Below are 72,089 nucleotides of genomic sequence, written 5' to 3' on the forward strand. Positions count from 1 at the left end.
GTCTCCAGCCTCTTCAGTGGTCAAATGGAAAGAGCATGGGCCAAGGCCTCCACCCTGAAATAATTGCACAGTGGGCACACATATTGGTGTGGCCCGAGACACCAGGTACACGAAGATGCTCTCATAAGGCAGGATGTTCTGAGCACCTAGAGGTCACTGCCCAGAAACTGGCCAAGGGCCAGGCATGTATGTCAACATACAGGGTTTGAATGCTCCAGACTTTCTGAGTTAACCCTTTGTTGTACAGGGACTACGTGGTGGCTGCACAGAGAGTGGGAACAGGAAACCGGAGACCTGAGTAGGGACTTGGCAGGTGTTTGTGAAGAGGGGAAGGGGTGGAGATCTGGGGTTGGGAAAGGACACTGGAAGAACTCAGCCCGTTGTCTGATCTCACACATGTTTAATGGAGGGGGAGCTGTCCTGAGGGCCAGAGGCCAAGGCCATCAGGAGTGAAGGCAGTGCTGATGGCTGAGGCACAGTCAGTCCCAGGTTCCAGGGTCCACAGCAGAGCCCCAGCTCCAGCCTCATGCCCTCCTCCCCAGCACTGGCTTAGCAAGGGCCATGCCTGGTGATGATCTTGTAGAATGAAGGCTGAGAGTTTTCTTATAGACCTCTTGGTCTGTTTCTAATTGGGGAATGAGAAGATTTCTGAAGAGCTTCAAGGCATTGCTGCTGATTCAGATATTTCCATGGGTGCTGTGCATACGACTTATTTTTTTCTCTCCTTGTCTTTTTCCTTCCTTCGTTCCTTCCTTCCTTCCTTTCTTTCCCTTTTCTCCATTCCATTATGAATTATCATTCCAGGATGTTTAAAAACATAGTTTTTGGTGGCTCACACCTATAATCCCAGCACTTGGGAGGCCGAGGTGGGTGGATCATAAGGTCAGGAGATCGAAACCATCCTGGCTAACACGGTGAAACCCTGTCTCTACTAAAAAAAAAATACAAAAAATTAGCCGGGCATGGTGGCAGGCACCTGTGGTCCCAGCTACTCGGGAGGCTGAGGCAGGAGAGTGGCATGAACCCGGGAGGCAGAGCTTGCAGTGAGCCAAGATCACGCCACTGCACTCCAGCCTGGGTGACAGAGTGAGACTCTGTCTCAAAAACAAAACAAACCAAAAAAACCATAGTTTTTACCCATTTTCTGGAAAAAGAACATCTATAAAGATGGGACCAATTCTTTCCATGACCCTCCACCTCTTGTATGACCCTCCAAGACAAGAGACAGCCAGATTGGGGCAGGAGGACACGTTCTCAGAAAGAGAATGCCACAGAGCAGACACCACACATTTGCTAGTGCTTTTTAGTTCAAAGATCCTGCTCATTCCATCCTCAGAAGCAGTTTTCACAGTTACCAGGGCTTTAGGGCCAAAGTATGAGAAGAAACTGAGGGGCTGATCCCATTTCTCGTGCATTCAGTGTTTTGTTTTTTCTTCGGAGTCTCTCTCTGTCACCCAGGCTGAGGTGCAGTGGCACCATCTCGACTCACTGCAGCTTCCACCTCCGTGGTTCAAGTGATCCTCCTGCCTTAGCCACCCAAGTAGCTGGGATTACAGGTGTGCACCACCACACGTGGCTAGTTTTTGTATTTTTAGTAGAGACAGGGTTTCACCATATTGGCCAGGCTGGTCTCGAACTCCTGACCTTGTGAGCAACCCACCTCAGCCTCCCAAAATGCTGGGATTACAGGTGTGAGCCACTGCGCCCAGCCTGAGCATTCAGTATTTTAAAAATTAAAACAGCAAAGGATATTGCATTATCATTTGTATCTAGTGGGTATGATCCCATAGGAAAATTAGAAGGTGATGTTTCTTGCTGTGGGTTACGAATTCCCAGGAAATGGATGGGCTCTTCTGAGACAGGGACAGTCTGCACCACTGGCCATTCCCTTCTGGGAACAGAGCCTTCTCCACGGCAGGGCAAGCCCTGTGACTAAAGCACTGCTTCGTCTCTGTTAGCCAAGCATATAACGCTGTATCAGAAGATACTACAAGCTAATGATAAATGTGCCAAAGCCTGCAATACTTTAATCACTATTTCTCAGATTTATGTAAAAAGCAATTAAGGAAAGCTGTGAAATAAGCATAAATCACTAGATGAACATTTGACATTTAGTGCCCCATTATTAGTGATGAGAGAGCACTCCAGCATTGGTTATTAGTGGATTCTTAAAGCAATCTCAAATTATGTGGAATTCAAATTCTGCGGAGTAATTAGAAATCTAAATAGGAATAAACTTTTCTCATTTAAGATACTTATGACTTAACTATTATTGAATTATCTATGAGCAAGAGCCGGGGAGTAGAAAAAAATCCCTTTCATGAACAGCCCAAAACAGTAAATAAGAGCAAGAGATGAGAAGTAGTAATAGGAATCAAAGGCCAGGACTTTTCTCCATATCACTCAACCACAACCCACGCCCTTTAAAAATTTACTGAGAGGGTATTCTGCACCAGAGTTTAACCACCTTCTATGTTAGCCAACCCTACACTGTTCTTTAATTATACACTGTAATTAGTACACAAAACACAATGTCTAGTAAATTAAAAAATAAATTCAGGTCTTAAGATACTTGTATCTGTCTTGGTTAAAGTTCTGAGTTAATTATTTGATAAAAGGGTGAGGAGCCTGCTTTTATGCTCAGCTGGAAGAGCTGTACATGTCACATGAAAGTACTCTATACACTTGGCATAGGCAGCGCCTCAGACGAATGAACAGTCATGGGCTTCTCCAAAGCAAACAACTGGGCCCTCACCTCCTCCACATGGAATTCTTCTCACGCAAATAGACACAGGCCTCATAGCAGAACGGCAAAATTCTGAAATTGTCATCTCAAAGGACCAGAAGGGGACATGAAAAAAAGGTGAACCGAGGCTCGAAAAAATGTCACAAATGGTGACTAGATGAGATCAGCGTAAAACAATGCAAATGTTACTGGAAAACAATAAAAGAAATGTTTGGTGAAAGAAAGTCTAAAATTCATTTCCTATGATATATCATAGAGACTTTGTTTACTGGAGAAAATAGCTCAGGAAGTCATCGGTCAGGGAATGATCACTGGAACACCTCACTTTTTTGGAGGCGACCTCTGGTAAGGACCAAGTCCTCTCTCGTGTTTGCTCTCTTGACCCTCCCCGTGGGGGCTAGAGACTCTTCTTACCCTCCTACCTGTGGGAAAATGACTCACCCCTAAACACTTGGTGGGCAGGTTTGAAAGCCACACAGGCTGGCAGAAAAGTCATGGCGGGGGCACTTCAAAATAAATCTCTAAGGGGGCTGAAAAAAAAAAATTCAGATTAATCGAAGCCCTGAAAAAGCCTTCTGAATCCTACCCACTCTGCTGATTTTCTGAGGGAACCTCAGAAAATTAAGGATGTAGAAGCGGAACTCAAATACTGTTGCAGCTCCTCTTTTGGAAAAATCACTCTTTGCTGTAAACTTTCATGTTCATGGGACAATCCAACCAATATTTTAATGCTAACAGTAATCACGGGACAAGCAGTTCCACTCGAACGTTCAGAAGCCAAGGAATAATGGCATGCCGGCTTTGATGCCTTCTGTCCTTGTTTACACAGTAAACGAGACTCTCTTAATGGCCCTTGGAAAGATGCCCTTTCATATTTGACACTGAGTTCATCTGGTGCAAATAGAAAACCTTGAGGAAATGTGAGTCTGCCTTCCCCAGAGGTCAGCGCTTGTTATGTGAGTGCTGAGGGCCCTGCTGCCCCCTTGCTGGGTCTGTACCCTGCAGAGACGCTGGCCACACCCAGCAGAGCCAGCTGCCCTTGGACCAGCCCTTCAGCCGGATCTGTGGTCGCCACTGAAACCGCAGGCTCCCTCTGTGATGGGCTCGCCAGGCCCTGCTGCTCCCTGGTGCCATTCTCCTCCGGCTCACGGAAGTGCCCTGTGGTGCACGGGGTTTTCACTCTGGAGGGAGCTGGGGAACCCCGCCCCCATCAACGTTGAAGTGTCCTCTATCCAAAGGAGCTCCTCTGCCAGCTTTTCTTTTTTTTTCCTCTTTTTCTGAGACGGAGTTTCACTCTGTCGCCCAGGCTAGAGTGCAGTGGCGCAATCTTGGCTCACTGCAAGCTCCGTCTCCTAGGTTCACGCGGTTCTCCTGCCTCAGCCTCCTGAGTTGCTGGGACTACAGGCGTCTGCCACCACGTCCGGCTAATTTTTTGTATTTTTAATAGAGACGAGGTTTCACCGTGTTAGCCAGGATAGTCTCCATCTCCTGACCTCAAGTGATCCAGCCGCCACGGCCTCCCAAAGTGCTGGGATTACAGGTGTGAGCCACTGCACTGGGCCACTCCTCTCCAGCTTTGCAGACCACTGCCTGCCTGAAAATCAATCTGACATCCAAAACGTGTATGCTCGACAGTGTTCTGGTGTGTGTTTTGCCACTTTAAAAACAAGATTGGTCCAAACATCTACATTAAGGACTAACTAGTAAATGGAGACTTGCGCTCTGAAACTCCACAGTTATGGCCCTAAAAGTTCCCAAGGCAGGGCCTTGCACTTGGCGATGGGAAATGTAAATGGAATGTGTATGCTCAGTGGTTTTCATTGACTATTAGGCTTACGGCAGATAGTCTTTGCCAAGTTATAGAATTAGTATTCCTTCTCCAGATTTCTCCCTCTCTTATACCTGGACAACTGGAGCACAATTCATAAAATTCTGTGCTGAAAAGGTGAATGTGCTGAGAGGAGGAGGAGGAAGAAACAGTCCATTTGTTCAGCCAAATGGCTAAACGCACTGTGACCAAAAGCTGGGGACCGAGAATGAGCTGCTTCAGTTTACGTGAAGCAAACTAACATCTTAAGTTACATTCAGCACAGACACATCTGCTGCAGTCATTTTTAAAAACCATATAAAAAGTTGTTAGGCAATCGTTGCCAACACAATACAATGAAAAGAGCGCATGCCCTAAGTTATGGCTCAGTCCTGGGCACCAAAGCCAAGCTGTGGCACCTCTGGCAAGACCCGGATCGTCTCCCAGCCTCAGTGTCCTCCACCGTGAGACCTGGATGTGAACCTCACAGGGCTGCACTGAAGAGTAAATGTGATAAGGAATCTGAGGACACTTTGTCAGTGCCATTCAAACTTTCTTGTTTTAAAATTTATTGCTTTTAAAGCCATGTGAATTGGGTGTTGAGATATTTAAAAATTCTCACCACATGTGGCAAGATTTATAGAGCCCTGAGTTACAGAACGCCAATTCACAAATGTCAGCCACACCCAGCTTTGGGGTGGCTCTGTGAGTCTTTGGCTGTGAGAACTGTACTCTCTGTATGCTGCTGCACCTGGTGCTGCTGGTGCCTAGGCTTCTTCTCTCTCCTCCCTTCCATTTCTCTTCAAAACCCCTCTCCCACTCCCCACCACCATAGCACAGAGCCATACTTCGGGCATAAGGTAATTAAATAGACTTTTGGAATTGACCTAAATACTGAAGCAGTGAGCAGAACTAAGGTTTCATGTGAAAAAGTCTCACAATTCCCAAGGAACTGACAAACATACACATTTGAAGATCAACGTATTTGGAGATTGAAGACTGCCTGGACAATATTTTTCCATGAGTAGGCCTAGCACAATTTTCTTTTTTATAAATTAGATAAAGAACATTCACAGCTAAAGACAGTACTCTGGCAAATGCTTAAAGCTATGATGAAGTAGCAAAATTGCGAGTCGTGATTCTACTTACTTTTCTATATCCAAAGCTCAATCAAACTAGGAGCAGAAGAAAGCTTTCTCAATCTGATAAAAGTTATCTATTAAAAACTCTACAGATAAATACAATGAAATACTGAACACATTTCCCCCTAAGTTGAGAACAAGACAGGGATACCCACTCATACCAGCTCTATTCAACCTTGGTAGTACAGTAAGTCAACAACAATAAATGAAAGTTACAAAGGCTAGAAAGGAAGAACTTAAGGCTGTCTTTATTTGCAGGTGATAACTGTGTACACAAAACATTCAAATTCAGAGATTCACATGATGGAACTTTCTGAGGTGTTTAAAACATTCCATATATTGATCTAGGTGATGGTTACACAGGCATTTACTCATGTGAAAAGTCACTAAGCTTTACACTTAAGGTTTGTGAATGTTACTTGGTATAAATGTACTTCAAAATAAGTTATAATGTTTAAAATCATTGGCATGAAAATATAACCACTGATGGTTTCAAAACATGTTTGCAAATTATTTGATGCTCCTCCTTTCAAAATGTGGACCGTAACTCCCTCCCCTTGAATATGGGCTGAACTTAGTGACTCACCGCTAGTGAATAAAGGTGGTGGAAGTGAGGCCATGTGACTTCTGAGACTAGACCATCAAAAGGATGCAGCTTCCACCTGGTTCTGTGTCTGCCAGGGCGACCACTCTGTGGGAAGGCAGCCGCCATGACATGAAGAGTCTCAAGCAGCCTTGGGGAGACGCACGCTTGATGAGGAACTGAGGTCTCACACCAGCAACCAGCAGCAATGTGCTGGCTGTGTGAGCTCGCCAATGTGCAAGTAGATTCTCTAGCCATTCAAGTCATCAGGCCCCGGCAGTCCTGACTTTTTGACTGTAGCCTCATGAGACAGCCTGAACCAGAACCACCCAGGGAAGCTGCTCATAAATCCTTGCCCCACAGAAAACTTTCAGAGGTAATAAGTGTTTATGGTTGTTTTAAGCTGGAGAGTTTTGGGGGTAATTTGTTACACAGCCATGGATAATCTTTGTCTTCAGAGTTAGTGATTATGTTTGAATTGGATGCTTCATGACTGGGAATGACTGAAATGTTAAAAGTTTTATATATCTTTTATTCTACTCTGCAAAACAAGCTTCAAGTGCTATATATAAGGCATTATGTAAATTAAAACATACCAAGTCCTGAACATGTAAAAATGCAAGTAATGTTATGTTGTTCATTTTCTAGATGCCCCTTTTCACTTTTGGGCCCCAAAGCTTCTACATCTGGAGAATGTGGGTGACTTTGGAATAAAATACTAAGAATGCAGCAGCCATAAGAAAGTGACATTCTAAGGAATTTTCCCAGGATAGCGAACCAAGCATGACAACTGAGGCCTCTTTTGCCAAAGTGACAGTGTGAGAAGGAAGAAGGAAAAGCCTCTGAATGGTTGTATATTGGTCTCATTATACTACTTTGTTCTTCTAAGCTAGATGTCAAGTCCTTATAAATCCTCTTCTGATTTATGCTCTTGAAGCAGTAGGAAGTCAGGTTTGAACTCACCAAATGACAGAGGGTTTAATGAGAACAGCATCCCCATCATTCCAGCTGCCTCCCATGCTGGCCGCTGGGCTGAGGGCATCTTCCACTTTAGGAACTGGTAAGAGCCTGTGTTGCTGTTGTTAGAAGACTCAGATCCCCCCCCCCCCAACACCAAACGCTCTACATTGAAGAGCACAGCAACCCTTCTCCTTATTTAACTCAGTACAGAAAGACAAGTTAATTCCCAACACAATGCCCAACTTTGTAGCTGGGCACTGCCCTTTCAGATTAGCTTAAAGAAAGTTGCATGGTTGCTTCCAGTTCCATGTGCTGTTCCTCCTCAATGCTGCTTTCCCACCTTTCCACTTCTGCAATTTCAACAGTAAGTTTGTTAAGTGAGCCCTCTAAAATGCATGGTCATGAATAATTTTAATAGTAAAATGGGGCCGGGCGCAGTGGCTCACGCCTGTAATCCGAGCACTTTGGGAGGCCGAGGAGGGTGGATCACGAGGTCAGGAGATCGAGACCATCCTGGCTAACACGGTGAAACCCTGTCTCTACTAAAAATACAAAAGATTAGCCAGGCACGGTGGCAGATGCCTGTAGTCCCAGCTACTCGGGAGGCTGAGGCAGGAGAACAGCATAAACCTGGGAGGCGGAGCTTGCAGTGAGCCAAGATCTCTCCACTGCACTCCAGCCTGGGCGACAGAGTGAGACTCTCTCTCTCAAAAAAAAAAATAATAATAATAAAATTGTTTAAACTATAGGTGCTAGAAATAAGTAAGCACCTGATAATGGATTAGTTGCACTTAAGAATTTCCCCTTAAAAAATCATTAGCATTTCTCTACAACCACCGGTGGCTCTTTTTGTTGTTATTGTTGAGACAGGGTCTTGCTCTGTCACCCAGGCTGGAGTGCAGTGGCGCGATCATGGCTCACTTCAGTCTCGACCACCCAGGCTCGAGGGTTCCTCCCACCTCATCCTCCCAAAGTGCTGGGATTACAGCCGCGAGCCACTCTGCCTGGTCCTCTGGTGGTTTTCTAAGGGCATCGATTTTGCCCGAAGAGCAAGGAAGAGTCAATGAATAGGAATAAATACCTGAACAAACAGAGCCGTCCTCTGTGCCTCAGGGAGATGTGATCCCCAAGCATAGCATGTTCTTGGATGCCTTTACACTTACAGTGTGTCCTCATGTGAAGTCATCATGTGAGAAAACACACACCTGAAAGGAAAAATGAGCAGGTACAGGCTGTAAAATGCAGAACTCACTGGAAACTATTCTTAAGGGGACAAAGTTAAGATTCAACAATAAAACCATTAATTTAAAGGGATACAAAAGCAGAAGGTTTTTATGTCAGGAGAAATAATTGTATAAGTAGGGATCAGAGTGGAAATCAAGAGTAAATAATAATTACAATGATGGTGAAAATGACTTTTTAGCAATCACGAAAAGAACAGAAACCATTATAAAACACTTCCCCCACACTCCAAATGGTTTGAAGTCTTCTTGGAATCTGGCGGAAGATGAGACTATGGAGGTAAGATGAGGAAGTCCTGGGAAGATTTCTTTTTCAAACAAAGGAGCTTTGGAAAACCTAAAAGGAGGCAGAGAACAAAAGTTTGGGGGGATGTGTGTTTGTGTTGCTGTGTGAATAAAGCTGAGTGCCTCAAGGGCTGCTGCAGTTGGAGTCTGACAGCTGACATGGAGGGGAACGAGCTGTGGCCAAGGGCAGAGGAGGCGAGGGTCATGGAGGGTGCATGGAGGGGAACATGCCACAGAGGTGATGAAAGGCAGCTTTGTCGACAGAAAGCAGGGAAGCCTCATGGGGAGATGGGAGATATGGAACTGTGGGATGTTTAGGGTCACTGGAACCATTGGCTCAGTGGGGCCAAGGCTGGACGGCGATGCTGAGGGCCAAGGCTGGACAGGGGTGCTGAGGGACAAGGGTGGAGGTTTCAGCTGGTGACTTCATGGCAGGTGTCTCTTTTATCACCTCCTGGGCCAAGAGCTGGAGGGGTTATCTCAGCATGCCCTGATCCTGCAGTGGGAGACTTATGCGTTTCATTCCTCACTTGCTCCAAGAGATTAGCGTGTTCTTCACTGGGATCTCCATGAGGAGGGTGGGGACAGGCAGGATTTAGAGGAAGCCCAGGGGACCCAGCTTATGGGAATCTATGCATGGAGGCAGAGGGCATCCTTGCTTTTCCCCTCAAGATTAAGTGAAACTGCAGAAAGCCAAAATAGACTCCAGCTTCAAGATGGTGTTTACACAAGACACTCCTAACAGTCGTGGCAGAGCCTGGGGCACGGCTCATGGGACCAGGACTTTTTAGGGGCTTAGCATTACCGGGTAGTCCTGCTCATCATGTGCTGCCTCCTCTCAGGCTTTTGATCAGTCAGAGAGTCTACACACGCTGAACAACCACAGATTGTGTGGTCAAATCTGAGTGTTCAGTCACATTAAAAGGCCTTACAGTCATAGGGCACACATCTTTCTACTTCGTATGGCTTTGCCCATGGTGCAAATGACCAGATCTTTATGCCACTTTGAGGGTGCCATTATAGTGGAAGTTGCTTCTAAAAATGCAGTGGTGAATGCCATATGGAGCAAAGTGGAGTGAAAAGCACAAGAGTTTTAGTACTAAAATCAGATAACAAATCTGGCCCAGCACTCCTTGAAAGCCTCTTGGGCCAGCTGCTTGACCTCTGAATGTTATCCCCTTAGGATGCTATTGTGGATGCAGATGAGGTTCATCTCTTACTCCTGGTGTTATAAGTAACACAGTGTGAATGGTCACATGAGTGAATGTTACCTATTCTTGCTCTAACTCTGGGTTGAGTCTTTGGTCCCATGAAATCCTAGATCCACCCCATCTGGCCCCATAGCAGGGCTTCCTAGAGTCCAGCATGACTGAGTTTTTCATGAACTTGGTGGGGGCAGACACACTTCCGGTTCCAGGGAGACCCATCTGCATGTTCCACACTCAATCCCCGATGGGTGAGAGAGTGCTTCTCTGCAGACATGGTGGGGAGGATCGGGCTGAGTATCTTACTGTAAAAGAAGCTCCAGCCAGGCGCGGTGGCTCACGCCTGTAATCCCAACACTTTGGGAGGCTGAGGTGGGCAAATCATGAGGTCAGGAGATCGAGACCATCCTGGCTAACACGGTGAAACCCCTTCTCTACTAAAAAAAATATATAAAAAATTAGCAGGGCATGGTGGCAGGTGCCTGTAGTCCCGGCTACTCGGGAGGCTGAGGCAGGAGAATAGTGTGAACCCAGGAGGCAGAGCTTGCAGTGAGCTGAGATCGCACCACTGCACTCCAGCCTGGGCAACAGAGTCAGACTCTGTCTCAAAAAAAAAAAAAAAAAAAAAAAAAGACGTTCCACTTCACATTAGCTTTCAGAAATTACAAACTGCTTCAGAAGTCTGATTCTAGATTAGCTAGTTTTGAAACTTTGATGAACAAAATCAATGGAAAACCTACCATTTAGAAACTACCAGGTGGCTTCCTCTTTTGTAGGAGATGAAGCCCAAATTAATGGTTGGAGGAAAATTGCTCTTCTGTTTGAGAAAAGGGAGAAAAGACACTTCACTATGCGTTTTGGTTTTCGAAAGGTGAAGCCAAGATCCTACTCTGGAATAGCTTTTAAGACACCATAGAACCACATGATTTTCTATAATGATGTCAAGGGTCATCTTCACTGTGGGTACAACTGCATTTCTTCATTCATTCAAGCATTGTTCATTGAACTAGGATATATGGAACCCAACCATGTGCCTTACACCCTCCAGGCCTGAGTGTTGCCTGCATGGAGCCTGCAGTCTAGTAAGAGGAACACACACCAATCCGACCACCACATCACTGCCACCAAGTGCTGTGAAGCCAAGGCGATGAGTGATGGGGCACTGAGCCTGGTTTTTGAAGCCTTCTCTGAATAAGTGACTTTTAAGCCAAAATCCAAAAATGAGTCAAAGTTTTTAGACAAAAGCGGATAGGGTGCTCATTTCGGCAACATGTATACTAAAATTGGAGCAATTCAGGAAAGATTCACATGGCCCCTGTGCAAGGAGGACTCACGAAGCGTTTCATATTTCTGCACAAGAATGTGAAGGCATTAAATGGCACTGTACTGTACACTTACAGTGCTTAAACTGGTACTTTTTATGTTATGTATGTTATAATATATATCACAATTTTTAAAAAGAGAGAATGGGTGGAGTTACAAAAGCCCCGTTGCAGGCAGAGGGAGCATCAGTTCCAAGTGTTAGTGGACTGAGAGGAAACCCAGCAGCCAGGACTTGTGTGCTGAGATTCATGGGGTGGCGTGTGGCCCAAGATGAGACTGGAATTGCAGAACCTGGTTATAGGTCTTTGTCTCAAGGCCAGTGAAAGATTACTGAAAAGCTTTTATTAAGGCAGTGACATAATTTATGTTAAAAAAATCCCCCTGGACCAGGGTGAGAGTGGTTGGAGGGGCAGTGAATGTAGCTGACCAGGTAGAAAGCTGTCAGAGTTGTTCAGGAGAGAGATGGCTGTCACTTGGAGTAAGGTGCTGGAGTTGAGATGTAGAAAAGTGGGTAGATTTGAGAAAAGTTGGAGAACAAATGGCTGAACTTGTTGATGGGTTGCTCTGGGGGTGAGAGAAGGGACTCGTTGGGATGGATCTCCATGTTTCTGGGTGGACGGTGGTGCCAGTAACTGGGGCAGGAAGCACAGAGAGAAGGGGTTGGAGGATGGATAAAGGTGCTTGTTTTGGGCATGGTGTTGAGTTTGTGCCTCAGTGAGGTTTGCACCTGCCAATGGGGGAAGATCCTGTGCACGGGTCGTTGACTCAGGGCTCACTAAGGCCTGCACTAATTTCTGTTGGAGTCTCTGGTGATTCTACCCGCTTATGTACTGCACTGTTTTCTGAGGCACGTCTGTCACGGGACATGTGAGGACTCAGGACCACTCCCGAGAGAAAACAGATGGAACACCCCATCTGCCACATGCAGCAGCCCGGCCTGCTCCCAGGGCAGCTGACAAAAATTATCTCTTCTTCTTCTGAAAGGCTGCTCCCAAAGAAACCACACTGGCCTCATGACAGCATCCTGACTGGACTGTCCATGGCATGTTGGTATTTTAGGCCTGCCAATTAACCATGTGTCCAACTCTGGGTCCTGTAGACCCCAGGGTGGGCAGCTCTCAGAGCACTTCTGAAACATCAGCTTATGAGGCAGACACTGTGCTGAGTGATTGAAGCTAAATGTTGCTTCAGTTGCAGGGCTTGACTCTCTGGAACAGCTGCCATTTCATTTAACAATCTTGGAAAATGAAAACATACAGGCTGGGTGTGATGGCTCACGCCTGTAATCCCAGCACTTTGGGAGGTTGAGGCTGGTGGATCACTGAGGTCAGGAGTTCAAGACCAGTCTGACCAACATGGTGAAGCCCCGTCTCTACTAAATACAAAAAATTAGCCAGGCAAGATGGTGCATGCCTGTAGTCCCAACTACTTGGGAGGCTGAGGCAGGAGAATTGCTTGAACTCGGGAGGTGGAGGTTGCAGTGAGCCGATATTGTGCCATTGCACTCTAGCCTGGGCAACAAAAGCAAAACTGTGTCTCAAAAAACAAAACAAAACAAAGCAAAAACAAACAAACAAACAAATCATACCCAGTTGAGATCCATCAGAGGCAGAAGTAGCCTTGTATTTGTGAGCTTCTGTCCTCCTCCCTCACTCCAATTCCTCTGCAATCCCTGGGCCCACCCTAGTGCCATTGTGAAGGAACGTCATTCTTTATTCATGCTCTGCTGCTGAAAGATGTATAAAGGCTTCGACTAACAATCAAATATCAAGAAAACAACATTTAGGACATACCACCCAGACCACTAAGCATGTAATAAATGCCTGCAATTAGTCACACATGCCTGGAGGAGTAAACATTGGCTAGAATGAAGGACGGCTTTTTAATTATGCCAACAGATGAAGTCTTCATACTATGTACAGAAGCATTCAGGCCAAATTCTGGGGTAACTTCAGAAATTTAACCCTTTAAAAGTGGCTGATCATAATTGATTCAGAACTGGATAAGAATATGAGATAAACCATTTTTAGCAATGACTCACTCTCACATTTAAGGGTAAACATGTACTGAAAGAAACTTGTTAATCTGTGAAGGTCAACCAAGATGATCTTGATGTGTCCTCAAGGAAACACAACATGATATATGTAAGGCTGCACATAAACAAATATGATAAGCCTATCTAAGGACAACATTCTGTTTTGAAAATGAAGGTAAGTCGTGCACCCAGAGTATTGGAAAAGGGCTCCAAAGTGAGAATGTGTGGTGTTCTGCAATGCTCCAATTCCACACTCACCGAGCACCATTCTCTTATACATTTGCTCTGCTTGTTGGCTTTGCTGCAGATGGAAGAAGGCATTAACAGGCTGGTACAAGGATTCTGAATTGCCTAATCAAAATATTCCTGACTATAAATTGCTACATTGTAATTTAGATTTATACAAACTCCTTAGGTTAGTGCTGGTCAGGTAGGTGTTCTCCAAACTGCTTGGATCTTTCCCATGAGCCCACAGCCTATGGGGTGGCAGGAAGCGTCACACTTGCCAATTAACAGCATTTTACTTTATATAGAACATTCTGAATTTGAGCATTTGTTCTATTTAGAGCTCTGTTTCATATCAAGGCTGGCTTAAATACTCTCTTACGTATGGCTCTTAGACGAAAGCTGTCTTTGAGATGGCAGGATCCTATTTTTCTCTTTCTGGACATGGTATCCCAGAGTATAAGGCTTGTTGGATCATAAAGAATCTGACTAGCCATTGTACTTAGTTCCTGGGAGGGAGACTTTAAATCCTTGGAATTTCCTGAGTCATCTGACTGTCTTAGTTTACCTAACAAGATGACTCAGAATGCGGCTGGTCACCATAAAGACCAGACATGTGATTACAGGGTTGGGGCTTTCAGCCAGCCTGGCCCCCAAGGAGGGGAGGAGAGCTGAAGGCTGAGTTCATACACATGGCCAATGTTTCAGTCAATGATACCTTCACAGAGAAACTCCGATAAAACCTGGACATTGAAGCTCAGTGGCACTTTGTGGTTTGTGATGCACCTCCAATATAATAAACCTCCTGCACCTTCCTTTATAATAAAACTGTTATTCCTAAGCATAGTGCTTTCCTGAATTCTGTCAGTCATTCTAGTAAATTACTAAAACTGAGGGGAGTTATGGGAACCTCCTGATCTTACAGCATTTGGTCAGAAATGTGGGAGGCATGGGGATCTCAAAACTTGTGGCTGGCATCTGAAATAAGAGCAATCTTGTTGGGTATCCTGCCCTTTAATCTGTGGAGTCTGCCGCTAACTCTGGGTGATTAAAATCAAAATTGTAGGTTATAGCAGTCCAGAAAGGTTGCACTCCCAGCAGGGGAAGAGGCATCATGAGCCTGCTCAGAGGTCCTGTGGTCCTGGATGTGTGTGCCGTATTTCACAATAAACGGATGAGAGGGGGATGTGTGACACGCATCCCTCACGTGAGATCTGTCTCTCTTAACTTCATTTCATACCATGTCTTTTGTCTCTAGAGGCATATGTGTTTTGAGAAAGACTCATAAATGTATAAACCAGCATTTTCATTTATTGTTGTATCATTGAAACGCCTTGTAACTTTTCTTTTTTAAGTAGTTAAAAAGTCAGAATTTCTCAGGTCTGAAAATCATATTTGCAACCATTGGTGTCTGTGCATCCAGTATGTGGCCTGCTATGCAGGATGATGCTGAGCCAAGTGATGTCAGTGCCCTTCTTTGAAAAATTAATCCCAGGATCAATCCTTAAAAGGGACAAGGGACAGATTCATGAACACAGAAGTGCTGCTGTCTCAAGAAACCAATTTCTCTCAACTTTTCATTCAGAGGAGGCAGAGTTGGGGATCAGCCGCCCCCATTTCTACTCCTCTCAGCCTGCTGCACAAAACTGTCAGCTCAGGGTCTGCTAAAGGACCTTCTGCTCCACCCGTGGGATAGCTGTTCTCCTTGGGGGCCTCTGACAGCAGCTTTCACCTCCTACCTCAGCACTAGTGCAGGTTCCGCAATCCTGGCTGCAGGTTAGGATCATCAGGGAGGTTTAATAAAATGCCCATGCTGTCTCCACCCTCAGAAATTCTTGCCTCTCAGGCTAGGTGATTCTCCTGGGCTCTGCTGGGTGTGGCCTTGCAGAGCACAGTACCTTGCATTTGCCTGCAACCTGCTAGTTTGATTAACATCTCCAGGAAAGGTGGCTCCATGGCTGTGTCTCCAGATGCATTCTTGGGCCAGGCACCTTATGTCTCACTCTTTACTTTTACAACTAGAAAAGCTGCCAGTTTGAAACACTTCATTTAGTTTTGCAGTTCTAATTAAACATCTCCAGGTTAATATTCTTGAAACAAATAAGTATCTCATTTAATGAGAACTTATACAGTGCACCTGCATTTTCTTTTTTTAGCCTTTTTATTGTGAAATATGGCGCACACATAACAGAAATAGTTTACAAAGCAAAAACACACAATTGAGTGAATTATTAAAAGCAAATATTGGTATACCATCACTTAAATTAAAAAAGAAATGCTATATGGCGAGCATCCCAGAAATCACATCCATCCCCCTTCCTTGCCACTAGCCCCTCTTTCCTCATGAAATGTAGGTAATCACTTCCCTGTTGCTTTTGATTGCCAATCACCAAATATGCATCTCCAAAGTTGAATTTTGTCTTGCATTTTGTGAATTTCAAATATATGGGATGTATGTGTTGTGTCCAGCTTTTTCTGCTCAATATCTGGAATTCATCCATCTTGCTGCATAGAGCTGTGATCCATTCATCTTCATTGCTATTTAACATTCTGCTGCATGACAAATGATCCACCTCTCCACTCTATTGCTGAATAATATCTGAGCCAGTTCCAGATTACAGTTATTGTAACTCATGGTAACAGTGCTGCTCTGAACACTCTTGCACATGCCTCCTGATGCCCACAGGAACTGCTGGGCCATAGGCCATGTGCAGCATCCTCCACTCCAATAGACAAAGCTGAGTCATTTTCCAAAGTGGCTGCACCAGTTCACAGTCCCATGCTTCATACTCTCTCCAACATGGGATGTTGCCAGTTGTCCTCACATTAGCTGTCCTGTGGGTGTATATGGCAGCTCTCTGTGTTTTGCCTGGCATTTTCCATTGTCAGTGAGGTTGAACACTCCTGTGTTCCATGGCCACCTGAGTATGCTCCTCTGAAAACTGTCCATTTGGTTCCTTTGTTCATTCCTCCACTCAGTTATCTGCTTCTCCTTTATGACCCTCAGGACATTCTGGATGCCAGCCTTCTCTGATATATAAAACATCCCCTTCACTGTGAGGCCTGACTCCTCATTCTCCCAGTGACGTCTCCACATGAACCAAGTCTCTGACTTTACAGTAGATAAGGTAGATTTTCTTATTCCATCCTCCCCAAATTCCTGTGAAGTAGAATTATTGCCCCATACTGAAGGTGTGGAACTGACGTTTAATGCTTACAGAAGTTAGATAATGTGCTAATAAGTGGCAGCCCTGAGATTAGCTCCCAGATCTGCCTGACATCACAGTCCATGCACTTAATCCGCAGGCTCTATGAATAACAATTGGCTATTTGTATTTGAGTCTTGGTCACAGTCCCAGCAAGCAACCAGTGAAAGCCAGATTTGCAGATTTCTGTTTCTTTATTAGCCACTCTCCCACCCACTGCTCCACAATGGATAGATGCATGTAAACTGTTGAGTGCTAATTACCACATATTTGCTTAAAAATTGGAATTCAGTCCTGGGAAAAGTCTTGGAAGAGAAATGTTATCAGGCCATACTTGGTAAAAAGTTAGCTCTTTAACCTCTTTTATTTATTTTTTAACCAAATTTTAGCACCCAAACTCAATCTCTTGGCCTGGTTCTCCCAGACACGATTTGACAGGGGAAAGATGAAACATGGGAATTAAAGTGACCTCTCTGGGTCCCCAGATGCCCACTCAGCATCACAGGTAGTGGCGCACAAGGAACCCGGCAGGAACCCTGTCCTGTGCTGCACTTGGGAGCATTTTGCTGTCCCGCACGTGGCTGAGTAGGCAGTTAGTAGAAGCAAAGGGTGATGTTCACCCACAGCGCGTCATCCTTGTGTACAACGCGGGACAGTGGAAAATAGACAGATGGAGAAAGAATCCAGGCAAATGCCAAGCAGAGGAAAGCCACATTAGAAATATTCATATCAGAATAACAGGAAACATTCCGCAGCCTGCCCGCCAACCACATTGCTCAGTCTTTGGTGCTCACCCAGTGGGAGAGTTCTTGCATTCTAATATGTTGTCCGATGGTCTTCCAAGAAAGGGCTTAAGGATAAAGGAGGGCAATGTGCCCTCCTGACTTGGCCACTTTTCTAGTGCTAGGCCATGAGAAGATTCAGCTTTGATTTGACCTTGAGGCATCACCATTGGCTCAAGTGCAAGGAGGCCTCCTGGGACACCTATGCCTGGAAATGGACGTGACTCTTAAGGAGCCAGTTCCATATTTATTGCACAGGGGGCGATGCTCTGGGGCATCAAGTCGGTGTCTGAAGAGGTAAGAATTTTCTCCCTGGAAGAACTGTTCCATATTTTGGTATGGGGGTGGGTGTGGGGGGATGCAGCCCTGCCAAAACCAAACAAACGCTGTTTAAAATAAGGATCCTTTGCCAGAAGTTCACAGGCAGGGTGTCTTGTGTTTAAGACCACCACCACAGAGGGGTCCTTCTGAACTGTAATTCAAGTGCCAACAGCCCCATCTCTTGCCCACTTGCCTCTTCCTCCCCCAAGAGATCATGGCGTGTAGGGTCGGGGATGCCAAACACCTCCATTTACTCTTGTTACTCCAGGGTGCACCATTCCAATAAAAAACAACATTCCGAGGCTGAAAAAACAAAAGTGCTCTGAACGCCAGCCCTGAGTAAACCTCAGGGGAGAAGAGCAGCCCCACAGGAATGCCCCATCCTGGCGCTGGGACTGCAGCCCATCCACCTAGAACCCCAGCAGGCGTAAGAGGACAGTGTGGAGGCCAGACACATCCGAGTGCAAACAGAATGCAGAAGAGCTTGCATTCCAGTCAGGAAGACAGCAGTCCTCAGACGGGGCAAGGATGGAAAGAGGACACTCTAGACGTTAATGCTAAAATGTTAATAGCTAGCATTTATTGCAGACTGTTTGTTTCCAGTGCCCTTCAAGCACTGTGCATACCTAATGTTCACAGCAGCCCTATGAGGTAGGTGCTTTAGGAAGGAGGGAATGGAGGCACCGAGAGGTTAAGCGACTTGTCTGAGGTCTCCAGCTCGAGGCACTGCCTGGCACTCTCACCCGGAAGCCTGCGGGCTGGCCGGCCCCAGAGCCTGCCTCCTGCTCTGCACACTGACCACACTGGGCCTTTGGAGAGTTCTGATGCAGATTAGCATGCTAGTGACTCTGAGAAGTCCAGCAGAAAATATTTAAAAATGAAGTTGTTTCTATTCTGTACTCCAGAGTTCATCACACTTAATTGACGAGTCATGCTTCCTTTTAAATGGGGTGATCAGATCTCAGGACACAGAAGCGGCTGAGCCCGGGCCGCTGCGGGCTCTCTGCGCAGGCACCTGGGAGAAGCATCTCTTCCTGGCTCCGGGGCTGGATGTCTCCGAGCGCTCGGGTCTCTGCGCCCGGCTCCGCTTAAGTGTCCCGACGGGGATCAGTCGCTAAGGCCGATGACAGGGCAGGAAAGATCACTAGATGCAACCAGGGTCCGGGGGCAGAGGCCCCTGTACTGGGGCCAGTCTCAGGGAATGACTTTTCCCCCGGTATCCAGGAGTTTTAAATTACAGTAGACAACTACAATGATTTAAGAAAAGAAAATTAAAAGATTTAAGAGATGAAGTTGGCTCCAAATCGCTTGGGTCCAGGGACTAAAACTCTGTGTGTCTCTCTTTCATCTCTCTCTCTCTCCCTGAGCTTTGCCTGCCTGTGCTGGCTTCATTCCTGGGTAACACTCTCCCGGGGTGACTGGCAGCAGCTCCAGGCTCCATCATCTTTACTGCCGACTCAGCAATCTTCTTTCCTGTAGCTCCAGCCCAAGCCTGGGCCCTGGCTTTTCCTGGACTCAACTGGGTCAGGGGATCATCCCTGAGCCAATCGCTGGCACTGGGAGGCTGTGGCATTTCAATTGGCCAGGCTTGTATCAAGCATCTAGGGGTGGAGTTGCCCTGTCCTCACCGCAGGGAAGGTGAATTGAGTTGGGTGTTGTCCTCCTCTCTGCCCGTTACAGTCTGTTGTCAGGGAAAGAGGGGACTAGACACTGGTCAGGCACAACGTACAGTGTCCACAATGCACGGACAGGGAGAGGTGGTTGTGTGCTAGGAGCTGTCTATTCTGTGTCTCGCCTTCCAACACAGCAGTCCTATTTTTAGACTTTATCCAAAACAGACAATTGGATAAGCATGTGTGTATGTATACACACAGTGAAAAACCAGAAAGTTGGCTGGGTGCAATGGCTCACGCCTGTAATCCCAGCACTTTGGGAGGCTGAGGCGGGCAGATCACGAGGTCAGGAGATTGAGACCATCCTGGCTAATATGGTGAAACCCCGTCTCTACTAAAAATACAAAAAATTAGCCGGGCGCCTGTAGTCTCAGCTACTCTGGAGGCTGAGGCAGGAGAATGGTGTGAACCCAGGAGGCCGAGCTTGCAGTGAGCCGAGATAGTACCACTGAACTCCAGCCTGGGTGACAGAGCGAGACTTCGTCTCAAAAAAAAAAAGATTGTTCAAATAAATCATTCACATCTGAATATTATGCTACCAACAAAAAATAATGTAGATCTATATTTATCAATTTTAAGATGTCCATAATATATTACTGAATGGAAAAACAGTAAGGCCTCAGTTTTTAAAAATTATCTTTTTGGGTAGGTATGACTAGAGAGATGTTAGATAGTTTTCAAAATATTAGGAGTGTTTATTGCTGGGTGGTGGCAATGTGGGTTATTTTTACACGCTTTCCTTTTCTGAATTTTTACCACAAACATATTTTTATAACCAGAAAAAGTCAATTTGATTATTATTTTCAAAGAAAACTCATTATTTTCTAAGCTAATGGGAGAGTCTCAGTGTGGGAGAATCCTATCTTGTTCCTTTAGAATCTGCATGTTTTCAAGGAAAATGTTACAATTGCCCTGGAGCTCCCTCCCCTGCTGTTGCTGCTGCTGTGGCTGTTGTTGTTGTGATCCTCCTGGGAGGCCTGGCTTTGTGCCTTGTTTGCACTTTAGCACTGCTTCAGTTCTCATGGCATCTGGGGGAGGTGGCTCAGTGTTGCAAATAATCCCTGATTTGCCAAACTGTCTTTGGGTGCTGCCCATCTCCTCCACATGCCTAGGGCAGTAAATCTTTTCTAACCAGTATCTCTCTCCCTTTCCCTCTCCCTCACCCCATCTGTAATGTCTCCCATAGCAAAGCCTCCAAGTGCCATTGTGTCTCCTGGGCTGGGCACATGCATTTCATCTCCTCTGCACCAAAAACAGCCTGAGGACTTGTGAACTGGTCTGGAAGCCGAGAGCTCTTTTTGATTTCATCATTAAATTGTTTTGCAAAAAGGGACATTTTCTGGTTTAATTTCTTCTGTCACTAATACTGAATCATGTGTAGCTGTCCAAAAGAAAGAAGGACCTGTTGTTGCTATTCCTTGTCAAACATAAATAAAGTTATGGTTTAAATTCAGTGAAGTTTTTTGAGCAGCTGAGGTCACCTCTCAGTTGGGTAGAATAATTTTGCCATTTTTCAACCTGTGTTTCACACAAGGTTATTAAAGGAAAATTGCTAACAACTTTGAAATGAGAAGCTGGAAGTTTAAATGTGTTTGTCTTGAGTCATAGCATAAGGCACAATTGCAATGCTTTGGTCTCTGTACCTTATCACTTGGACCACATTCTTATTTTTGTACTTTCACTCACCTTGATCAGAGTAGAGGATCACATAAAGGGTATATTTTCCAAATAAAGCTGTTTGGATCATCGTAGTTTTAACAAAGACAATCCCTAACATCTGTAGAGTGCATTCTCCACACTGCTGCCAGGGTTGTTTGACTAAGTCACTAAGACAAGTTCTTAGCACGTTACTTGCTTGCTTTAACAACCTTTGATGAGCCTCCATTGCCTATGTGATGAAGTCCAAACTCCTTAGCTCAGCATTCAAGGGCCTTCCCCATTTAACCCCAAACTTGCCTCCCTCCACCCCCTACAGGGACAGCACAGAGGCCACTTCCTGGCTTTACATAGCTGGTTCTTGTGTCTGGGATGTCCTTTGACTCTACCTCAAGGCTTGATCTCACCCTCTCTGGGAGACTTCCATACTTCCCCCCAGAGCACCACCGTGCTCTTCTTAAAAACCTTACCAAGCAGACACAGTTTATATCATTTTGTCTTCTCCACTAGATTCTGCACCCTCTGGGGAATCAGTTTCCAAGTCTGGCTAAGCATCTTGTCTCCTGGGCAGCGTGATAAAAATACCATCCCTGAGCCCCACACCAGATCAACAGAACTAGAACCTCTGGGAGCACAGCCCAGGAATCTGTGAATTTAAAGCAGTTTTCCTGGTGATTCTGACTGGCAAGCAGGCCTTGTAACCACTGCCCAGGATGAGCGTGCATTTTCCGTGGGCCCAGCCAGGTGACAGCTAGGAGGGAGCAGAGAGAGAAGGAGGAGGCTGAGAGTTCAGGTGCACTGAGGGCCCGCCTTGTGCCAGGTTCTGCTCTGGGAGCTTTGGTACCTGCTCATTCAATTTCAACCACCTCAAGAAAGAGATGATGGTATGCCTATGACTCCAGATGAGGAAACCAAAGCTCAGGGGGTTTGTCTGAGGTCCCCACTAGTACATAGTGGAGCTGTTAAAAAAACCAGTTCTGCTTATCTCTTTGGACTTACATTCTTCTTTCTTAGCCCATGTTAAATAAATGCTAGGTAAAATACATGAATATCTGTGTTTGTGGATGCTCTGTGCCTCACTCCCCTGCATTCAGTCAACCTGCAAGATCTATCCATTCTGTTTGCTCACGTCCATTCCCTGTCATGGAGACCTGGGAAACAACCTCCTAATCCATCTCCTGCCATCTCCTAGCATCTCCCCTCAAATTCATTCTCTCAGCTGTGGTGGAGTGATCATTTAAACTTGCAAATCTGCCAAAGCTATTTTCCTTATGGTATATTTTACTACATATAGGCTTTTCATTTTTATATAAATAAATATGTCTATTTCTGCCTTGATAGCTTTAAGGTTTTCAAACTTAATAATGAGTATTTAAGCAGGCCTTCCCAGCCCTCTAGATTTCTAATGTAAATGACAATCCAGGGGTTACATTTTATAATATATTAAGAGTTTGTACACACTGACATGAAAGACATATCTTAGAAAAATGGGCAATAAAGTATGCATAAGCGATTCACAGATGAGAAAATTCACCTAATCCACAAACAAATGAAGGGACTCCAATTACTGATATCACTCAACACCCCTCAGACTACAGAAAATTTAAGCTAGCTATGACACTTAATGCTCTCAGCAACGTGGGGAGAAGCATACTCTCGTAAACTGTCTGTTCAAATGGGAATTTCTCCAGCCTTTCTGGAAAGCCCATGTTAAAAGTAAAAATCGCAAATACCATCTTCTAATTTTCCATTCCTGGGAATCTATTTTCTAATATCAAACCCCTGGGATAAAGGACCTCCAGACAAGAGTATTTACTGCTGCATTGTTCAAATGCAAAACCTGGAAATTATGTGACTGTCTATGTCTAAAAGAATTGTTAACTTTTATTACGGAACATCCACATCATGGGATAATACGGCCCCATTTAAAATGTGAATTGGAATTAAATCGACCTGGGCGTATTTGTATGAGGAATAGTTGAGTGAGGAACACAATATACACAAGAGAATATGATCCTTTGTAAGATGTTACCCCATGAACACATCCACACAAAGCCTTTTAGATGTACAGTGGGTGTGAGTGTGTGTGAGTGTGTATGTGTATGTTTGTACATGCAGAAAACTAGGTGAGGTTGTTACTGAGGCATGAGAGTCGCTGACAGTTGAGAGTAGAGGAAAGAGGGAGGGAGTAAGTCCCAACCACAAAGACAAGGGAGAAAAGGTTAGCAAAAAATTGTAATAAACCCTATCGGCGTGCATGATATAATCATATGTGTGCACCTACAGAAAGTTACATACACATGTATATGTGTGTTTGAAAAAATTAACAATGCACATCTAATCAGCTCATTCCTCCACCCGAAACTCGTCAATGGCCTGCTGTTACCCTGTGGTTAGATGCAGAGTTTCTTGTCTGGCTGCAGAGGCCCCTGCACCCCTCTCTCTCCTATGGACTAGTCCCCTCCCCAGTCTCTGGGCTACAGACACATCTCCCCAGGGACCTCGGGTCCCCACCTCCTGACTATCTCCTGCTCCTCTTTAGTTCTTCACACTTGCTTTTTTCCTCTGCCCAAGACATCCTCCCTGATGCATTTTCCTGGATGATTCTTACTTGTTTGTGTTTCTTTCTTTATTCTATATATGTAGGGTGTACACCATGATGTTCTGATGTACACATGCATAATGAAATGATTAATACCATCTAGACCTCAGCTTAAGCATCCACTTCTCAGGGAGCTTTCCCTTTTCCTTGACCCCCAGATGTGGTTAGCCTTCCTGATGTTCATTCCCATGGCCCTCTGCCCTTGCCAAAGTTCTATTTCTTTTTTTTTTTTTCAGATGGAGTCCCACTCTGTCGCCCAGGCTGGAGTGCAGTGGTTCGATCTAGGCTCACTGCAAGCTCCGCCTCCTGGGTTTACTTAGGCTATTCTCCTGCCTCAGCCTCCCAAGTAGCTGGGACTACAGGCACCCATGACCAGGCTTGGCTAATTTTTTGTATTTTTAGTAGAGACAGGGTTTCACCGTGTTAGCCAGGATGGTCTGGATCTCCTGACCTCGTGATCTGCCAGCCTCAACCTCTCAAAATGCTGGGATTACAGGCATGAGCCACCATGCCCTGCCAGGTCTATTTCTTTATTAGCCTCCTCCATTTCTGAACTATGTGCAGATTTTCCCAGCTGTAGTTTATGGCTAATCTGTTGCATCTGAATTGAGTAACAGCCCATGGCAGGGGCCAGTACGGCCCCTGGATCTCATCACTGTGGGCAGGGTAGAACACTTCTCCAACCCTTCTTGCCACCCGTGGCTCTGTCAGCTGAAATGAGGTTGTTTAGTTTCCTGTGGAAGCAGAAGGAAGCAGTTATGCCAGCGCATGTCATCTGCGAGGGCTGGGATCCTGCCCAGCACCATCTCAAACTATGCCCCCACTGCACCCTCTGTGTGTCTCTGGCCATCTGTGCTTCTTGGCCCCCTAGAGCTCCCCATTTACATCCCTCTGTTGCAGCCTTGCAGGGAGGAATCCGGCCAGTGGAAGCCCCATCATTACTGCCCCCATAGAAGGCCACCTGCCCTGTGATCATGTTTGGGGCCTGAGAGGAGGCTAACGCGAGGGTGACTTTAAATTCCAGAATGTGTCTGGACACCTGCTGTGCCACCAGAGAACTAACTCAACAAGTGTGAAGGGAGGTTCACATGGCGGACTTGACCTTGAGGGCACGGCAACCAGGTTTATCTGCATGCTCTCATTGCAGGTTTCTAATTAAACCCGTTTTTGAAGAAAAAGCAACACGTTTACAGGAAGAAATAAATTAACTGAGTTCCTTTCCAAGCCATATTGTTAAATTCTTTCTATAATAATAGCTTTATTTCTGCAAGCAGTTATATTTCTGTGTTCACAAAAAGCAGGGAAAGAAGGACAAGATTTTATGACTCTTTTTCCAGGAGACCTGGCGAAGCCAAATTTTCATCAAGGTCGTTGCCCTCAGTAAGCTTAGAGAAAACACTTCAGATGTCTCAAGACTTGAAACATTTCAAAATGAGAAGGAAATGTGGAAATATACTAGGTTACATGGGTCTGTGAGACCTGGAGAGTGCTAATTCCAAGAGCTTTTTTTATTAAATAGCCCAAGCGTCCTATCCCACTTGCGGTCATCCTGTCCTCTGTGCGGAGGGGATTGAGCAGGATAATAACTCCCATTAGCACTGGGGGAGGTTTCACATGTAAATCCCCTAGCAAATGGAAGCATAAATAGAGAGCGTCCTGTTTAGTAAGTCAGCATAACTTGGGTGTTAATTTTTTTCCCCTAGAAAAGTGGTCACTTGCTAACTTTGAAGTCGGTGAGGCAGGCAGTGCTCAGTCCGCGGTGTGTGCCGGCTTTTCCTTCTCATCAGGGTTGTCCAGCATCCTCAGCCTCCTCTCCAGCCTCTGCCTCCATTCTTCTCTGAGTCTGCGGAGGAAAAACCGTGCACATGCTCAGTGCATTTGTCTCCAGCTATGCTGGTCGACTGAACCGTGGCTTTGTTTTTCTTCTCAAAGATATTTTTAAAAGAAACCCATTGTGTGTTCCCCTCCCTGTGTCCATGTGTTCTCATTGTTCAACTCCCACTTATGAGTGAGAACATACGGTGTTTGGTTTTCTGTTCCTGTGTTAAGGGGAGGGAGAGCATTAGGACAAATACCTAATGCATGCGGGGCTTAAAACCTAGATGAGGGTCTGATAGGTGCAGCAAACCACCATGACACATGTATACCTATACATTCTGCACATGTATCCTGGAACTTAATAATTTAAAAAACCCAATGCTGCCAGGCGCGGCGGCTCACGCATGTAATCCCAGCACTTTGGGAGGCCGAGGCGGGCGGATCACGCACGAGGTCAGGAGATCGAGACCATCCCGGCTAACACGGCGAAACCCCGTCTCTACTAAAAATACAAAAACAAAATTAGCTGGGCGTGGTGACGGGTGCCTGTAGTTCCAGCTACTGGGGAGGCTGAGGTGGGAGAATGGCGTGAACCCGGGAGGTGGAGCTTGCAGTGAGCTGAGATCGTGCCACTGCACTGCAGCCTGGGTGACAGAGCGAGACTCCGTCTCAAAACAACAACAACAATAACAACAACAACAATGACAACAACAAACCAATGCTTTTTACAAATGAATAAAGAAAAAAATGAATAGTCACAAGGGCATAGTCTATGGATAGATGGCTTTATCCCAAATGTAATCCTTCCCAAATTGATAGGTGGATTCTGTGTAATGCCAATCAAAATCCCAGCAAGAATTTTCTGTAGCTATCAACAAGATGATTCCAACTTCTGTATGGAAAGGCAAAAGTAGATTAGCCTTAAGAAGTTTGAAGAACGCTGTTGAAGGACTCACACTACCTGATTTGAAGCTTAACATAAAGTTACCATCATCAAGGCAGTGAAAAAACAAATAGATTATTAGCACAGAATAGAATAGAAAGTCCAGAAATAAATACACAGTAATATGGCCATGATTTTTGACAAGGGGTTAAGGCTACTCATTGGAAGATGGATAGGCTTTTTAACAAATGGTGCCGGAACATTATGTATCTATATTCAAACAATGGGCTTGGAATCTGCCACAGTCTGGACGTGTGTGTTTCCCCTCAAATTCATATATCTAATTCCTAACTTCCAAGGGGATGGTACTAAACTCTGCTCGATTATGGGCCCGGGAAAGAATGGGAAGATTCTGGAGTCCTGCTCTGAGGTCCTGGGGTTAGATAATACGCGCTTATTACAGGAAAATCAGAATAAACAGAAAAGAATTTTAAAAACTGAATTCACTTTCATCTTTCATTCTTATAAATAACGCTATAAGGAGTATAATACTTAATACTCTTTCCACATCCCAGTCTATTTTCCTCGGAGTGGCTCCCAGAGGTGAAATATTACCACTTAGAAGGTATAAATATTTTGAAGGCTCTAGGCACCTATTACCAGATTGGCTTCAGGAAAACTTCTTACTTACAACTCTGCTTAATTATGGGCCCAGGAAAGAATGGAAAGAATCTGGCACACGGACCTGTTGCTGGGTGGTGCCTGTTGCATAAACACATGAGCAAGCAGGGCCTGAAAGTTGAAATACTGTCAGAGAATGAGGCGCATGGGGCAGTACCGTCAAGACATTCACTCTGGGAGGCCGAGGCGGGCAGATCACGAGGTCAGAAGATCGAGACCATCCTGGCTAACATGGTGAAACCCCACCTCTACTAAAAACAAACAAAAAAATAAATTAGCTGGGCATGGTGGCGGGCACCTGTAATCCCAGCTACCCTGGAGGCTGAGGCAGGAGAATTGCTTGAACTCGGGAGGCGGAGGTTGCAGTGAGCCAAGATCGCGCCACTGCACTCCAGCTTGGGCGACAGACGGAGACTCCGTCTCAAAAATAAAAAAAAGTGATGATTTATTGAGCTTATATGACCTTCTACTTTGATACCTACGGATTAGTAATTTTCATAATTATATTTCTGTATCATGGTTATTAAGTATTTATCCTATATTTTAATTTGTAATCCACCTCTCCAACCTGGAGAATACCCAGGTTCACAAGCTTTTTTAATTACACATCTCTGAAAGCCTCTGTAACTAAATCTGCCTTCAAATACATGACTTTTGTCACCTAGGATCTTTTAAAGCTCACTAATAAGGGCTGCTGCCTGGGTGTTTCATTGAACTTGATGCACTTCTTAACCTAATGTAGATTCATTCATTAACAAAAGGGACTGTAACTTTTACTGAGTGTGGTGGCCATGAAAATGCGCCACTCAGATGTAAGAAGCAAAGTTGACTGGTGGCTGCAGCTTCTTTCCTTTTGTATTTGCCTCAGATCAATGCCAAGGCCAAACTTCTTGCAGGCTGCTCTAAGACAGTGACTGGGCATGGCCGTGCTATTAATGCAGGCCCGTCCCAGCAAACTGCAGAACTTCTTTAACAGGTGGCTTTGGCTCACTGACTCCCCATTACTCTGGCCAAAACGTATCAGGGCTGCCCTGCTGTCTTCCCAATCCTAACTCCTTCTTTTTCTCCTTCATGGAGGTCAGACCCGCATCACAGTCTGATGGCTTTCCTTCATTTCTCTGGCTTCGTGGTGCACTGACGCCGGCTCATAACAGTTCACGACAACCAATTATTAACTTTTCAGGAATTTTATAAGCTAATTTTTAAATATAGACATTATTAAAAGTAAATTACATAAACTTATAATTAGATTATTTTAAAACAAGGACACTGACTATGCAAAATTCATTACTTCCTAATTATTTTACTCCATTTTACAGTGTATGCTCTTCAGATTACTTAGGTCTATTTCACCTGTTATGGCGAAAGTACTACATGATGAAGTGTTACTACCAAACACCTCTTCTGAACTTGTCTTCATTGACATCTCATTGGTAGCTTGAAATAGACTGTGGTGGGAATATTTACACCATGGAAGTTGGCAAACACTATAAATCATACATGACTTGATGTATCATTTTGTTCATTGTCTCAACTAAGGTTTGGCCCTAAGGCCAAATCTGGCCAGCTACCCATTTTGTAAATAAGGTTTTATTGAAATATAGCCCTGCCCACTTGTTTACATATTTTATTTACATGTGGCTGTAGCTGCTTTCACACTACGACGGCACAGTTGAAGAGCTGCAATGCAGATCATATGACCTAAAAAGTCAAAAATATTTACTGACTGGTTCCTTTTAGAAAATGTTTGCTGACCCTTGGTCTCGACTTAAAAAAATGATGGACAAAATGTTAACATGGATTAAATTTAGAAGTGTGTCATGTCTGTAGCTAATACATTATAAATAGCAAAAAAAATTGAGGAAATATTCTTTCAGTACTAGAAAACTATTATCTTCAATGACATGACTTCTTTTCTGAATTGGATAGTAATCAAATGTTTACTTGTTGTATGATTTTTTTCAAATTATGATTGAATTGCAACCACCAGTTGGCCCAGATACAAGAGGTTGGCAAAAATGAATAAAATCACATTTCATTATTATTCTCTGTGAGAATCAGGTGGCTATATGGGATTTATAATGGGCATTGTGCATTTTCTTATTATTTATAAATTGTGCTACACAGCTTTCATATCAGTCAGACTTGTAAACATATATATGTATATACACAATACATTTTTCCTCCGGAGAGCCAGGTAAACATTCATCAGCACACCACAGTTTCCTTCCAATTTTTCATTCACAGGTGCTTCCTCCAAAAAATCTCATACACATCTAATCTCCTCTTGCCCTCTGCTTCTTAGAGGACCTGAATTAACACATTTGGTGTGATGCATTCATTCTAGGAAAAAAAAAATAGGAATCTGGGGTTCATAACTGCTATTTATTCATAACAGTTATACACTATTGCTAAATGGTAAGGAATTCATGTCTCCATCTACCCAAATGTCTTTTAAATCTTGTTTTATGAATATTCAGACACTTTGCTGCTCCTTTTTGGTTGATATCTTTCATTACTGTGTTGCTTCTGTTTATTTTGGGGTTCTCAGTAAACTGGTGAATAAAAATTTATATGTGGGGCTTTCCTTTTGAAGTAGGGAAGGTCCATAGGAGGAAGATAATGCTTAAAACTTGGCTTACAAATTCAGATACATCAGAAGAGCCATACGACTGGCATTAAAGCTCAGAGAGAACATTTTTACCTTCAGCCTAGAAATATTGGCCTCACTTTTCAAACGGAGACCAAGTAATGTTTACTATTTCTTGTTCTAGATTCTTCTGATTTGTGGAGGGGTTGTTAATTCCTAGGAGCACAGATTCTCCTTGATAAGTCTGGGGCTTACCTAGAAAGCAGGATGAGATTTGTGAGACTCTTAAGTCATAATCATAATGTTATTCCTGGAGTGGGTGAGGACAACTGGATCTATAATTATATTTTTCCTATCTTATGCTAGGCACTAAACATATGTGTCAGTTTGGGTCCTCCAAGAAGCAGATTTGTGGGAAACACCTGCGAAAAGTAAAGAAGTGAGGAAACTGAAGCAGTCAAGAATAGCCTTTAGACTTCAGCGCTGGTCTGACATCTGTGAAAAGAGAGGGGGGACATAACGATTGAGTAGGAAGAACCCAGCCCACAGCACAGTTCTGAGGAAGCTGGAGCTGGGCTGGTGGGGAGTCCCTGAGCAAATGCTGCCCCTAGGGGAGCCATGCCATGCAGGAATTGCCTGGAACTAGCACCCCTGCCACCCTCAGTAATTGGCTGGGAGTGGCCTGGGGGAAGTATGGCTTTGGCTCATACACGATAGTGGATCCAGAAAGGGAGCAGCCGGCACTATCAGTCAACAGTGCTCCCGAAGCAAATGATCCTGAAGGTCCTCTGAGTGGGGCACTTCTGTGGCTACCATGCTATGTAAAGAAGAGCAATCGAATACTCCCTGTCCTCAAGGAATTTAGAGTTGACTGAATTCTTGATCTCCCATTTCAGATCTCAGTACTCCAATCTTGATCTCTGTGCTTTTACTTTAGTATGAAAAGTCAGATGATGATTTTGCTACACCTACTCCATTCTCGTAGGCAGGAAGCATGCCTTGACAATTGTTTTTTCATAGTGGGAAGAGGCGGGCCTGAGTCTGGTTTCCCTGTGGCCTGCAGGTCACTGGCTGCATCTCTGGTCAAGGGGCAGAGCTCAGTCCGTTCACACAGGCTGACAAGCTTTGGCATACTCATTTGACCAACTCAATTTACCAGCTGCATTTCCTATCCTTTCAGTTTGAATGAAAAATCTAACTAAAAATTTTCTCCCTGCTTATTCTTTGTAGACTAACTCTTGTCTTACAAGAAGTTTGAAATAGCGATTTCATCTGGCTAGTAGATTCTGAGTCCAATATCTTATTGCCTGAAGCTGAAAACATCCTAATTGATACAACTGATAAGCAGCCTTCAGAGCAAGAGAGAGGTGAGTGGTCTTGGGGTGAGGCTTGATGCACCCCCAGATTTAACGTCTATCTGACACTGTTGAGATCTGCTAAATTATGAAGCGGTATTTTGAAGACCACACTTCTTGCCTGAAAACATTAGTAGTTCATATAAGCACTGTCCAGTTTCTTAGTTATAGCTACTGGCTGGGCACTTAGGTGTCCATAAGACTTATTATCTAAACTGAGATACTTTTGAAAATAAAAGAGACTGCAGTCAATGATTATACCAAACTGAGAGGTGCCCATCCAAACTGCCCCAGGCAAACCAGGAGGTATGGTCACACATCATGCCTATACAACACTTGACTCTTCTTGAAGTGCCTCGATCAGTTGTTTGCAAACACTTTCCAACTTCTTTGGGGGACTAACCCATCCATGTTCTGTTGTTTTTCTCTATCCAGACTCAGAGAAATTAAAGAAGTTCCCAGTTCTGGGGCCACCCACTTTGTCTTGTGATCTCACCCTGGGACCTCTGCCAGATACAGCACATCAGTTCCTAGGAAAAATGGATTCTCTCCATCCCCAGCTTCCTTCTCTAAGTCACTGAACCCACAGGTGTGTGCTTAACACACCTCACCCAGCTCTGGAACAACATCTTGCCAGATTAGCCCAGCAGAGGGAGAGGAACATAATACATAATTGGATTTGTTCTCCTGTCAACAAAGGGATTTGGTGGGAAATTTGGAGGTTTTTTTGTCTCTACTGCTCACTCATACATTTGGAACATTTCTTGATTGCATAGTGGATTGGATTTGCCTTTTATAAATGGAGGGTAGAATTTAAAAAGGTCTGTGTGTTGCGTGTGTGTGTATGTGTACATTGGAGGCTGGGCATTGTGTATAGTGGAGTTGGGAGAGACAGAGCCCACAGGGTGGAATAGGGACTCAGGGGTCTATGATAGTCATTGGTCTGCAAGTATATGTTGGGAGACTATTACTTTGTTAGGACAGTGTTTCAAACTATTTGCTCAGATCAGTGGGGATTTAAGCAAAGGGGGGCTCTGACATTTTGGTTCTAATTTAAAAATTCTAGATTTTTTGTGAAACTTGGTTCATGTGGGATGTGTATGTGTTTGCTTTGCTTTTTTGTTCAGCAAAAATAACAGTAAAACCACGAGGTTTTAATTCATTGTTTACCAAATTAAAAAAGGTTTTGAAAACTTTAATTCACAATTGACAAGCGTGATGGCTCTGGTGGGTGGCCTCGAGGCTGAAGGAGAGACAACAGGGAGCCTCGCTTCTCCGGCTCCTGGTGGTATCCTGGTTCTGAGTCCTGTGGCTGCTGCAATCATGTCTTTAAACACTTAGCTGGGGGAGACTGATGAAATGTTTCATGATGAGCCCAAAGATTTATTCTTTCAGTCATAGAAGGTAGAGAAAACTGCTCCAAACTTTAGAAGAGGGGGTCATTTCTAGGGAACATGGGAGCCTGGAGAATTCATGCATTTTGTTGTATGGACAATTTGCAATTGATTGCCATTTTTATAACTTATTTTTTACATAAAAATGGCACAGGATCATTACAGAAACTTTGGAAAAAATAGAACGCACACACACACACACAATCTGTCATCTTATTAGTCAAAAATAACCACTTTCAGTATCTTCGTGTATTTTCCTCTAATCTTTTCCCTTTACATACTATATATATAAAAGTTTTATTATCTTGACAAAAATAAGATAATATTGCAAGTTTTGCTTTCTGGAAGGGAAGATACAGCACAGGGCTCAAGATGGGATCTGGCTTCCAGTAGGCTAGTGGGCCAGGACTGGGGGACGGAAGATGGTGGGGACCACACAACAGACTCTCTTCACTTCCCTGAGAATCTACAGGATTGGATGCTCTAACATGAGACTCTTCTAGCATGTAGGAAGGCCTAGTTTTGTCCATTAGGCCACCAGGAGTGTGGCTGGAATGTTGGCAGAGCTCTTCTCTGGTTATGGAAGGAGGATCCTCTCTGGCTTAAGAAAGGATTTTGTTTTAGAAATTAACTTTGAGTTTTACACATGTGAATTACTCATGTTTTCAGCTCAGCATGCACTAGGCAGACACAGAAACATGGAATCACAGTGCTCTGCTGTGGAGAACACATGACTACCATTCCACCTGCGAGTGGACGTCCCAGCAGACAGACAGCTTGGCTAGCCTCTCCCATTTTAGGGACAGAGAACCCAGACAGGCCCAGAAGAATTGAGCTGATCCTTCTGCTCCAAGGCATTTGACGTGTGAGGGTAGGTGCTGGCCCTGGCATTCAGATTGAGGTTGACACACATGACACGTCTTCCCACATAAGCAAAACTTCATCTCTCAGCAGACTCCTTGGAATAGAACAACAAGTTCACTTGCCAGTGTGGGAAAGACCACATTACCCTTCTCCCAAGAATCTTGCTACCTATTATCCCAGATGAGGGATCTTTTTATTACACTAGTTTTTCACACATATACATATCTGTGAACCTAACCCTGAAATTTAGTGTAACCACATGTGCTAAAGATTGTAACAGAGAAAGGGCAGCGAACAGATTGTTTTAGTTTATCAAGACATAAATAACATAACTTCATTTTTTATATTAAAAAAAGTCTTCTCCATATCTGTAAGTCATTGATGCTCAATCAGGGATGACTTTGCCCTCCAGGTGGCCTTGGTTCTCAAAATGTGTGTGGAGATCTTACAGATAGCTAATGTTTTGAGGCCAAGGCTGATAAACCCTCCACAACAAAGAATTATTTGGCCCTGAATGTCAATAGTGCTGAGGTGGAAAAACCCTGGTATACTCGCAAGACTGAATGAGTGGATGTATTGGTGATGTTTTCTATTTTCTGTGTTTTATGATGTTTTGACATCTTACAAAGTTTGCTGGCTAGGGAGAGACTGCCCCTGCTAGGACTAGCCCTGTTTTAGAGATAGCAAAAGGCTTGGCCAATCTCCAGACCAACCAATCTCAAGTCTGTAGCCCTAGCCACCTCCTTGTCTAACTCTCATACACTGAGCCACTATTTCCCCTGCCCTTGATTATCCTGGGGCCAGGTACCAGGCAACTGGAAACCACTCCTATAGCCCAAATCCTGCCAGAATGACTCAAACTAGTCCTGAATTATACACTCTGCACTGCCTTGCCTTTTTCATAGAAACCCCAATAAAGACTCTGGCTAAGAGGTTCCCGCTAGCTCTTCTCCCACCTGACCAAAACCAGGAGCTTCCCCTCTGGCCTTGTGGGACATGCATGTGTGACCCCCTCCTCTGGGACCTGTGAGCACAGTGAACTTCTTCCTTCCAAGCCTTGCTCCCATTTCCTCATGAGAGCTCGCATTTCTTCCTGTCGCTCCACAGAGTTTATGCTTTCATGTCCAGCATATGTACATTCCTACAGCAGTAGGTACCAAAGAGAATTCCCTACCTCCGTCTTCATATCTGGCATATCTCTGGAAAATCCACTTTAAAAGTAATAATACAGAAACAATTCACATACTTTTTCAGGGCGCTTCTTTCCTGACGATCTTCCTCCAGTTCTCGGTAAAAAGTCTGTTTGCTAATTTCTTTTTCCCAGAAGCTTTTGAGCTCATGACAAGTTTCACAGCAGAAGACTTCTCGACGGATGTATTGATTGTTCATCCCCTGAAATATACAAGTAAAGCAAATCCCAGTTCTTTAAATAAAGCCACTCTAGGTTTGGAGTGATTAGATGAGCTTGCATGTAGACACTGCCATTTGCACTTTTTTTCTTTGATGACTGTAGACACATCACACACTTGTATTCTGAGTCTGTTTCCTCAACTGCAAATGGGAATAATAATAGCTATGCCAGAAAACATCATGAAAAATTTTGAATTAGACAAAACCAAAAAGGGTATCTGGTAACTCTTCCAAATTATCTGATTTTAAGGCTTGCCTTTTTCACTGTCTTTGAGCTATTTGACAATTTTGTAAATTATAGAAAAATTATAGTAATGAAAATGATTCATGAACAGAGAAATCCAAATAAATTCTGTGCAGTGGAATGCAATTGCTATACCTACGAATATCAATTTTTTCATTGATGTGTTTTTAAAATTTCCTTTTGACTCAGTTGTAACATCTTACTAGTTTTTTCCTTATTTATAAGTTAAATAAAATATTTGATAATCTTCATTTTATATTTGAATGTGACTCATTATTTTAGCTTTCTTAAAAAACTATCCTTTAACAGTTACTTCAGTTGTGTGTGTGTGTGCATGTGTAACATGCCCATCGTCAACAAAAGTGCTAAGCCTCATGCATGACAAATGGCCAACACCCAGTAAACAGTGTGCTCCTTCCATCCTTCCTCACAGAATAGCAAGAGCCTCTGCTGTCTATCGAGGACCCAATGTGGGCCCGGCACGCTTTACACACGGTTCCATCTGATGCTCACTATAGCTCTGTCTCCACTCACTGTTCAGATAAGGAAACTAGAGAGAGAATCTGCTTGTGGCCATCACTGAAAATGGAAGAGCTGGCATTTGAACCTAGGTCTGTCCTTCTTCAGAGCCAGTGCTTTTTGCTCTACAGATCCTCTTTGCTCACACGAAGTGCCCACTGCATTTGGAAATGGGTATGTCCGGAGCAAGCTCGTTCAGCATAAGTGTATACATCCTATGAATGGACACATATGTAACCCAAAAATGTTTGCTTTTTACCTTAACGTGGCCCACTTTCCAGATCTTAGTAGCGCCATCAGGCAGACGGACACAAATGCCTGCACGACAGAACCCTCCCTGCCTGCTGGCAGCTCCTGCTCAGAGAAGTGCTTCAGCCCTGGCTGGAGACTGGAGAAGAGACCTGGTCCCTTACTCCACAGCTACAAAGTCCCTATGATCCCGTGCAAGCTGGGTTTTCCTGGGGCACCCAAAGGATTAGGGGCGAGAAAGGAGTTTAGAAAAAGCTTCAGAAAACAGGCTGGCCGCGGTGGCTCACGCCTGTAATCCCAGCACTTTGGGAGGCTGAGGCGGGCTGATCACGAGGTCAGGAGATCAAGACCATCCTGCCTAACACAGTAAAACCCTGTCTCTACAAAAATACAAAAAAATTAGCCTGGAGTGGTGGCGGGCCCCTGTTGTCCCAGCTACTCGGGAGGCTGAGGCAGGAGAACGGCGTGAACCCGGGAGGCGGAGCTTGCAGTGAGCTGAGATGGCGCCACTGCACTCCAGCCTGGGCGACAGAGCGAGACTCTGTCTCAAAAAAAAAAAAAAAAAAAAAAAAAGCTTCAGAGAAAAAATAACATTTATTATTTTATATTTATGATATGGAATAATTTGTATTTTATTTATATTACACTTATACATATAATAGTAGAATATGATGCTCTCATCAGAGGGGCAGCAAGAGCTTCCCACGTGAAGGGAACAGCATGTGTAAGTGTCCCGAGGTAAGAAGAAGCTTGAAACTGAAAACAGCTTTGGGTATTCGATAAAGATTTTAAGAATCCGCTTCCGGTGTTCTTCCTCCTGGACCCATCTTCCAATCACCTGCTTATTTCTGTAGTCAGAGCTGCCCTAGAAAAAACTGCTGAGCATGTGGGTGGGTGGTGGCAGCGAGGCAGGTCAGGGTATGGACGATTGAAGGAGATGTGGGGAGAGAAGAGGGAGAGAACATTTTCCTCAGTGCCAGCTGCTCTGCGGGTGGTTCTCACTGGTCACACACAGCTACGTGAGGGCCATTGTTTTCTTATTTAAAACATTTTTATTTTTTATTAAACATTTAAAAATAATTTTTAAATATATTTTTAAATTGACAAATAAAAGCTGTGTATAATTGTGTACAAGATGACATTTTGAAATGTGTACACATTGTGGAATAGTTAAATTGAGCTAATTCACATCTCATTTTGCACATAAAGGAGCTGATTTTCAGAGGCATTGATAGATGGTGTTGAGGTTCCACAGCTTGAGAGCAGTGTGGCTGTCAGGACCTGGAGCCTGCACTCTTCCTACCGCTCCCAGACACTCCCTGGAAAGAGGAAGTTTGACTTAGGTGCCCTCTCCCACTTCAGGCGCTCAGTGACCTTACCCTTTCCTGTGACTGATGGACGCTGGGGTGTTTGTGACTTAGAGTGATAGAGCTTCTTGAACAGAAGCTCAGTCGTATTTTGTTTTTAATACATTGAAGCAATTAATGGGTGTTCAGTTATTCAAGTTAAATGACCCCCTTCCAAATTATCTTTTTCATATGAAGAGCTGGCCCCTTTGGAGTATCTCAGACATTGAGGGTCTGAGCGTGGATTGCTTTTCTACTTTCTGGGTAAGGGAAACGCTCACATCCAGTCACTTTCTGCAGTCTTCTGGGCAGGAGCTGCGCCATGGAGCCTCTGGAATTTCTCTCTGCACCCTGGGACTGTCCTCTAGCCTGACCCGAGCACACGCTCCTGTCTTTCAAGGGCATATTTCTCACTTATTTTCTTTCCCAGGCTAATCATTCAGTACACAGAATTCTAATAAATTTCTAGCCACTGGACATTGAAAGAGAAGCCACTAACAAAATACATCTGATTTTACATTTTCATTCATAGAACTAGGGTGTGGAATGCATGCCCTCCTCTAGCAATTAGGTTTCCTGTGGGTTTTGTTCAGGCTCCAGGAATATCTAAGGCATCTCATTTTCCTGATGTACAAGTTCAAGATAAGAAGACAGTGCTTGCTTTTAACTGTGAGGAAGGTGTTAAATGCAGAATTTGCAATGTAAGTATGCCAAAGGTAATGCCTTTTATATGCATAATATTTTCACAGATTTTTTTTAAATTACAAAATACCCCTAAAGATTACAAGTTCATATTAGATACCTGGTATTTAGAAAAAGGATAGCTTGGTCAAACAGGTACTCATTGAAATGTTCTTCTTTTCTCAAAATTGATAATGAACATTTTATTCTAAAGAACTTCATTATGAAGACAAGAGAGGCCCGTGCAGGAACACAGCCTGCTTACATCCGCATGGCATTTTGCATCCTCTCTGTTTGGGAGGAAGGTGTGGTTTGGATATGGAAGGAGGATTTACTCTAGCAGATACTGTAGTTGCACAGTCATGAACTGGGTTACAGAAAATAGCTGGAAGCAGGGTGGTGTCTACACACCCAGGGAGTAAATTAAATCAGGGTGCACCTGGGCCGGACGTGGTGGCTTACACCTGTAATCCCAGCACGTTGAGAGGCCAAGGCAGGTGGATCACGAGGTCAAGAGATGGTGACCATCCTGACCAACACAATGAAACCCCGTCTCTACTAAAAAAAAAAAAAAATACAAAAAATTAGCTGGGCGTGGTGGCACATGCCTGTAATCCCAGCTACTCAGGAGGCTGAGGCAGGAGAATCGCTTGAACCTGGGAGGTGGAGATTGCAGTGAGCTGAGACAGCTCCACTGCACTCCAGTCTGGGCAACAGAGCAAGACTCAGTCTCAAAAAAAAAAAAAAAAATTACGGTGAACCCAAAGGAAATCAGGCTATGAAGAATCTGATGCATGCCAGCTCTGCTTCTCATTCCTTTTTGATCAAAAAACACTTCTAGGGTCTCCATTTTCATAGAGTAGCTTGAGAGTAGTGGGCATGAGCTTTGGAAGGACTTGGGAGGGGACGTGAACTCAGACGTCTTCAGGGATCCGTTAGCATCCCAAAGGAGTGAAGCCACTGGGAGCAGTGGCACTAGGTCTTGAAGGGCACGTGCTCTGCTTCAAGACATATATTCCAAAAGGGTCCAACACCACACTGGCCGGAGAAAACACGGCGTTTGGCTGGATGCAGTCAGAGGGCCACCTACCTGCCCCTCCTAGTGGATGCATTCTCTATCTGCACATAGAGCCTATGTCTTTCTTCCTTAGCTTTTCTCGAAACCTCCTCCCTGTGCTCTCCCTGCAGGGCACCCTGAACTATTTTGCTTTCTCTATGCCTTCCTCCTTCCTACGCTGTCTCACAGGGCAGCTCCTTATCCTGCTTCTGCACCCAGGCATGCAGATACCACTCTGGCTGGTCAGGCTTGCTATTGCTGTCATTCCAGCAGGAAGCGGGATTGGAGTTCTTCACCAAGCCACAGCCCACCCACTAGGGGTCATGTAGACACAGCTGTCCTGCCTGCGAAACACAGCTGCATCCCTACCTCCCTTGTCAGGCCAGGAGGCTGCATCCTGACAACCAGGATGGAGAGAAAGCTCAGTGGAGGACTTGCACTGTTGTGACTTTGAGCAAGAAAGCCCTTCACTTGCTCGGAGCCGCTTTCCTTAGCCATGAAGTGGAGATGAAGTGTGGTAACATACAGGAAAGTGCCCCCAACACAGCCCACCATTCAGTCCCCAAATGCCCCTCCCTACATGCCACATGCTTGTTCAGGGAACTCACAATGCATCTCCTGATCCCTGGCAAGCATCAAAAGTGCTAACTGAATTTGAACCACCACCTAAATACAGTCTCCTTGTCTTTAGTTTATACATGATATCAAATGCTTTGCTTCTTATTGACTCAGCTCATATTGAAGGCTTATTTGTCTCTGTTGCTAGGCTGTAAGAATTAGAAAGCCTTAGATCATGGGGATAAGAGGCTTCCCATCTTGTCCCAGACCCAGTGCCGGACCGCGTCCAGAGAAGCCTTTAGCAAAGCTCTTGGTGATGAGTTTCACCCTTACATCACTTAGGATCTTATATTTGTGGGCTCTCTGTGGTCAGGCCCTATAATCACATTTACTGAGTGATGCTGAACATGTTTAAGGAGCGACTGGCTTACTAAAATTGACAGTTGCCACTGTGCTGACTCTTGGGCTCAACCCCTCCATGTTATTTCACAGCCTCACTGCTTGTTTTGCTGAAAACTGCTGGTGAATCTGAACTTCAGCAGGTGCAAGAACTTCTGTAAAAGAAAGTGCATTTTGTTTGAGAGGAGCTGTGCCATCTTCTTCCTTCCAGTTTTAAAAAACTTGTTTTATATTTATTGCCCCATTTACTGGGCTCGCTGTAGCTGGTATGGCCCTCTTTGAACAGAACTGATAGCAATTTTAGAAAAGCGTTTTTAGGAAAACATCAAAATAAGGCAGGAAACAGGAAATAAAAGATGTCTACATTTCCCTGGCGGTATTGATGGAAAACCTAGGCACTGACAGTGGCTCTCTCTGCCTCTGCACCTGGCCCAGGCAGAGAAAATCATTATCTCTATGCCATATGCATATGGTGCTGCCCCTGTCGGGGCTCAAATGAGAGTGGAAAGGCGCTGCTTTCTCAAGTTGTTCTCTCTGTGTGACTGGGAAGAAGGGAAAGCCGCTGTGATCTCCTGTGGGCTGGATCAGTCGGGTTTTATTGTCACAGAAATAAGAAATACCAAGCAATGTGCAGACACATAAACCCATTAGGTACCTGAACCTTCCTGAGCCACTTTTAAAGATCTATGACATTAAGCTCCTACTTTTTACATGAGCAACTTTTCAAACTCAGGTGTCTCCATTCTGTTCTTGTGCAATTGATTTTTGTTTATAAACTCAATTTCAGAGGTGCACACTCACATGCCTTCTAAGTTTCCACTTGCTACTTTCATCCCATGTGTACGCAGATGGAAGAGAAGAGACTTTTCAGGAGAGCGTGTATGTCTTGATGTCTTTTTGTTGTTGTTGAGATGGAGTCTTGCCCTGTCGCCAGGCTGGAGTGCAGTGGCTTGATCTCAGCTCACTGCAACCTCCGCCTCCTGGGTTCAAGCAATTCTCCTGCCTTAGCCTGCTGAGTAGCTGGAATTACAGGTGCACGCCACCACGCCCAGGTAATTTTTGTATTTTTAGTAGAGACAGGGTTTCACCACATTGACCAGGATGGTCTCAGTCTCTTGACCTCGTGATCCGCCTGTCTCAGCCTCCCAAAGTGCTGGGATTACAGGTGTGAGCCACAGCACTCGGCCTTGATGTCTTTTAAATTCCCTCTAAACCTGAGATTCTCTCAGAATATAAAATCATTTATTTTTCTTAGAACCCAGATAACTGTGTTGTCTTCCATTCCCCAGGGGCTCAAAAAGCAGGAGCAGGAAATTTAAATAACTGTAGTGTCCAGAAGGCCACATACTTGAGTTATTCTGGTTATTTTTATAATAAACACTTAGGAATATTATCTGCTTCTGACTCCCACCTCTAAAAATCAGGTTTACTGCATTTATCTTTTTGTTTCCCCAGTTTTTATAAACTCATGGGTAGAGGGCAATAGTTCTCCTTTTTAAAGTATAGACAGTTGGAGGAAATGCATTGGTTTTGGAAAATGAAATTCAGCCCTGCAACAACAGGGCGTGGAAGTGAGCTCAGAAATGGAGCAGGTCTGCCCCCACTAAGTGGTCAGACAAAACTGCCTACCATATCTTTGCCTACTGGCTGGTGGGCTGCAAGTCTGTGGTATCTGGCTTATTTTTATGCTCTTTATTGAGTGCTTACTGAATACCTTTTATTCTTCAAAGCGCTCTACATCTCACCTTCAATTCTCACAACTCTCTTCCTCATTTTACAGAGGAAGTACAAAGAGGCAAGCCACTGCCCAAGGTCAACTTGTTGATGGTGATGGAGCTGGGATTTAAACCACACCCAACTCCAAAGCCCGTGTCATCACCAGCAAACCACCCAGCCACGGGACAGAGAGATGGCGGCTCATGACAACAGCTGGGTACCGAGAAAGCAGGCATCCAGTTAAATCTGTTGAGAGCAATGCGCAAGTCATCACTGCTTTCTCAAAGCAGAATTAGATTAACTTTCTCCCAAGATGATTCCCTGCACATCACATCAAGACACACATCCCTTTTCCTCTCCGCACTTTCTGTCGAAGTGCTCACTGTGGCCAGTTTCATGTGGATCATGGTAAGGATAAACAAACAAACTAAAACTAGACTCCCTCTGACACCGGCACCAAACGTGTTTGTTTGTTTAGCCCCCTCACCTGGAGATTCTGCTTCCACAGGTGCGGGGGACTCACCATCACTACATTTCCACTCAGGTGGTCTTTTTCACCCACAGTGAAAATATCTTTAGGTTCAAAGTTTCTAGGTCTGGGAGCTAAGATGGCTCCACCTGCCTGTGGTCCGTAGGCATTTGGACGGATTTCTCCTCCCACCCCACCTTCAGGCCCCACTGGACAGAGGGCAGATTGAGCTTCCTCCCGTTCCTCTTTCACCTTCTCAGATGGAAGTTGGAGTGCAATGTGGGAGTGCTCTCCTTCGTTTCTTGGCTTACCACTTTTTCAGAAAACATTTTCTTTTTCTCTCTCTCTCCCTCTCTCTCTCGCCTTCTCTCTTTCTTTCTTCTTTTTTTTTTTTTTTGACAGGGTCTCCCTCTGTCACCCAGGCTGGAGTGCAGTGGCTTGATCTCTGCTCACTGCAACCTCCGCCTCCAGGGTTCAAGCAATTCTCCTGCCTCAGCCTCCTGAGTAGTTGGGATTATAGGCACGTGCCACCATATCCGGCTAATTTTTTTTGTTTTTAGTAGAGATGGGGTTTCAGCATGTTGGTCAGGCTGTTCTCAAACTCCTGACCTCGTGATCCGCCCGTCTCAGCCTCCCAAAGTGCTGGGATCACAGACATTTTCTTTTTAACTTCCCCTCCAAAATTCTGTCAGTCTACTTGAATTTCAGTCTTGAGTCCCTCTGCACAGTCTCCTTATAATTAACATCCTTCAAAGCCACCTGAGATTTCGCCGGCAGTATATTTGAGTCTTAGGAGGAGGCTCAGGGGAAATACAACATCGTCTGGGCAATATGAGTGAGTTCTTGGGTAGCTTGGAGTTTTAACTAAAAAAGGACTTACATAGGAGAAAGAAGCTTATACGGGACGTGTCCACAATAACCCAGCCCTGTTATTCCCTCAGAGCTTACCTGAATTCGCTGGGGTGACACCAAGTCATGAAAAAGGAACACACAATTATGAGAGAAGTCCCTGTGACTTTTAGTCCATATGACCCTTATGAAGCTTTCTTTTATCGCATGAAAAATGCATTGGTCTGAGAATTAAATGAGACAATGGAGCGTGAAAAGTACTTAACATAGTGTCTGCTCAATAATAAACGTGTATCATCATCATTATCTATATTTCTATTAGCAACCTGCATTGCAGATGGTACCAAATGCCATCTCATTTAATCCTCAGCATATTGTGCTACATTTTACTATTCCTGTATTTGTGAGCGAGAAAGTGAATCTGAGAGGTTGACTTTCCCCAAGCTCCAGAGCCAATGATGGGGAGAGCCAGGAGTCCAGACCTGCTGATTTCACAGCACCCAGAATGTCTATTCATTGGGTGCTGACATCACAGAAGTGACAGTGAACGATGAATCATATTTGGCAATTGCTAATGTGATCTTAAAAATTATCTCACTCAATGATATCAAGAGCTCAGGGAAATAAATCTTGTTATTTTCTCTGGAACCAGACCAGAAGCCAGGGGTATAAGGTTTAAATTCTTGTCTAAGTCACAGAATCAGTAAGCGCTGATACTGGGCTCTGAACCCACAATGTCTGATGCCAAAAGTCCTGTCATCACCTCCCACGGTTTGAGCCACTTCCCTCCTTCATTTAGGGGAAAGTTCGTGGGACTAGTTAGCATCTGTCATCGTAGACTATAATTATTCTAAGATGCTCTGGAAGGGTCTCACTTGGATCCATCCAGGTCCATTCTGGGTGCTCAATCCTGCCAGGTTGTGGGTGGGGTCAGGGAGCCTTGCTGACTAAATCAAATAGGAACCTCACCCAGGAGAGGAGTGATAGGTACCACTCCAGGGATCAGGATGAGTAGGCTCATAAACATCAGTCTAGTTCAAGAACTAGATTTCGGCTGGGCATGGTGGCTCACACCTGTAATCCCAGCACTTTGGGAGGCTGAGGCAGGCGGATCACGAGGTCAGGAGATCGAGACCATCCTGGCTAACACGGGGAAACCCCGTCTCTACTAAAAATACAAAAAATTAGCTGGGCATGGTGGCGAGCGCCTGTAGTCCCAGCTATTCGGGAGGCTGAGGCAGGAGAATGGCATGAACCTGGGAGGCAGAGCTTGCAGTGAGCCGAGATCACGCCACTGCACTCCAGCCTGGGCTACAGAGCGAGACTACGTCTCAAAAAAAAAAAAAAAAAAAAAAGAACTAGATTTCATCATCTGTTCAAGAACTAGATTTCAAAATGCTGTAAAGGTCAGTATTGAATCAACAGAACATGGACAATTACAGGATTGCATCAGTGTTATAGAGTTCCCAAAGTTGATGAGTGTGCTGTAATTATGTAAGAAGATGACTGTGTTCCTGGGAAGTACCCACTGAAGCATTTAGAGGGGAAGGATTATGATGTGTCAACTTATCTCAAGTGATTTATAAAAGATATAGATTGACAAGGCAAATGATAAGCAGGGTAAATGGTAATGATAGGGGCATCTGGCTAATGCTATAGAGGAATTCTTTGAATTATTCTTTCTGTAATTTTGAAATTACTGCCAAATGAATGTTAAAAAGTAAACACTACTTTTACCTCCTTTCAAGAGAAAAATTGCTATTTACTTTGTTTGTCTTCCATTTATCCCCCTCCCTGTCACAACTTCTTATGCAGAGCCCCAACCTCTGTAAATAAACCCTGAACACATTTTGTAGTGTCACTAAGTAACAAAGGCTTAAAAAAATAGGTGAAGGGCATTGCAGAATCAGTCAACTTGAGATTCTCAATATCCAAAGAGGGAACAATATGCACAACAAAATAAACAACATGATGTTAGTTACAACCCAAAGAACGAATTCAAATTGATACAAATTATTGAAATAAACAAATGGAGGAGAAAAAAACAACTATTACTTTCAGAAAAATTCCAGTGAATAAGTGTAGAAAGAATGAGGAAAAGAGAAAATCACCATGAGAACACCACAGTAATAATACCACAGTAATGATTATTGCAGGCAGAATTCATTGATCAGTGGTAAAATGAGTGGATGACACTTTAGGGAGGAACACAATGCTTGCATGACATCAAAGATATGTCTCTAAAAATTTAATAATTACTGTGGTGGTTTTAACGTACGATCACAAATTATTTGATACTCCCCCTCTCTCTAGAAGGTGGAGTTAAGTCCCCCTCCCCTTCAGTCTGGGATGAATTGGTGACCGAGGAGAAAGTAGTCACTTCACAGTGGAGAAACAAATATCCCCTTAAATAAGTGTGGTTAAGGCTCTCAGCGCTACTAATAAGTATTGTGGATATCATGTGTCCCTTGATGTGACATGATGTGACACACTGACTCTATGATGCGCTTCTCCTAACACCAGAATGCTGTCTATTCATGAGAAAACTGAAGACTAGCTCAAATTCTGGAATATTTTACAAAATACCTGAACACTGTTCATTTAGAAGTGTCAAAGTCATGAAAGATAAAGACTGAGAAACAGTCACAGATTGGAGGAGAATAAGGAGATATGATTGATAGATATATACACCAATAAATGCAACGTGGTATCCTGGACTGGATCCTGGAACAGGAAAAACAGACAATAAGTAGTGGAAGACTGAAAGAATCTGATAAATTCTGCAGTAAATTTTATTGCACCAATGCTAATTTTATTGTTTTGATAAATGTACCATGGCTATGTAAGATGTTAATATTAGAGAAAGCTAGGTGACAGGTATATGGGAACACGCTGTACTATCTTTGTAACTTTCTCTAAATCTAGAATTATTTTGAAATAAAAAGTAAAAAGCACATGCATCTTCCTGACACCACCAGCAGACAGGAATTAAGGAGGATTTTTTTCCTGAGAAACATCTTCAATGCACACAGAGATAGTCCGTCCTGGAGCCAGCAGTGTCCTGCTGTTTAGCCCTGTGTCATGTGTCCAGGACTAGGAGTTAGGAGACACACCCCCCACACTCTTTATAGGGCAAGTTACTTGAACTAAGTCTCTGTTTTCTCATCTGTAAAATGGAACAATATGTACTTTCCCAATTAACCAGTTTTCAGTGGAAAAGGCTGCTGTGAAAAATGTTTTACCTGACACAATAAATGCTTAATAAAATCCTGGACTGCCTAATTTATATCCTTATGTGGATTACTGATAGGTCAGAAGCCACAAGCTCAGAAGCCTGTGGAGTCCTGGTGTGTTTAGAAGGCTCTGTGGCAAATTCTCGAATGCATGGCTTGTTTCAAACAGACACTGCCACTCAACTCCAACTGACTATTGCCCATGGGGCATGGTCCCAGAGTTGCCCAATATTCAAGTTTTTCAAAAGAAGCTGGAAATCTGATTTTTAAAACATTATGTAATTTCTTTATTTTTAAATGTTGATGATAATTTACAGACATTTGGAAGCTCTGTGCAGAGCATCAGAATACGTCTGTTGGCTGGACTTGGCCTTTGGGTCAGTAGTTTTTGAGGCCCACATGGATTAACAGAGAAAACTTCTGAGTTCCCCATGGACCATATAGCTAACTATGCCTTAGCTTCCTGGAGAAACATACACTGGGTGCACATAGAGTTGAAATAAAACAAAGTGAAAGCAACTAGAGAAAGCACCACCCCTCCCCAGTTACTGTTAACCATTGCAGTTTTATTGGTCACAACCAGGCTGTTCAATTTGATGTCTAGTCACTTAATTGTGACTAGAAGGGAACTGGGAGGTCCTTAAGCTCATTCTGCCATGCACAGAGATGCTCCTGGGTTTGCCTCTATGCCTGTTTGGATTGGGACCAGGAGCCAAGGCAGTTCTCTGTTCTCTGGGGCTTTGACCCCATAATCTTGTCCCTTCAACTAGACCCTTAACTACTGTGGGGCAAAGACCTTACTTAATATGGTGCCCTTGGCCCGGTGTGGTGGCTCAAGCCAGTAATCTCAGCACTTTCGGAGGCTGAGGCAGGTGGATCACCTGAGATCAGGAGTTCAAGACCAGCCTGGCCAACACAGTGAAATCCCATCTCTACTAAAAATACAAAAACTAGCCAGGCATGGTGCCCCATGCCTGTAATCCCAGCTACTCGGGAGGCTGAGGCAGGAGAATTGCTTGAACCGGGGAGGTAGAGCTTGCAGTAGGCTGAAATCGTGCCACGGCACTCTAGCTTGGGTGGTAGAGTGAGACTCCATCTTAAAAAAAATAAAATAAAATAAATAAATTTTTTAAAAAATGGTCCCCTTCACATGGTGTGCTCAGTGGACAAAGATCCCATCATCCCCTCATGCCACTTGCCAGTCAAAATTCTCCAAAGAATTTAGAGCTAAAAGCAATTACTTCTCTAGAAAAGCTTATATTCTGCTCCTATTAAAAGCTTTTAAAAAGGCAAGGTGGCTAAAATACGAAAATTGGCTAACATATTGTTTCTCCCCTCTGCTTCACCAAACTGCCAGTCCAGTGACTATCTGGCCTTCACTAATCAATGTGACTTTTTTCCTGAACAGGAAACGGGCTATGTGTATTTCTTAAGAGTGGGCTCTAGCCAGGAACTGACTTCCCAAAATAGCTGCGTTTTCAGAAACATTGTTTACTTTTAGAAATGGACTACGTGGAACGAAGGCTCATGAGTGATCTCCGTCAACCTGTTGAGTGAGAATAGAATTGCGGGGTGGATGTCCCACATTCCTGCCCCGCACTGTGTGCTTTCCATCAATCAAGTGTAACTCCTTAGAAATTTGAGGCGCCCCAGAGAGGCAGCCAGGTCTAAATGGAGCAGCCCCCGGAGGACACAGTGAGGCGTCTGGAAGAACAGCACACTCAGCACCCTCGGGGAGGTGTGGAGGGAAGCGCCCCGGGAAGCAAAGAGCACGGGGCTCCTAGCGGCTTGGGCTTCCCTCTCTTAGGCTGCTTCTCCCTTTGTTTCCCTTTTCTTGGGCTGTTCTACATATTTGGGATGCACATGGAAATTACTGCATGCCATCATTTATTCAAAGAAAATCCCCAGCATAATTTGGTCAAAGAGTTAACAAAGTTTTGGCCGGGCTCAGTGGCTCACGCCTGTAATCCCGGCATTTTGGGAGGCCAAGGCGGGCGGATCACGAGGTCAGGAGATCGAGACCATCCGGGCTAAGAGGGTGAAACCCTGTTTCTACTAAAAAATACTCGAGTATAGCGAGAGACTCTGAGTGTAGTGGTCTCACCCTGAATAGATTTTTTTTTTTTTTTTTTTTTTTGAGAAGGAGTCTCACTCTGTCACCCAGGCTGGAGTGCAGTGGCGCCATCTCGGTTCACTGCAAGCTCCGCCTCCCGGGTTCACGCCATTCTCCTGCCTCAGCCTCCCGAGTAGCTGGGACTACAGGCGCCCACCACCACGCCCGGCTAATTTTTTGCATTTTTAGTAGAGACGGGGTTTCACCGTGTTAGCCAGGATGGTCTCGATTTCCTGACCTCGTGATCCGCCCACCTCGGCCTCCCAAAGTGCTGGGATTGCAGGCGTGAACCACTGCTCCCGGCCAAGAGTTACAAAGTTTTACACTGTTAGCAAAGATGCTCCTTTAAGACTCTGTTTTTAAAAATGTGAATGTCGTTTTGTGCACATGGTAAAATATTTCAAAAAACACTGAAGGATATGAAATAAAGAAGTGTTTCCCGTTTTACTTTACTGCAGTCAGCAACACTTCCCAAAGACACCCACTGTTAATGATCTCATATTTGTATTTCCATCTTATTGGAAGCATATATATGCATATGTATGTGTACAAAATATTGTTTTTGCAAGCAGAGCCATACAATAAACACTGTTTTGCATTTTGCCTTTTTCAACTAAGAAAATATTTCCTTGCCAGCATACATTGTTTTTCATGGCTGTGTAGTAATCTGTTTATGGATATGCCATAATTAACCATTCTAGTATGGATGGACATTTGAATTAATTCCTGCTTGGGTCTATTACAAAAAATTCCAGAGTAAATCATGTTTTGTTCACATCTGTAAGTATATCTGTAGCATAAACTCCTAGAAGTATAATTGCAGGTCAAAGTCCATGTACCCTGAAATGTTTACAACATAATTCCATATTGCCCTCTGCTGTCACAGGAGTGTTGGAATGTTTGTGGACTTAGCAGAACTTCTTCTGTAGAGGTCCTTCCAGTCTCAACGGCATAAAAGTATGGGCTGTCAATGTATTCACCTCTTAATGAAAAGACAAGCACAGGTTTAGGTCTTGGACTCAGGAGAACATATCTGAATGGACCACCTTAAGACAGACCCTGGAAAGCAATTGGCTTTTCTAACTCAAAAAATATGTGCTGAATTAATGAATTGATGAGTCATGGCAGGGCCCATAGAGCTAAGTAACTAATACATTTCTCAGTTCAATTTTGCATCAAAAATAAAAAATAATTATAATTTAAATAAACATAAACATTAATCAGTTTCATTGCATTCTTATGCTAATAGGACATATACATAGTTTGAGATAAGTAAAAAAAAAAAAAGTTCAAAGTCCTAACTGTAAATAGTTATTTTAAATAGTCAATTAAAATTTGTTTCTCCTATTTGCTTTGAATGCTATTTGGCTTAGAGTTACCATATTAATACTAACATACAGTTATTTCTAAAATACATGTTTGATGCTTTTTATTTTATGAATTTCATTCACTTTTTTGAAAAGTTTTTTTTTTTTTTTAAGAGTTTGGAAAAGATACGTAACTCTCCTCATCTGTGAGTTGAGGTGTTTGATCTACAGATTCACTGAGGTCCGTCTGGCTCTAACAGGAAAAAATCATCAGCCTCAAGTTCAAAGGAATAATCTGTATCTTCAAAATTACAGGGGCTTTGTGTTTCAGTTTTTTCACCTTCAAATGAGGGTATCTAGTTGCTTTGCACATATGTGAAGGGCAAATATCAATAATTAGATAGGCTTTAGCAAAAGGAGACTGTTCTTTGATAAATAAGCAATTCTGTTTCTCTTTATCCCCCCACCACCCCCAGCAAAAGTAGTTTTTTCTACAGTGTACATCTATTGAGACGATTAGTTATATTTTCAGTAAAATGTTACCAATTTGGAAAAGTCATAATTCCAGTGGCAGTTCTTAAGTTTACTTTTCTAATTAACTTACACTTAAAGAGTGCTAGAACTCACTTTTATAATAAAATTTAAATTAAATATCAATTTAATCAAATAACATTTATTGAAGCTTGACTTTGTGTGAGGCTCATGCACTTGAGTCTATCTGATGAGGGGCTAGGGAAGAGTCAACTGTATCAACTCAGATGAAAGGGAATTCTACAGTTGAATTTCCCAGGTCTCAGGTTAGTCAAGTAAAAACCCCAAATTCATGATTAATCCCCCCACCATCAGCTTCCTGAGAAGCTTCCATGATCCAGCATCTACAATGAACATTTCCTTGGGACTAAATTTTCCATCAACCAACATGAGACATATCTTTATTTTGGTTAATCTCCAAAGAGCCTTGCTCTGTGAGATTTACCCGAATTTCTTGCTTTTTCCACACTCTTTAACATGAAATTTCTGCATCATTGACATTTAGGAAAAGATGGAAAAACATCAGAGATGGAAAAAAATCTACTGGCCCATCTGTTATTCCCAACTGGTACAGCGTAGGTGTTCAAGGTGAAGAGAAAATGAATTCAAGTGGTCAATAAAGGACACACATATAAGGGGTGATGTCTGTTTCCATTTTCAGCCCAAGTTGCGAGATGTTCCCACACTTGACAACACAAGCGCAACATACTGTACCTTAAAGATGAATTTGCAGGTGGACAGATACCCCGCTAGGGTGCAAAGGAGGGCAAGACTCCCGGGCCTGCTCTTGATTCCTCAGGTCCGGCTCGGGAAGGCCACAGATGCTGTCCTGAAATCACATTGTTGCAGCCCTTATATATGGAGTGGAGGAGTTACAGAAATCCCTTAACCTTTCAAGGTCATTTGAGCCAAATTAGTACCAGAACCAGACAATATCTTTCCAGGGACATTGTAGCCTTCCCTCATGGTGAGAGATGGCTCTAAACAAATCTCATCTCTTACTACCCCACCCTCCCCAGAGAAGGCGAGCTTCTGTTTTGGCAGGTCCCACGAGTACTATGACTTGGCCCGAACCAAGAGAGATGATTTAGAGCATAGGCTGGATTATCCATGTGCCGTATTCCCCTGTGACTTGTGAAAAGCCAGTCTCTGCACCTTGCTGTGTAAAGGGGACTGGAATGGTGGGACGAGTCACATTTGGGTGTAACATTACAGGAAGACTTAGAGAGGCATCTGGTTCTTTGGAGCCATTAATCCTTGAATGGAATCTGGTGATGACATATCATGGTCTGCTGAGTTCTCTACCAGTTGGAGCAGGAATTGACCCTGGTGAGTGTTTTCCAATAAAATGCATCCAAGTGAGATCAACTTCTCATTTTAGAGTGGCTCTTATCCCAGGATGGAGGAGCACATTTTGTCCTTAGGAAAAACATTTAGAATCCTCACTCATCTGATAACAAAAATAGCTTTGGTTTTTATCAAATCCTTTAACTATGCTACTAGTTGCACACCCATTACTTGGTTCAGTGGAGTATAAATTTATAACTTACATTATACATGACAACCTCATCTAATATTGATGTTCAGATGTTATCCTGCTGAAGTGATACTTAATGTTGAGTCTGTGAAAGTGTTTTAATAAGCCCATTTACATTAAGCTGGATGCCTTATTTAATAGCAGAACCAAATTTTATAGATGAATTTTTTTTTTGGTAAGGAAAGAGAGGAGTTAATTCTGAAACTATCATGCAGGGTCCCACCTATATAAAATCAACAATTTAGAGAGAAAAAACTCAACAAAAATGTTTCTAAGGAGTATACTGAAATCACAGAAGTGAAGTTATATACATATTTGTATATTTCCACTTAAGAAAATATAGAGAAACTTGAATAATTAGCAGCTAACATCACTAGGTGTTAGTTTCCCTTCCTTCGTCCCTCCCTCCCTCCCTCTTTCCCTCCCTCCCTTCCTTCCTTCCTTCCTTCCTTCCTCCTTATTTACCTCCCTCCCTTCCTCCCTCTTTCCACCTTTTCTTTCTCTCCTGTGAAAGTTATTTTGGCTACATGTGATGCCTCAGCCTTTATAGAAGCCATTAGCAAGACTCCAAGAGAAAGGTTATCAAACTATTTCTTATGTGGTGTTACTCCACTTGGCTTATAGCAATTCTGTAAACACTGACTTAATCTACTAATATAGAATCTTGCACAATTAACAATTTGTTCCACTTTAAGGAATGAGCATTTATGCTCTTCCTAGTTCAACTAAGGTTTTAATCTATAAGTATAGGGATGTCCACATTTTGATCTTGACTTTATCTTTGATTTGATTGGGAAGACAGAGGCCGCATGGCTAGGAAGTGGCAGAATTAGGATTTGAACCCAGGATGTCCGACTCAAGCTCTTACTAAAGTCAGATGTTCAGCACATGTCTCTGCCCAAGCCCCAAGCACTTCCACTATTCATTCCCCTACCAATACAAGGAGTTTATCTGAAAGAGGAAGAGACAATAGAACATGTGTTCAGGTCAGAGCCCCTGCAAGACCCTACTTCTGGAAGGAGGAGCAGAGGCTGCAAGAGCTGCCCATGGCCCAGGGTCCCAATGGGTGCAGGAGCAGAGTGGGGAACCCAGGTAAGGGGAGCTGGTTTCAAGAATTTAAGCAGGGATGCCCCCCCGCATAGCTTTTAGGACAAAAGCACACTTACTCAATGGAAGCTATTATTACCATTATCATCAATACAGTTATTACTACCCTGAGCATTTCTTCTTTCTCCTTATTTTGAAACAGGGAATTTATGCCACTTCACTTTTTGAATTTTTTTTTTCCTTCCTGATGTTGCCCCCCAAAAGAGAAGGGGAGCCCCAGGAGTTACTGAGCATCTTGTACACTTAGTAGAGGTGTACATACCAACTGGACTCTGGGACACAAAAGATTAGATGTAAAGGAGAGAAAAAAAGAAACAGCGCAGACAGACAAAATATCTTGTAGAAGACAATCAGGTCTATATTTATTTAAAAACATTATCTGCCAAACAGGCCCAGGAAAGCCTCCCCAGTGATAGGCACTGCTGTATACTAGAAACCTAACCCTTCTCCTGAGTACAGAGTCCTAGGAATTTCCAGTTCCAATCTACATTTACAGATGAGCCCCAGGAAGATTCCTTCTGGGAGCAGAGGGTCTAGGGGGGTGAGAAGGGGGTGACAATGATGTACCTGCAGGCCTGTGTGGGGAGGGAAGAAACAGGAACCAGTAAGTAGAGAATTGGAGGTCTCTTGCTGGATGTTTCATTCCAAACTTCCTGTTTTCACATCTTGCATTGCAAGATATAATACCAGTGGCTTATTGGCCATGGCCTGGACACGTGTGATATGTGGACAGCACTTGACCATCCAGCCCTTTATTCCCATCATCATGGAGCTAGTCTGAGGTCCAATTCCTTTGTGTGTGTGATGACCAGTTCCAGTATAGCTGTGAGGTATGTGTATTAAAATCTGTACCTGGGATTTGTTTTAATCAAGTGTAGTAAGACATGCAGATGCGGAAATGACTGTCATGATGGAAGAAGTTCATATTTACAAATCCCTAGGAAGAAGAGGTACGGCCATCGTGCCATGCAGGGGCATGCGGCAAGCACCAGGTTTGGTCAGGAGGCAGAGAGAGGCAAGAGGGGACAGTGTGGCCCAGAGCCTTTTTTGGGGTTTCTGCAGGAAGGGATGGGTATGGTGACCTTAGGATCGACAAGTTTTAATAACTTTGGTGGGCTCTGGGCCATAGGGTGGTCTTTATTGCCTGGTTCCTGGTCCTGGGTGGCTTAAAGGAAATACCGGCTTGGTGTGGAGAGTTTAGGGAAGGAGACAGTGGGGTGTGGGCTCTGGACTGGCATATCACAGGGGTGCTTGCAGGGAGTCACGTGCTATCTCCAGGAATTAGCTTGCCCTGGAGGGTCAGATTCTCCAGGATCAGGGCTCCAAATGCCAGTGCATACAGAATATGGAAAATAAGACATTAGAGTTGATGCGGTCTGGATAAGAGCTGGAAGGCCCTCCTGGATGGCATTTCCATATCGCTGTCACCTCACTGTCATGCTAGCTCTGTCTAAGGCAAAGGGTGCCAGCAGCCCTGCCCCCCAGCCTGCTGTGTCCTGGGTGCAGCAGGCCACTGTGAATGGTCACGGGAACCTGGCCATAGCAGTGTCTAGATAAACCGCCACCTGGGCAGAGTCTGACTCTGAGACCCTCCGGTTCTCTTCTCAGGCACCCCCTCAACCTTCATTTCTGTTTCCTCTGGCCTCCTCCTGATGGCTGTGCCTTCCCAGGTGGAGACTCCTGGGGCCTCTTTTCTCTCTCAGCCACTAAATCCTGTTGATAGTGTCAGCTGGGTGACACAGATATCTAGGCATTCGAAGTTAGGCCCCTGGTTCTGTCTGGGCTTGTAACCTTGTGGAACTTTCTCATGTGTGCATAGGCGCATTGTTTTTTCTTAGAAGGTTCATAATTTTCCTTAAATCCTCAAAGGGCTTCATGACTCTAAGAGGTATACTATTAACAACAACAGTAATGGTAACACCGAGCATCTCTGGCATATGTCCTATGTTCCAAACACTAAGCCCTTTGTAAGTATTAACTCTTCTCATCCTCACACAACCTTCTGAGGTACAGCGAGACTAAGGAACCTGCCGTCACACAGATCAGCAGTGTGGCTACAGACCTGGAAGCAGCAACTGTGGCCCTCAGGCCAAATCTGGCCCACTGCCCTTTCTAAAATATGAATTAATCATCCAGGTGCGGTGGCTCACGCCTGTTATCCCAGCACTTTGGGAGGCCGAGGCGGGCAGATCACGAGGACAAGAGATCAAGACCATCCTGTCCAACATGGTGAAACCCTGTCTCTACTAAAAATACAAAAATTAGCTGGGTGTGGTGGCACATGCCTGTAATCCCAAATACTCGGGAGGTTGAGGCAGGAGAATTGCTTGAACCCGTGAGGCAGAGGTTTCAGTGAGCAGAGATCGAGCCATTGCACTCCAGCCTGGTGACAGAATGAGACTCTGTCTCAAAAAAATTAATTAATCAATTACTTTTACTGTGTCCATATACGCATAACATAAAATTCACCATTTTATCCATTTTAAAGTGTATACAATTCAGTGGTGTTTGGTACATTCACAATGTTGTGTAACTAGCATCACTATATGATTCCCCACCATTTCCTTCATCCCCAAAGGGAGCCCTGCACCCATTAAACAGTCAGCCTCCATTCCCTTCTCCCCCCAGTCCCCGGCAATCACGAATCTGCCTTCTGTCTGTGTGGATTTGCCTTTTCTGGATATTTCATATACATGGAATCATCAAATATGTGACCTTTAGTTTCTGGCTTCTTTTGCTTAGCAGAATATTTTCAAGGTTCATTCATGTTGTGGTATATATGAGAGCGTCATTCTTTTGGTAATAAAAAATCTAAAGTAGCTGTGATGTGTTAAAAATAAGTTTAGTCTACAGCTGTCTCCTTACTTATTTTAAATTGGACCTAAATATTTCTTCGTAGACAGTGACCTGTTTACTAACTGGGTGTGTGAACAGATTGTGAACTACTCTTGTACCAATCACTTTGTTTCGGCAAATCACAGACGGCCAACTGTTCAAACCATGTTCAAGTAAGGCAAACACCAAGCTGTAACCAATCCAGCTGTTTCTGTACTTCGCTTCCTCTTTCTGTCCATAAATCCTCTTTGACCATGCGCAGCACCGCAGCTGCTCTGAACCTATTCTGGTTCGGAGGGACTTGTAGGGAGTGGTGGGGGAGCTGTGCCATCTGTGAATCATTCTTTGCTCAATTAAACTGTATTAAATTTAATTTGTCTGAAGTTTTTTCTTTTAACAGGTTCATACAAGTGAGTGGCCCCGAAGCTTCAGTGTCAGTAGTTCCTCAGCAAACAGTTTCTGGTGCAATTATTTCTCTAGGACCAACTCCCCAAAGTGGAATTGCTGCGTCAATGAGAGTGGCCCCTCACATTTTGGGCAATGACATCAGATGGCCCTCCAGAAAGGCCATAGCCTATTATTCTTTCACTCTTTTGTAATTAAAGAAACTATTTTTCAGAGGGTAACTTGGCAATATGTATCCATATTTTACATAGCAAGTTAACATTGGAGTCTCATCGCCAGCAATTGATCCTACAGAACTGATCAATAAGTGGATATAGTTGTAGGTCTAAGGGTGGTCAGAACAGCACTGTTCATCATAGCAAAGAATTGGAAACCAACCGATGTCTAATGACAGGACATTGGTGAAAGGAATTATGCAGACTTACAGTGTGTTGATATAGAAAGATCAGACATGTCAAGTGGGCCTGTAGCTAAGGGGTATTTTTTTTTTTTTTTTTTTTGAGACGGAGTCTCACTCTGTCGCCCAGCTGGAGTGCAGTGGCACAATCTCCGCTCACTGCAAGCTCTGCCTCCCAGGTTCACGCCATTCTCCTGCCTCAGCCTCCCAAGTAGCTGGGACTACAAGCACCCACCACCACGCCTGGCTAATTTTTCTGTATTTTCAGTAGAGATGGGGTTTCACCGTGTTAGCCAGGATGGTCTTCATCTCCTGACCTCGTGATCCGCCTACAAAAGTGCTGGGATTACAGGCATAAGCCACCGCGCCCGGCCACTAAGGGGTATGTTTAAGGCCATAAAACAGTTCAAAGTTTAATGCTTGTAGCTCCACAACTCCCAGCTGCCTCTGAGTCTCACTGGCACTGACTTTCACCTTTCCCTAACAGATGAGACCTAGGAAGAGGGTGATAGAAAACAGATTTCATAGTATCAACTTGAGGGTTCTATTTGGCACCCAGACCCTCCCAGTGGTTTGGCCCAGCTCTAGGGCTGGAAAGACGCAGGATCAGCCCCTTCTGTGAGTAAGAACCATTTGGCTTATTATTCCTATTACCTTACTTATTCCCATCACCCTTACACAGACTTTAGGGCAACAACATGATAGAATTATTACCTTAGGACTAGAAGAGGCTTAGTGATTACCAAATAAAACATCTTATTTTGGGGGGATTTTGAATGTTCACAACATACAGAAGTGATAAATATTCAAGGTGGTAGATATGCTAATTGCCCTGATTTGATCATTACACATTGTATACATGTGTAATATCACTCTACATCCCATAAATACGTACAATTATTACTTCTCAACTAAAAATAAAAGTCGTAGAATATTCATGTGTATGAGTTGAATGAACTTGCCTTGGTAAAACGAAAATATTTATATGCACATCAATATGAATGATATATATACATTATATATGTATATATGAAATGTGTATATATCTGTATAAAAATTGAAAGTTAATATTTCTTTTTTTTTTTTTTGAGACGGAGTCTTGCTCTGTTGCCCAGGCTGGAGTGCAGTGGTGTGATCTTGGCTCAATGCAAGCTCCGCCTCCCAAGTTCAAGCCATTCTCCTGCCTCAGCCTCCTGAGTAGCTGGGACTACAGGTGCCCACCACCACGCCTGGCTAACTTTTTGTATTTTTAGCAGAGACGGGGTTTCACCGTGTTAGCTAGGATGGTCTCAATCTCCTGACCTTGTGATCCTCCTGCCTCAGCCTCCCAAAGTGCTGGGATTACAGGCATGAGCCACCGCACCTGGCGAAAGTTAATGTTTCTATTCCAAGTTTGTTAATGATGATTATCTCAAAGGTATGGGCAAATAGGAGAATTTTAATATCTTCTTTGTAAAAAAGTGTACTGCTTTGTCTTTTCTTAGGCATATATTGCTTTTGTGATTGGAAAAACAATAAAGAGAAAGAGGGAAAAAAGTCCACAGCTTTGACCCTAGAAAGAAATAAATGATCCTGGCTAACACGGTGAGACCCTGTCCCTACTAAAATACAAAAACATCAGCCGGGCGTGGTGGCGGGTTCCTGTAGTCCCAGCGGCTCAGGAGGCTGAGGCAGGAGAATGGCGTGAACCCGGGAGGCGGAGCTTGCAGTGAGCCGAGATCGCACCACTGCACTCCAGCCTGGGCAACAGAGCAAGACTCCCTCTCAAAATAAATAAATAAATAAATAAATGAAAAATGCTACCACATTAGGCTGTGAACATATAAGTTAATAAAAGATTTTTAGAGAGATGATAGTGTACAATTTTCAGTTATATTTCATATCCCTGAAGGCATGTAAGAAAAAATAGGGGCAAATGAGATATTCCCAGGTGAGTGGACCCCATCAACCCAAGGACTGGCTGGACATCAGTGATGCTGGGGTAAGGGGGGTTGTCAGGGTTGGATAAATCCATGGTTCCTGGGCCACGAAGCCACTAGAAGGCAGCGTTGGTCTGCTACATTCTGGGGCACAAATAGCCTGGTGTTTGTAGAGGTGGAGAACTAGTCCACCAAATGAAGTAGCAGCCTATTCAAATGGACTCAGCAGCTTGTGGGAGGAAGAGCAAGCTGAGCAAGCCCATTCAGCAACCCTGCCAAAGGTTGTCCCAACTTCAGCCCGCTGCTGTTATCGCCCCCAGCTTCCAAGCTGGGTAAGAGCTGTGTGCTTGTTGTGAAAATGCGTTTTAAATGCAAATCCCAACCATTCCTTTCTAACTACAGCTGCTGCTAGTCGATTCTGACACAGACATAGTGAAGCCGCCTGTCCATGGGACAGGTGGCCAGCTACCAGAGTCTGAGGAGACTCTGTGCAAAAGAGTAACAAGACCGCTCAAGGAGACACAACTGCAGAAGACATCTGGCATTTACAAAGCATTATTTCTGGAGTCATAAAGAAATTAGTATACAAACCAAATAAAGAGCGTGGTAACTGAGGAGGTCCAAAGAGCTATTCTGGAGGGTGAAACTGAGGCATGATGAGGAGGAAGGCGTGAGTGAAAACTTAGATCCTTGATACCCTGTGAGTAGTAGGAGAGTCAGAAGGTGAAAAAGGAACAGATGGAAGAAAAGCAATCGTTCAGCATATACTAGGAGCAACATTTTCTTTTTCTTTTTCCCTTTTTTTTCTGGAGACACAGTCTCGCTGTGTCGCCCAGGCTAGAGTGCAATGGCGCCATCTCCGCTCACTGCAAGCTCTGCCTCCTGGGTTCACGCCATTCTCCTGCCTAAGCCTCCTGAGTAGCTGGGACTACAGGCGCCTGCCACCACGCCTGGCTAATTTTTTGTATTTTTAGTAGAGACGGGGTTTCGCCGTGTATGGTCTCGATCTCCTGACCTTGTGATCCACCTGCCTTGGCCTCCCAAAGTGCTGGGATTACAGGCATGAGCCACCGCACCTGGCCAGGAGCAACTTTTCCTAACCTAAGAAAATCTTGATTTAGATTGAATAAAACCACTGATCCCGAGGGCAGAATTAATGAAAAACAAAACCAAAGAAACTCACCTGGAAATATCCTGGTGAAATTTCTGAATTATAAGAACAAAGGAAAAAATTGGCTAAGATTCTGAAGAGAAAGAACAGGTTACTTAGAAGAGAAAAGAAATCTGGCTAGACTTTTTAGCTCACTGAGGGAAATGAACCAGGATCCAGAAATCCTATGCTCGTCAAGGCAAAAGATGCATACCTCTGGACATGTAGATCCTCAGAGTGTGCATATCCATTGCCCTACCTGAAGAAAATTGTAAATGAAATCTGTAAATAAATGGCTTTTAAATCAGGAAAGTGTTCTCAAGCAGGACAAGATGAAGAGGATGAGAAGTGATGGTTGAGAAATGGATCTTGTAAGATGGGTAATAATGATGACAAATAGGGATTATTAATCAGAGGTGACATACTCTAAGGGAAAATTGAATAGAAGCAGGGAAATGAAAACCATAAATTATCTGGATTTGAAAGAAGAGTGTGGGAGGGACAGATGCTGAAGAAAAGAAGGAAGTCTCAGGTCTGGTCTTGGAGAAGAGAGGAGGTGGTCAAGTCTTAAATGGAACTTCTGCCTGGTGGAGTGGACGTTGGGGATGAAGTATTTATGATTTCATTTTTATTAAACAAACGTTTTCTCTGTAGACCTGCATTGTGCTGGGCACTGTGCTGGGTTCTGAGGATGCAGGATCTCTGTCCCCAACATTAACATGGGGAGTTATAAAATTGTGTTCTTTAGTTAAAATTTATTTATTTTTAGGCCAGGCATGGTGGCTTATGCCTGAATCCCACCACTTTGGGAGGCCGAGGCAGGCGGATCACTTGAGGTCAGGAGTTCAAGACCAGCCTGGCCAACATGGTGAAATCCTGTCTCTGCTAAAAATACAAAAATTAGACGGGGGTAGTGGCCAGTGCCTGTAATCCAAGCCTGTAATCTCCTGCCTCAGGAGGCTGAGGCAGGAAAATCGCTTAAATCCAGGAGGCGGAAGTTGCAGTGAGTCGATATCATGCCACTGTGCTCCAGCCTGGGTGACAGAGGGAGACTTCTCTAAAAAAAAAAAAATTAAAAAAAATTATTTATTTTTAGATACAAGGTCTCACTCAAGTTGCCCAGGCTGGCGTGCAGTGGCACAATCATACCTCACTGCAGCCTCTACCTACTGGGCTCAAGTGATTCTTTCACCTCAGCCTCCCAAGTAGCTAGGACTACAGGGGCATATCACCACGGCAGGCTAATTTTTTTTTTTTTTTTTTTTTTTGGAGACGGAGTCTTACTCCATTGCCCAGGCTGAAGTGCAGTGGCGTGTTCTTGGCTCACTTCAAGCTCCATCTCCTGGGTTCATGCCATTGTCCTGCCTCAGGCTCCCAAGTAGCTGGGCCTACAGGCACCCGCCACCACGCCCAGCTAATGTTTTGTATTTTTAGTAGAGACGGGGTTTCACCGTGTTAGCCAGGATGGTCTCAATCTCCTGACCTGGTGATCTGCCTGCCTGGGCCTCCCAAAGTGCTGGGATTACAGGCGTGAGCCACCGCAGCCGGCCCCCTGGCCAATTTTTTTAAACAAATTTTTTTTTTGTAGAGATGAGGTCTCAATACATTGCCCAGGCTGGTCTCAAACTCCTAGCCTCAAGCAATCCTCCCCCCTCAGCCTCCCAAAGTGCTGGAAGTACAGGTGTGAGCCACCACACCCCACCTGGCTGAAACCGTGTTCTTGTTTGTTTAGTAACTAGCTTGGTCTAATCTGTAGAGTCTTTCTTTCTTATGGTGTGTGACTGCAAATGCCTAGGCTCAGTTTTTAATTTTCATTCTTGCTTTTATTTTTAAGTCTGGCTTTATAGGGGTTGCCCTTCTGTCTGCTCAGCTTAGTGGGCAACTAATGATAGGTGATGGTTTGTGCTCAAACATCTTGAGCCAGTAAGTTTTCCACTGTTTGTTGATGGCTGTGTGTGTGGTTGAAGAATGCATTCAAAATTTAAGCAGTCCACAAATGTTCTCCAGCTTTTGATTTTTGCCACATTCCTCATGTCTCTTTTGGGTATCCACGTGGCCTCAGCGTGAGCCATGGATAAGTGGACAGCTAGTATTCTTTCTGGTTTCCTGATCAGGGACCCAGCTATGTGCATGCCTCCAGACCATCGGGGACTGTCTGAGCTCACTAAAGTCCCCTACGGCTGGCGCGTTCCTGGATCTCACTGTTAATTTCTTCCTAGTCTGCCATTCTTTTGTTTGCCCCTCCCAGAGCTGCAATCTCAGTCTAGTTGTACTGTTGGTCTTCCCTGCTAATTTGAAACCAAGATTGCTTCTGTTTTGAATTTTCTGAGCTCCACTTGAAATCAAGGCAGTGCCCTCTGGCAGCAAAGTTGCTGGTTTCCACCAAACACTCTGCATGGGTAGAGCTGCAGAAGATCACAGATTCCCACTGTCCGTTCCTCAAATTTAGTAGTTTTTCTTGAATAAATGCTTCTCAATTTGATCGATGTTGGCTGATTTTCAGGCTCCTCAAATGATACTTTTTTGACAATTTTGTCAAGTTTCATTATTGTTTTTTGGGGAGAGGATTTGATGAGCTCCTGACTCCACTGTTTGGACAGTCCCCACTTTATTATTATTTTAAAGACACTCAAGTTGATTCCAGTGTGTAGCCTTGACAGAAAACAACCATATTTTAAAGAGAGAGCAACTGCAATCACTTGGCCATCCACAGTGGGCAGCTCTGAGAAAGAACAGTTCCCGTCTGCCCCTGGGAAGGTCAAACAACCTTACCTTAAGTTAGTCCTGATAATGTTTCTATGAATAGAAATATCCTTATTAAACTTATCCCTAAAGAAATGACTCATGTTCCTAAGTAGAAATTGTAATTATTTGTCAAGCCTTTACTGAACACTTCCTATAAGATGGGCACTGAGCTCAGCAATGCACAGGCATTATTTAATGTCACTCTCACAATGACCCTAGGATCTGGATGCCACCATTTCCATTTCTTTCCCCTTCATAGTTGAGAAAATTGATGCTCGCCTCACAGAGTCTCATTCCTTAGATCTGACCCCAATGCCCTTAACACAGCTGCTTAACTGTAGATGAAACAAGGACTCAGTCCTGGCTCCACAGAATACTTGGGGAGCTTTTAAAATTCACATTCCTGGGTCCCATCCCCAGACAAATTGAATGATCATCTCTAGGAGAATGGGTTCCAGGAAAAGAAATATTTTAAAAGCTTCCCTGGTGATTCTAAAGGGCATCATCCCCTGATGAGACCCACTGCCCAGGAACACTTAATTTTGGCTAAACTAAGCAATGCAAAAAGCCATAATTTCAATTAAATAAAGCTTTACATACAAGGTCCCGAGTGAGAAGCAAGCTAGTGGCTGGGTGTATGTAAGTCATGACTCATGGTAAGAACCGGGGAAGGATGGTCACTGCACACTCAGCAGTGCACTCCACCATCCTCACCATCCCTCCAGTGGGGTCACTGGGCTGAGGGGCACAGAAGCAAGATAGCCCTTTTAAAAAAAAATTATGGAATACTATGCAGCCATAAAAAAGGATGAGTTCATGTCCTTTGCAGGAGCATGGATGAAGCTGGAAACCATCATTCTCAGCAAACTGACACAAGAACAGAAAACCAAACACCTCATGTTCTCACTCATAAGTGGGAGTTGAACAATGAGAACACATGGACACAGGGAGGGGAACATCACACACTAGGGCCTGTCAGGGGGTGGGAGCTAGGGGAGGGATAGCATTAGGAGAAATACCTAATGTAGATGATGGGTTGATGTGTGCAGCAAACGACCATGGCATGTGTATACCTATGTAACAAACCTGCAAATTCTGCACATGTACCCCAGAACTTAAAGTATAATAAAAAAATGTTTAAAAAATTTTGGCCGGGTGCAGTGGCTGACGCCTGTAATCCCAGCACTTTGAGAGGCTGAGGCGGGTGGATCACGAGGTCAGGAGATTGAGACCATCCTGGCTAACACGGTGAAACCCTGACTTTACTAAAAATACAAAAATTTAGCCGGGGGCGGTGGCGGGCGCCTGTGGTCCCAGCTACTCGGGAGGCTGAGGCGGGAGAATGACGTGTAAAAATATAAAAATTAGCCGGGCTTCTGTAGTCCCAGCTACTCAGGAGGCTGAGGGAGGAGGATGACATGAACCCGGGAAGCGGAGCTTGCAGTGAGCCGAGATCGTGCCACTGCACTCCAGCCTGGGCGACAGAGTGAGACTCCGTCTCAAAAAAAAAAAAATTAAAATTACTATTATTTTTTAATTTTTCCATAAGTTATTGGGGTACTGGTGGTATCTGGTCACATGAATGAGTTCTTTAGTGGCGATTTTGGTGCACATATCACCTAAGCAGTATACACTGCGCCATATTTGTAGTCTTTTATCCCTTAACCCCCTCCTACTCTTCCCCTCGAGTCCCCAGAGTCCATTGTATCATTCTTGGGCCTTTGAGAAGCACGAGAGTGCTTGATATGCACTTGAAACTGCTTGTGAAAGATTGTGCTGATTTATACCCTCTGCACCCAGCCAGCGGAGCAGAGGCAGATTGCTTAGAGAGTGGTCCTGGCCACCCTGGGGTCTGGAGCAGCTGTTAGCAGGGTTGCTGATTTCAGGTCTTTTGGGGCCCATCAATCCCAGTCCTGGATCTTGCTGAGGGGGTCGAAGCCTTGGGGTTTGTTCACACATTTCTTAGTGCAAAACCGCGATCTCTGCTATGCCTGAACTCTGGCTGCTTCTTGCTGTGGCGGAAAAACGGGCTACAGAGAATGCCTTCTCCGCTGTGCGGAGCTTTGCTGTGCTCCGACTTTGCTGTATTTGAGGGCAGTACAGCCTCAGGAGCTAGTGAATCACAGGTTCAGCAGGCTGCAACCCCATGGACCACTCCAGTAGGAGAAGCTTTGGGTAGTGTCTGTAGGAGCAAGGGACGGAGTGTTTTGTAACATGCTCTATTTAAAGGTCCCGCCTTCTCTCCCGAGGGCCAGCACTGCTGGTCCTACCCAAGATGAAAGGGCGGTGGGCAGGAGTGGTCCTGCTGACCAGCCGCCTGGCAGAAAGGCCTCAACTCAGCCAGGGGGCCGCCTGTTGGTTCTCAGCTCTTACCAAAGCCGGAATAGGGAAGTCCCAACCTTGCTTCTGATGCTGTGAATCTGCACTCCTCTCTGGCTGGCTTACTCAGTACTGTGAAGGGTCTGCCTTCTCCAGGGCTGCCTCACAAAGGGGAGGAATTAATGAACTTCTATCACGGGTGTATTGGCCAAGGCTGATCCTCGTGTTTTGAATCCTCGTGAATTCTACACTGGCTCTTCACATTTGGGGTTTGTGCCTGAGGTGTGACACATTTCCCCTAGCTTCATGGAAGACAGTACCAAATGATCCTCTGAGGTCATCCTGTCCTGGAGTACGCTGGACCACAGAAGCTGGATGTGTAGCCCGAGCTTCTCTCTCACCACAGCCCTGCCGGAAAACTCTACCCACGAAACCAGAGGGAAACCTGTGCGCCTCCCTGACCAGCACCTTCTCTCTGGTTTACAGACAGGAAACGGGAAGTACCGTGGGTATGGAGGAAACAGCCGCTGTCTGTGGAGGCTTGGCCCTGCTTAGGAGGGGTGCGTGAGCTCCTCGTCCTCTGACTTAACAGTGAGTGACACACAAGCGCCTCACTCAGGTGTAGAATTTGCACCAGCATCCTCAGGTTAGGGAGTGTCAGTAATAATCATGATGGTAATGACTTCAAAAATAACATGAATGCATTCACTAATGAAGGCTCCTTATGGGTAAGGACTTTGTTTTATTAACTACTTAGCAGGTGCTCTGTAAATGTTTGTTGAATGGGCAAATAATAAAATAACGGCCATGGCATGAGTTTGTCAGATAATGATAGACAATCCCAGGGAGGTCCTTGGAGCACAGGTGCTATGCAGCCAGCCTGGAAATGGTGCAGGGAACTACACACACCTCCAGAGTCACCAACCCTGTGGCTTCAGCCTCCTTGCACACAGACCCCACAGCTCCTGAGGACACAGGCATTAGTTCTGGGACCAACACATCTCCGTGTCCTACTCCAGAAAGGCTCACGACCTCCCTCTCTCATCTCCCTGACATATGGTGCTTATGGTCCTGGCTGGTGATGTGGGCTGGGCAGACTAGAAACTGCCCAAGGACACAGGGCCTGCTCCTGCTGGCATCTTCGAGGACCCAGTCAGTGATGCTGTGACCAAGAATAGCCGTGCCCAGATCCTTGCTGCCTCCTGCCCATCATCTCTAAATTGCCATGAGATCTTAGAGGCTACAATCTTATGGTCTTGGAGCCTGATAGTGTTAATAGTGTTGCTTAGTTAAATCTCATTTGTTTATTTAGAGCTTAAAAGATAAACTACCAGGGAAACTGGCTGGTCACAATGTGAGCCTTAAACCCTGTAGGAAGAATTTTAAAGCTTATAGTCAGAGACCTCCCTTCCTCCCTCCCTCCCTTCCTCCCTTCCTCCCTTACTTCCTTACTTCCTTTCTTCTTCCCACCTTCCCTCCCTCCCTTCCTTCTTTTCTTCCTTCTGTGTGATTTCAACTCCAAAAATCATGGTTTAACAAAATGTTTAATGCAAGTGTTTTTTTGTTTTGTTTTATTTTTTTGAGACAGAGTCTCGCTCTGTCGCCCAGGCTGTAGTGCAGTGGCGCAATCTCGGCTCACTGCAACCTCTGCCTCCCGGGTTCCAGCGATTCTCCTGCCTCAGCCTCCCAAGTAGCTGGGACTACAGGCACACACCACCACGCCCAGCTAATTTTTTGTATTTTTAGTAGAGATGGGGTTTCACCATGTTGGCCAAGATGGTCTCAATCTTTTGACATTGTGATCAGCCCGCCTCATCCTCCCAAAGTGCTGGGATTACAGGCGTGAGCAACCGCACCTGGCCTAATGCAAATGTTTTAAAGGGCTAGTTTCATCAGGAAAAAGAGCATTTCCAGGGGCTGTGACATGTAACAGATGCCAAGAAAGTATCTCTTATTTGAAAGTGTGTTACAACCAAACAGGAATCTGCTATTATGATTGTTTTGCCTTTTTTTTTTGTTTTGTGTTTTTGTTTTGTTTTGTTTTGTTTTTTGTTTTTCTGAGACAGAGTCTTGCTCTGTCAACCAGGCTGGAGTGCAGTGGTGCAATCTCAGCTCACTGCAAGCTCCACCTCCCGGGTTCACGCCATTCTCCTGCCTCAGCCTCCTGAGTAGCTGGTACTACAGGCGCCCGCCACGACGCCGGCTAATTTTTGTATTTTTAGTAGAGACGGGGTTTCACCTTGTTAGTCAGGATGGTCTCGATCTCCTGACCTCGTGATCTGCCCACCTTGGCCTCCCAAAGTGCTGGGATTACAGGCGTAAGCCACTGCGCCAAGCTGTTTTGCCTGTTTTTTTAAAAAATTACAATTTAATCACAATATTTGCCTGGCCCCCAGGAAAAAAATCCCATTTGGGAACAAATAAGATGTTTCTCCCAAGAAATTAAAACTCCTCTTTTTCCCCTAAATGCCTCTAGGCAATATTCTCTTCTTTATAGTTTATATCCATTTGAAAATAATGACAAAATATTGTCTATTCAGTTTCTCATTTTTATTTTTAAACCCATAAACCTTTCAGATCCTGAGCTTGGATGAGACTGACTGTCTTTCATGGAACAGCTTCCCCAGGCTGCATTGGGACCCTCTCTACACAAGGGACAGTGTCCAGCCCCCAGGCCTTGGAAGGGGGTGACTTTCCAGCCCCAGCTCCCATCCATATCAATGACCATATCTGAGGCCCAGGTGGGGGATTTCTGCTGGAGATTTTGGGCCATAGTATTGCTGATTTTTCCTTCAGCATCTTTGCATTTCTTTTCTTGCTGGCTTTAAAAAAATTATTGAGCCTGAAAATGATTGAGGACCAAAATATTTTAAGAATATGTAATATCTCCACAAAAATCTAAATAAAATATCTCTTACAGTTTCCCAGTGGGTCTTCTATAAATGACAAATTCATCATAAACAGAAGCCTGGAAAATAACAATTTTTATTATTTTTTTACAACTGAAGTTCACAACCTAAAATAAATATATTAGCAGCAATTCACATAGGCATAAAACTTATCTTCAAAAAATATTAAAACTAATGGAAGCGCATACTCCACTCATCACTTGTCAATTCTATTTAACGTTGAAAATGTTAGAAATATTTATCAATGAGATAGAAAAAAATTACACATTTTCTTCAGTTCAGAGGAACACTGATGAGCGTGTTGCAATCCAGTTTTACAACTGCACGTGGCCCCCACTAGCCGCATGACCTCTGTTCTTCAGCTGGCATGGTGACTCCAGGACGTGTTCCTGGAGCCATTGTTCATACAGCCATTGCAGTATGAGATATATTTTTTTCCTTTCATCAGCGCATTTGAGGAAAGATTTCCAAGACAGTTGCATCCAAACATTTCTTGTATCTGAAGTTCTCTTTGCACTACACTCTGGGGTCAAGTCATCCAGAAACAAGAGGGAAAAGGCCAGGAGCCCAAACACAAGCTGCTCTCTGCCTGTACCGTGGGATGCAGCTGAGCACCGCCATCCACAGATCTGGGCCCAGGCCTGCTCTGCACCCAAACACCTCGTTTGTAATTTGTAATAGGATTATAGGATGTCGACATAATAAGGAAGGATTTTGTGAAGGTCATGATTTATTTCCTTTAATCTTTCTATTCCTAAAATAGAAGAAATTTAATAAAAGCCACCCAATAGCTTTTCCTCTCCAGGGAACCACTCTCTCCCCACACAAACACAGCCTTTGCTTGACTTCCAATCCGTAGCTCAGGTTATTCCTAGTCACTGGATACTGGATGTCATCAGTTAGTTGGAGTTAACTGGAAGTAAGTGAGTGTCAGGAGCCAGGCAGGGACAGATGACACAGGAGCCCTGGGCTGTGTCAGCAGTCACAGGAGCTGTGACTGCTCAGCTGTGTCTGAAAGTTTCTGGGCACTGCCGTCCCCACTGCTTACATCACCTCAGGCCCCTCTGGAGCTGAGGCTGTCTAGGTTTCAGAAATACAGATTCCTTAATGAACAGTTCTGATAGAAGGTGTGAGGGAGCCAGAGGAAAAGGTGGAACCCACAGTTATTGGGGTGTAGGCAAGAGGCTGGAATGTGAGGAAGGGTGGAGCCATCTAAAGGGAGTCACGGGAAGGGAGAAACCTTTTGAAGTCTTTTCCATCTAAAATGCAGTCTTTGGCAATCAGGTGTTTCTCTTGTCTTGAAATCCCCAACTGAAATGGATGTGCATTGATTCTTACCTGCCTTGGTGGAAATTAGCAGTTTAAAAATAATACTTTGACCCACGTTCATAGCAGCACTATTCACAATAGCCAAAAGGTGGAAGCCAATCAAGTCTCCAACTCTGTATGGGTGAATGGATAAACAAAATGTGGTGTCTACGTACAGCGTATCCCTCTAGAGCTCACAGCTGTTAATCATTTAGTGGGGGAAAAAAACCATTAGAATGAATTTATAAGAATTAAACATTGGCATTAAAAACCAAAGGAAAGTAAATTGCATTGTATGAAAGGAAAATGGAAATGTAATACAGAACATGTCAAATTAGATATTTTCTTTTTTCAGAAATTTTCACTGGAAGGTAGGAGACAGGGAACACGTTGCAGAGAACCTGCCATTCAGATGACTGGGGCTGCAGTTGATCTGCTCTGTTCCTACTTCGTGGTATGACCTTGTAAATTGCTGCAGTGTTTTGGGGGATTCTAGTTCCTCTGATCTAAAACCAGAAGTTTGAAGAGGAAGGAATCCAAGGTGCACAGACTGCAGGAGCTTGGTGGCCCTATGTGATGCTCAAGCACCAAAGAAATGGGAGTGAAAACAAAGGCGTGGAAATTCCAGATTGAATCTCCTCAGTCCTACTGTCCAGGGGTCTGAAATACATTGTGGGATAATGAAAAAGACTTAGACTTTATTGTGATGCCTGTTAAAGCCTGCAACACTGACCAGCCAAAGCTTCTTAACGTTAATCAATAATCAAAAGATTGGAATTTTTGGTCTGTAAAAATACTCTATCAAATTGTGAATCAAGATTACAGGAGAGGTAGAAAGTAGGCTCTTAATCAGGAATCCTTAGGCATGATTTGAAGATTTTAATGTGTTTTTTATTTCATTGCCAGATTTTTATTCTTGAAATATTTCTTGGCTGGGTGCCATGCCTCACGCCTGTAATCCCAGCACTTTGGGAGGTTGAGGTGGGTGGGTCACTTGAGCCCAGGAGTTCGAGACCAGCCTGGGCAACATGGTGAGACTCCAGCTCTACAAAAATAATAATAATAATAATAATAATAAAAAAATACAAAAATTAGTCAGGTACAATGGCATGCACCTGTAGTTCCAGCCACTTGGGAAGCTGAGGTGGGAGGATCACTTGAGAAACTGGGAGGTTGAGGCTGCAGTGAGCTGTGGTCACACCACGGTACTCCAGCTTTGGCAACAGAGTGAGATCCCATCTCAAAAAAAGAGGAAGCATTTATTCTATCTTATTTTTTAAAAAAGGGCTGTGGAACATCAGTACTGAGCTCTTGGGATACTATGGTGAGCTAAAAGATGGGATCTTTGCCCTCATGGAGTTTATGTTTTACTGGGAAAGACAGACAGACACACAAATTGAAGTAACATTTAGCATGTCAAGTGATACGATGAGACCTTTTTGCAAGAGGGGGACTAGCATGTGCATATGTGGGAGAGTGAGGCTCAATCATGGGAGGTCTCCTGGAGGAGTTGAAGTCTAAAGCTAAGACATGAAAGTGAAGGACTAGGGCAGAAAGGAGGGTCCCTGCCTGGCAGTTATTACTGTCCAAGGGGAGATGAGAACGTGCAGCCCTGGAAGCTCTGAGGGGAGATGGGTGTGGTGAGCAGCTCACATTGAGTCCAGTGGAGAAGCTGTTAAGGGGGCTGCCCCTCCCTGAAGGGTCCCATTGGTCAGGTTAGAGCTGTGGGTCTTGCATTCTAGGCACAGGAAGGAGTGACTGACAGGTTGTCAGGCAACTGGCTGGGGCGCAGGTCTCCTAGAAAGGGCAGTTGACTCTGTACTTGCCACATGTCTATGGTTACAAAGAATAGATTCATACACTCAAGATATTTACAATGCAAAAGGGAAGCTATGCACAGACAGGTAATTTCAGAGCTTAGTTAGAAACAAAGTCATTTGGGATTGTGAAAGAGACAGATAAGGCTTCCCATTAGAGGAGTGTGTGCATGAGCCACACCTAGTATGCACAAGCCTTCTCCCTGCACCTGCTCTATAGCGATGGCGATGATGGCAGTGATGATGATGATGATGAATGGGATAATGAGGAGGAAGAAGAGGGAGTGAGAGAGGAGGAAGGCTTTATGAGCCTATTCTGGGGAAGTAACACCCAGTAGGAATTTCTCTAACTGGGTAGTTCTCAAAATGTGCTCCCTGGACCCACAGCGTCAGTATCACCTGGGTACTTATTGGAAATGCAAATTCCTGGGTCCCATCATAAACGTACTGAGTGAGACATTCTAGGGATGGGGCCCAGCAATCCATGTTTTTAACAAGCACTCTGGGAGATTTGATGCATGCTACACTTGAGAGACACTACTCTGCTTGATGTTTATGTGTACCCTCCTAGTTGCCATTCTTTTAACTGACTGCCTAATATTTCATTCAATAGATACATCATATTTATTCTACTAGGTCCATATTTGCCAACACCTGAGTTATCTGCACCTTTTGGCTATTACAAGTAGTGTGGTAGTGAATGCCCAAGTACTTTTAGCTTGGTGAATTCATTAATTTATGATTTATTTATTTTTTATTATTGAAGTACCCTTTTTCTTTTTTTGAGATGGAGTCTCGTTCTGTCACCAGGCTGGAGTGCAGTGGTGCAATATCAGCTCACTGCAACCTCCACCTCCCAGGTTCAAACCATTCTCCTGCCTCAGCCTCCTGAGTAGCTGGGACTACGGGCACACAGCACCATGCCCAGCTAATTTTTCTATTTTTAGTAGGGAAGGAGTTTCACCATGTTGGCCAGGATGGTCTCAATCCCCTGACCTTGTGATCTGCCCGCTTTGGCCTCCCAAAGTGCTAGGATAACAGGTGTGAGCCACTGTGCTCCGCCTGAAGTTTACTTTATAAGCAGTGAAATGCACACATCTTATGTATACAGTTTGATGAGTCTGACAAACACGTATACCCATGTAACCCACACTCTTGTTAATCCATTACCCCAGAAAGACAACAAATGCCAGAAACAGAAAATTACCATATGATTCTTGACAACAGTTTGTCTAATGTAAACCCTGACTGCCAATGTATAGGAGGGTTCATTTCTCATATCCACAGGAACTCTGGTTATCACTGAAGAGCTTCATTTTTGTTACTATCATATTTGAAATAAATAATATATTGTTGAAACTTTGATTGACATTTGTCAGTATAATTAATTGTTTTCCCCATGTTTATTCTCTCTTTGTATTTCTCTTTTAATGGCTTGGCCAGATGATCTAGTGAACTTGAACATAGAATTATCTTTCCCTCTGCCCAGATATCATTTCCTTGAGGAATCCCCTTCCTGACACTTCTTTCACTCTCCTCTCTCCCACTGGACTAAGAGAGCTTATCTGCACTTCTTTTTGCCC

At 44.2% G+C, this 72,089-nt stretch overlaps 1 protein-coding gene and 1 pseudogene across 1 annotated transcript; one reads left to right on the forward strand and one right to left on the reverse strand.

The window, feature by feature from the left end:
* Nucleotides 1–11,222: 11,222 nt before the first annotated feature.
* On the forward strand, nucleotides 11,223–11,321 carry LOC129048114 (U6 spliceosomal RNA; annotated as a pseudogene).
* A 13,716-nt stretch (nucleotides 11,322–25,037) lies between these two features.
* LOC129047318 (protein FAM240B) lies at nucleotides 25,038–50,889 on the reverse strand. The gene is made up of 3 exons (XM_024252002.2): nucleotides 50,773–50,889; nucleotides 34,624–34,769; nucleotides 25,038–25,635 (listed from the first exon to the last, which is right to left on the reverse strand). Exons 2-3 carry the CDS (start codon nucleotides 34,764–34,766, stop codon nucleotides 25,542–25,544), a joined length of 237 nt encoding a protein of 78 aa, XP_024107770.1. The 5' UTR covers nucleotides 34,767–34,769; nucleotides 50,773–50,889; the 3' UTR covers nucleotides 25,038–25,541.
* Between the last annotated feature and the right edge of the window lie 21,200 nt (nucleotides 50,890–72,089).

Source organism: Pongo abelii, chromosome 13, assembly GCF_028885655.2.
Source record: "Pongo abelii isolate AG06213 chromosome 13, NHGRI_mPonAbe1-v2.0_pri, whole genome shotgun sequence".
Classification (NCBI taxonomy): Eukaryota; Metazoa; Chordata; class Mammalia; order Primates; family Hominidae; genus Pongo; species Pongo abelii.

What these genes read in the sequence shown, in the direction of transcription:
- LOC129047318 (XM_024252002.2), bottom strand. Translation starts at nt 34,766, where the DNA reads ATGAACAATCAATACATCCGTCGAGAAGTCTTCTGCTGTGAAACTTGT. An exon ending in GAAAGAAGCGCCCTGAAAAA is followed by an intron (nt 25,636 to 34,623) that starts GTATGTGAATTG and finishes TTTCCTCCGCAG; the next exon opens with ACTCAGAGAAGAATGGAGGC.